Source organism: Miscanthus floridulus, chromosome 1 (genome assembly GCF_019320115.1).
Source record: "Miscanthus floridulus cultivar M001 chromosome 1, ASM1932011v1, whole genome shotgun sequence".
NCBI lineage: Eukaryota > Viridiplantae > Streptophyta > Magnoliopsida > Poales > Poaceae > Miscanthus > Miscanthus floridulus.
In genome coordinates, this window is record NC_089580.1 from 50,712,356 (window position 1) to 50,784,444 (window position 72,089).

The 72,089-nt window shown below is 46.0% G+C and overlaps 2 protein-coding genes and 1 pseudogene across 2 annotated transcripts; all 3 read right to left on the bottom strand.

Annotated features, from left to right (window-relative positions):
- Nucleotides 1-23,239: 23,239 nt before the first annotated feature.
- Nucleotides 23,240-26,069, bottom strand: LOC136517665 (geraniol 8-hydroxylase-like). Its single transcript, XM_066511331.1, has 2 exons — nucleotides 25,254-26,069; nucleotides 23,240-23,913 (listed from the first exon to the last, which is right to left on the bottom strand). Exons 1-2 carry the CDS (start codon nucleotides 25,944-25,946, stop codon nucleotides 23,341-23,343), a joined length of 1,266 nt encoding a protein of 421 aa, XP_066367428.1. The 5' UTR covers nucleotides 25,947-26,069; the 3' UTR covers nucleotides 23,240-23,340.
- Nucleotides 26,070-28,490: 2,421 nt separating this feature from the next.
- Nucleotides 28,491-33,708, bottom strand: LOC136517580 (geraniol 8-hydroxylase-like). Its single transcript, XM_066511227.1, has 2 exons — nucleotides 32,750-33,708; nucleotides 28,491-29,256 (listed from the first exon to the last, which is right to left on the bottom strand). Exons 1-2 carry the CDS (start codon nucleotides 33,632-33,634, stop codon nucleotides 28,651-28,653), a joined length of 1,491 nt encoding a protein of 496 aa, XP_066367324.1. The 5' UTR covers nucleotides 33,635-33,708; the 3' UTR covers nucleotides 28,491-28,650.
- A 26,341-nt stretch (nucleotides 33,709-60,049) lies between these two features.
- On the bottom strand, nucleotides 60,050-61,994 carry LOC136456543 (lecithin-cholesterol acyltransferase-like 1; annotated as a pseudogene).
- Nucleotides 61,995-72,089: the final 10,095 nt, after the last annotated feature.

Below are 72,089 nucleotides of genomic sequence, written 5' to 3' on the forward strand. Positions count from 1 at the left end.
TCACCTAAGAGCATGCTAGCTATAACTTGAGTACCTGGTGAAGTACTCGACTGGCGAGCTTTCTTGGCGACGAGCACACCAGAAGAAGAACCAGCCACTCGCCTCCTCTTACCAATGCTACGAGCAGCTCGAGGAACTGAACGAGGAATGCACTTTACATATACATCAGGGTTCGTAGAAGAAACACCAGGAAGCATTACGGCAATTTGCGACTTACTGGTTAAAGAAGCCCCAGCAAGACTACCCTTAGCCCCCACAATGGCAGGGAGGTTGTGAAGGGGAATTGGGTCAACGAAGTTACGCCCCAATTCCTACGAAAAGAATAAGACAAGAAAGATTAAGTGAAAATAGATACAACAAAAAGAAATACAAAAAGTACCCGCACAAAGAGAAAACAACTTACAGCTGGAGGCGGGTTCTTTGCATAGTACTCGGATATGGTAAGCGGGACAACACTTGCTCCTTTCAGCATCTTCTGAAGGCACTTGAGTACCTCCTCATCGGTCAACTCAAGGGTAGGGACCATGCGTGAAGGATCCTTAGCCCCAGAGTACTCGAAGCCAAAGTTCTCTCGCTCCTTCAGAGGCTGAACACGACAACAAAGAAAACTCGAGACGATTCTGAAACCGATCAAGCCCTACTGCTTCAGAGTGCTTATCCGCTCAAGGAACGGATGGATCGTCTAGAGCTTGTTTGATGTCAAGGAGTTCTTTTCCCACCGGTCGTTAACCGAGGGACCAGATCTAGAATGAACGGCGAGAGAAGGAATCAAATTGGTGGCATAGAACCAGTCAGCACACCAATCCCTCATAGAATCAACCAGGTCATAGTCAAAGAACTTGCTTTTAAGACCCTAGCGAAACTAAATCCCGCAGCCACCAAGAACATTGGTGTCTTCATGGCGGGGTTGAGGCTTCAGACGAAAGAAGTGATGGAAGAGAGAAAGAGAAGGAGGAATTCCAAGGAAAGCTTCACAGAGATGTATAAAAATAGAAAGATGGAGGACGACATTAGGAGCAAGATGATTCAAACTAACCCCAAAATAATTGAGAAATCGATGAAGGAAGGTAGAAGCAGGAAGGCAAAGTCCAGCACGAATAAAGGAGATGAAAAGAATGATCTCACCAGGACCTAGAGCAGGGACCCGATGCTCACCTAGAGCTCTCCATTTAGTAATGTCCTTGCTCTAGATCAAGCCATCGCTGATAAGCTCGTGAAGCTGGTCTTCAGTCATTGTTGGAGCTAGCCAAAACTTCTGGGCAGCCCTCATGGCCATGAACTCTTGGTTCTCGATCACGGAGAGGAATGACTCCTCATCCGCAAAGGTTGTCTAGGACTTGCTCGCAGCTTTCTTCCTACCCATGTACTAACGGAGGCAAAAAGGCACTAGGGAAAGAGAAGGCACGGACGACGACGCTTAGATGCTGGCAGCAATGGTGACGACAGAGTTACGAAGGCGAGGGTTTTTTAAGGCAAAGGCAGAGTACCAAAGAAAAGGAGGACAAAGGCCTTTAAATAGATTTTACACCGATAAAAACGCGGCCCACTAGGCCCGTTAAAACATGGTGTGAGAACGCAACGGTCCATTTACTAACACAGCTAAAATGACAGAAGGCACAAATCCACACAACGGTACAGTTCAACGGACAGATTTCAGACTTATCCATCCAACAAAATGGCAGAGTTACCATATGGCTGCAAAAAGAACTCATCAGCCATGAAGCGATGGGAGGTTACCTCACAAGGAACATAACAACCTGGTTCTAACATAAAGAACTCAGGAATCTCATAGACAACCAGGACATTAGCAGAATAAAGAATGACAACTCAGAAGACAAGATTCTCTCTATTACAAATGACTTCAAAAGATACAAGATTACACATCTTACATGACCCAACGAACTCAGAACTACGACAGGCAAGTAGCAAAAAGGAACCTAGAAACAACTAGGCTCTGGAATGACTACGTGTTCCAAATCGCTACTCGGTAGAACAAACCGTACTCGGCTACACTGTTTTCTTCAAAGGATGGACGCAGTGCACCCAAGGCAGAAATCAGCAGAAAGATAGGACAACATGGAGCATAGAAGGCTGACAGACATCTGTCTACCCAAGTCTGATGTGATGCTGGATATGGTGTTGATCTGCACCGGACAGTCTCAAGACAAGCGGCGAGGATCAACCCAGAACTGCCAGATAAAGGAACAAACCCATATCACAAGGCTTCCTCCAACTACTGCCACGTACATCCTGGTACATTGCTACTGTGGGATTAGCCTACCTCTAATCCCTATCACAAGACTCCCTCCAGCTACGGCAAGACACACAAGAACTACAAAATAAACCCGGGGGCTGCTCTACCTCACAAACTACCATATTCATGACTACAAAGACTTCAGAACAAGCAACACAACGCTTAATGAATCAAAACAGCACTCCAGGAGGGTATTTATAGACCGAAGGAGCGGTGCACAAGGACCAGGAGCACCAATGAAACAAGCCTAACAAAGGACACAGTGAAAAGACATAATTCAATGAAAGAGGACTCAGGCGTGAAGGAACAATACTCAAGGACAAGCATATTCGAAAGGATATACCAACACTATACAACTCATGAACAAACAGCATTTACACTCAACCACCACCATACAACTACATCTGACAACAGCAGACTACCAGAGAATATGCCAAGACCCTACATCCGAGTTCTTCCTTAACAAAACAACCCGAATATATGCTCGGGGGCTGCAACAGGAGAAGTTCTCAGTTCTTTCGAACAACTCAGATTCAAGACCCTCCAACTTTTTGTTCCAAATAGCAAGAGGCTCGGGGGCTACACTCAGTGAATGCACTTTTTCCTTCAAAAAGCACATGTCACCAAGAGGACTACTTCAAGAGAATAGTTTTTCAAACGACATAAGATTCAAGACCCTCTAACTTTTTGTTGCAAATAGCAAGAGGCTCGGGGGCTACACTCAGTGAGTGCACTTTTTCCTTCAAAAAAGCACACATCACTCAGAAGACTTCTTCAAGACAGACAACTTCAAGGCCACACGACAAAAAGAACCTAGATATAGCTACATCCGAGCTCTTTTCGACAAAAAGAACCCGGACATAGCTATATCTGAGCTCTTTTTGACAAAGAACCCGGGTATATGCTCGGGAGCCCTTCGATAAAGAATCAGGGCAATTTCAAGAAAAGACCCTAAGCTCCTTGTGCCAAACAGCAAGAGGCTCGGGGGCTACATCCAAATGGTAGTACTTTTTTCTTCAAAAAGGTACACACCACACGAAGATCTCACAAAGCGCTTGTCGCACCCAATTTTGCAAAGCAAAACCAAGTACTCATATATGTGCGCCCAGGATGTCCAAACACACATATATCACAAATTGCAGTAGTATCAAAGTAAAGTACTTATTACATCGCATATCTCATCATAAAGTTAAATACAAAGTTTGCTCGAAGGCAATATTATTACAAACACAGCGGAAAAACTAGCCCAACTGCCACAGGGACTCCAACTGGTGAACGTCTTCCTAGTAGTCCTGGACATCCTCCGGAAACTCTTCATATCCATTATCTGTTACCCATCCGGGATTTTCATTTGATGTAAAGCAAGTGTAAGCTCACCATGCTTAGCAAGTATAACAAAGGGATCTATGAGGCTCAAATAGGCTTGACACTGTTTGACTACGGTTCGCAATTTCAGTTGATCAATTTTTAGCAACCTAAATTACTACTTTAATGAACAGTCCCAAATCCCAAGTGGTATTAAAGTATCATCCAGCTTTGTCTCAATTCCCAACCATCCATCATCCACAGTAACCACTAATCTCGAAGGATCCAGACCGCTCGTATCCGTGAGCACGGCTGTTATAACAGGTTAATTATTTCTGCAGAAATTGTACATCTTTACCCACCGAGCCGTGATTCCCAATGCCAGGGTTCGCGAGACCCACTACACCTCTTCCCAGGAAGTGTGGCAGAGTTTTACTATGAAACCCTTAGCTAGTTGCACTAACAAATTGTAGCTACAAAGGAATGGCACACGTGGGCATCGCAGCACGGTGCACACCCTAACAGAAAAAGGGAAGATACCCTCTTACCCCTTACTGGAGCTACAGACGAGCTAGTACAAACCAGATAATAGGTTAAAGTCAGAGCCATTTGACACTCGGGGTTGTACGGTCCCTCCTGGGTTGCCGCTTCAGGATAAAGTCCTTATGGAGAGGCACTAGAGTACTCAACCCCGTACTCCAGCCCCCTATCTGTTGCTAAAAAGCTCCATTTTATCACATTGCATATAGTCTTTAAATATGTTTAACAATTACTTCATGTTAAGTGCTGCAGCATCTATCCAGAATGCCTACCCAATAAACCCAGGTATCAAGGATATGTGGTACAATGAATCATCTAGGTAAAGTCCTTAAAGGCAATTCAAATTAAACTCATGCATGAATGTAAGTGGTAGTAGTTCATAGGTAACAAGGGGCCTTTGGTACACTTGCCTTCCTCAAAGTCGTCCTGGGAGTACTGCTGATCCTGCTAGGGGTCCTCAGTCACCTCGAATGGCTCACCCTCTAATCGTGATCCAATCATCAATCAAGCATCATTCCAATCATTACATGCATACAAGATAGAACTCTATTAGAACAGTACACCAAACAGTGAAAACATATGTTGAAAAGCTTACAGATCTGTTCTACGCATTTCTAAGAACACATGAGCGAAAGAATCACTCAAATCGGACTTAAAACGTGAAAGTTATGCATGAAATAAGATGTAATGGCAATTCTGTAAATAAACTAACCTATTTTCGAATTAAAATAATTAAAAATCTGAATTTAAATGAAATTTGGACCGGGCTTACTATTTCTGGAAACTTCAGGGACTTGAATGAATAAAAACAGGACTAAATAAAAATTAGTTTGAACTGGACTGGACCGCGGGTTGATTTCTGGAAAAAGCGGGGACTTTTCTGCAAAACGTGCATGGCTGACCGTGGTTTGACCCGTGGCTGCTGACTGGGCGACACGCGGCAGCTGCTGGTTGGCGCGGTGTGCCACGTGGCTTGGTGGACTGGCTGACGCAGCGCCATGGCCCAGGTCTACGGGTCCACGGTGGACCGATTACTTACCCCGAAGGGGTATCTAATCTGGACCGCTCGTTCCAGATCTGACGGCGCAGGCATGACGGGGACAGCGGGTCGCCGGGGAAGACGCAACCGACGGCGGCGCCATGGCCGGCAGGTCTGGATGTCACCGGTACGGCGCCCCAGAGCACAAATCAGCAAATGGGAGACACAGAAAAGACGGGGAGCTCACCACGAGTTGTTGGGAGAGGGACGCGACGTTCGGGACGAGCTCCAGACGCGGTGTCGACGGCGGCGGGGCTCTGGAGAGAGAAAGAGAGCGCGGGTGAGGGCGTAGCCGGGCCAAACAGCGCCAAAATGCAAAATGGAATGTACCTACGGGCGCGGGCGAGTGCGGCGGATCCTCGGGACTCGTCGGCGACGGGGCTAGGACTCGGGGAAGGGGAGTTCGCTGGCGGCGGTAGCTCTCGGTAGCGGGCAGAGGATGGGGAGAGAAGGCGGGGTCGGCTCGGGGTTTTATAGGCCGGGTGGTGCGCGGAATAAGGAAGGGAAATAGGGGATTCGGTCACCTGCCATGCGGGGGCGACGGCGGTGGCTTTCCCTGCATGGCCGCGCCATCGGTGGCCGAAGAAAGGAAATGCCGGGGGAGAAAAAGGAAGCTCGGGGAAGAAGAAAGGAAAGAAGAAAGGGCGCTGACCGGTGGGGCCGGAGCGCAGCGAGAGAGAAAGGGAGAGGGCGAGCGTCGCGGTGAAGCCAAGCAGGCCGCACGGTGCAGTCGCGCGAAGCGGGCCGCAGCGAAGCGTGCGCGCGCGAGGGTGGCCAGCTGGGCCGCGTGCGGTGCGGGCCGGCGTGGGAAAGAAGCAGCGGGCCCAAGCGAGCAGGCCGCTGGGACAGGCCAGCGGGAGGAGGAGGGGAAAAGGGCCGGGCTAGCTGGGCCAGAGGGTGTCTTTCTTTTTTTTTCAAATCAAATGTTTATCAAATTCTATTTTCTCCATTTTCATTTTTAAGCCAAATTCAAATAAGTTTGAATACAAATTTCAAATCTTCTAGCCCTACACTCAATCAAAACCCATATGACTCGGCATGAATGCAACAAACAAGTTTCTAAGCTTATAGTTTATTTTATTTATTCAATATTTATTATTTGGCCTAAGTTAAAAATACCTAGAAAATGTAATAAATGCTAAGAATTAATTGCTAATTTGTGGTAAAAATTTTGGGTGTTACAAACCTACCCCCCTTAGAATGAATCTCGTCCTCGAGATTCGGATGGTTCAAAGAGATTGGGATAGTCAGTTCTCAGATCTTCCTCTCTTTCCCACGTTGCCTCATCCACTGAGTGTCTGTTCCACTGAACCTTGCACATTCTTATTATTTTGCTCCTTGTGATTCTCTCCGCTGTTTCCAGGATTCTCACTGGATACTCTTTGTATGATAGATCCCCTCGGATATCCAGTTCTTCCAAGGGTAGTTGTTCCTCAGGTACTCTCAAACATTTCTTAAGTTGCGACACATGGAAGACATCATGAACACCTGAGAGCTGTTCTGGTAACTCTAGCTGGTAAGCAACTTCTCCTCTCCTGTTAATGATCTTGAATGGTCCCACATACCTAGGTGATAACTTTCCCTTGGTATGAAATCTCTTTACTCCTTTCATGGGTGAAACTTTGAGATAGACAAAGTCACCAATTTCAAATGCCAAATCTCTTCTTCTCGTGTCCGCATAGCTTTTCTGTCGGGACTGTGCAACCTTTATTTTTTGCCTTATTGTTTGCACTTGTTTTTCTGCCAGTTGCAGAACATCTGGTCCAAAGACTTGGCTTTCCCCCGTTTGATTCCAAAACAATGGTGTTCTGCACTTTCTGCCATACAATGCCTCAAACGGTGCCATTTTAAGACTCTTTTGGTAGCTATTATTGTAGGAGAATTCGGCATAAGGTAAACTCTTATCCCAACTTGTCCCATACTGCAGAGCACAAGCTCTTAGCATATCCTCTAAGATCTGATTTGTCCTTTCGATCTGTCCATCTGTTTGAGGATGGTAAGCTGAGCTGAAGTTCAACTTCGTATCCATTGACTCATGCAATTTCTGCCAAAAATGTGATGTGAACTGTGTACCCCTATCCAAAACAATCTTCTTTGGTACACCATGTAAACATACAATCCTTTCCATATACAACTCTGCTAACTTTGCACTCGAATAAGTTACCTTGACCGGAATGAAATGGGCCACTTTTGTCAATCGGTCAACAATCACCCAGATAGAGTCAAATCCTTTCTGTGTACGGGGTAATCCAACTATAAAGTCCATTCCAACTTCTTCCCATTTCCACTCGGGTATCTTCATAGGCTGTAATAAACCTGCTGGCCTCTGATGTTCTGCTTTCACTCTTTGGCACGTGTCACATATAGCCACATGTTCTGCTACGTCTCTTTTTAGTCCATACCACCAGTACCTCTCTTTAAGATCAAGATACATTTTAGTACTTCCTGGGTGTATGGAATAGGCTGAGTCATGAGCTTCCCTCAAGATGGACTCCCTAATAGATTTTACTTCTGGCACACAAATCCTTTTACCGAACCATACTGTCCCTTGATCATCCATATGGAATCCTGGGGCTTTACCAATCACTATATGCTCTGCAATATCCTTGATCCTCTCATCACCCATCTGTCCTTTACGAATCTCTTGTTCCAGAGTGGATTCTACCTCTAACTCCATGGTGTTGGCCACAATACCCAAATTCAAGTATTTGAACTCCTCACACAACTCTTCAGGTAGTTGAGTTGTATAGGCCATGTTCACATAACTCCTTCTACTCAAGGCATCTGCTACAACGTTAGCCTTTCCTGGGTGATAGTGAATATCCAAATCATAATCCTTAATTAACTCGAGCCATCTTCGCTGCCTTAGATTCAGATCTGACTGTGTGAATATATACTTTAGACTCTTATGGTCCGTATAAATCTCACACTTATGACCAATCAGGTAGTGCCTCCATATCTTAAGAGCATGCACCACAGCTGCCAATTCTAGATCATGAGTCGGATAATTTAGCTCATGTTTTCTCAGCTGTCTAGATGCGTAGGCAATAACTCTGCCTTCTTGCATAAGAACACCTCCTAGACCTTGCCGTGAGGCATCACAATAGATAGAGAAACTTTTGGTGATATCAGGTAAGATGAGCACTGGAGCAGAAGTCAGTCTCTTCTTCAACTCCTCAAAACTATCCTGGCATCGTTTAGTCCATACAAATTTGGCATTCTTCTCCAACAACGCAGTCATGGGCTTGGCTAACTTAGAGAATCCCTCGATGAACCTCCTATAATACCCAGCCATACCTAGAAAACTCCGAATCTCACTAACATCCTTAGGTGGCTTCCAACTCAACACATCTCTAACCTTCTTGGGATCTACTGCTACTCCTCCATTAGAGATTATGTGACCAAGGAAAGATACTTCTTTTAACCAGAACTCACATTTGCTGAACTTGGCATAAAGTTGATGTTCTCTAAGCTTTTGCAACACCAATCTCAAATGCCCTTCATGTTCTTCTTCATTCTTAGAATACACTAGTATGTCATCAATGAACACGACGACAAACTTATCATTCTTAGTATGTCTCCAAAAACATATTTTTCGTGCCTCTGAAAAACTTTATTGTGCTAGTGTACTATATCTATTTAGAAAATATAAAACATCTTATAATTTAGAACAAAGGGAGTACAAATTATATATTTTATATAAGATTTGTAAATAGTGTAAACATTTAAACTTATAATATTGATTTTGATTATTTTATTTGTTTTTTTATATAAGTGTAATTCTTGATATTATTTGTAATGCCCCTTAAGTGTAATCACTTTCTCTGTTTCAAACTACAAGTTATTCCGGCTTTTCTAGATACATAGTTATCTAGATATAGTTTATATCAACTTATATAGTAAAAGCTATACATTTAGAAAAAGTCAGAACCACTTATAATTTGGAATGTAGAGAGTAATGTTTTATCATAACTATTGGGAGTGTATCTAGGGATGAAAATGGCGTGGATAATTCTCCGATACAAATCTGAATTTTGAGAATACATTGAAGAATTTTTAATATCCTTGCAGATATAGATAATCCAAATCTAATTGTATGCGGACGTGGGGTAGAATTCAAAATTGGCAAAATCAGTGACATATGGATTATCTGCAAATTCTGTGCGGGTTATCCGATATTTAAAATAGGATATCCAATATTTTTTCTCTCTAAAATCAGAGTAACTCAGGATTAAAAAAACTTGTTAGTTGAGAACTTTTATTTTATGATGTCATTGTTTTATATTCTAAATTATAAATTGGGAATTTATTGGCTAATAACATATCATTTGTGAGTGTGGATACCTTGTTAAGTATTAATGCCTATGTGATAGCCACAACATGGAATGCAATGCAAGATTATTGTCTACTGCTTGCTATTGGCTCTTTAGTAAATTAATTCTTTGTAAGCATATAATTCTCTATGTATGTATATATTACTTGACTATTTAAATTCATCTCCAATTTGATCCCACTCCATCTCCATACCATTTTCGACATCCGGAAAAATTTGCATTCGTGTCCGCATCCATGTATTATCGGCTCCAAATCTGATCTGACCCGATCTGTTTTCACCATCCCTAGGTGTATCATAAGTTAAAAACTCCCATTAGTATAGAAATGCCTAATTAGTTAAGCCCTGGGGTTGTTCATGAGTGTTTAGGGCCTGTAGTTTTTAGGGATCTATTTGTAATTATAAACCCCACTGGAAATGAAAATGAAAACATCCGCTCTCACCTCCTCTATAAAAGACAATGGAGCCAGAAGGTGGAGAGGACCTTTGGCCCATCATTCATTGGTTATTGCCCTCTCTTACTTTCTCTAGTCCCACATCTCATTGTTTGGTCCGAGATCAACAATAATTGAATTTAAAATATCATTTCTATTAGTTATTGTATAGTGTTTTTAGATTGTATTATCAAGATATTATGAAACTTTATATAGGGTCGAATGAAATTTTCACGTACAATCGGGATACTATAAGATTTATAGATAATAGGATTGGTATCATTTCAATTTGGCAGTATCTACTAGCATAATAAGATTAGATTTTATGATACAGATTGAAGATTTTGGCAATCTATATGCCGGAGTTTGTTTGCCTCAAGTCCTTCTTCCTCCCTCAAAAGAAATAGTAAAAATCAAGTCCTTCTTCCTCCCTCAAAAGAAATAGTAAAAATCAATTAAAATTCTAAACCATCTCCACCTGTTGAAAAAGAGAAAAATATTGCACCAAATTACCATCGCTATCTATCACATTTAACTGCTAGAAATAATCAAGATGGCGCATGCTCCTATAGTCTCGGTCAGTTACAACTCCAAATATAAATTGGGAATTTATTGTTGATTTTCTTTGGATCGACTAGAGTAGATCTAGGCCGGTTAACTCATAGGACCATGAAACACATGCACATTTAGACCTAGAACACTACACCGAGAGGGAGATAGGGGAGAGAGGGGCTGGTGATGAACCTGAGCCTCCAGATGATGTCGCGGTTGTGCTGGCCATCGCGGGTTCGATGATGGAGGCAGCACACGGGCAGCGACGGGTGGAGTAGAGGTAGCACGGACGTCGATGCAGTGCGGTCGGGCGTAGCAGTGGCGACGGCGAGGATCAGCGGAGCTTCCCGTCGCTGGCTGCGCGCCCTCTCGAGATCGGTCTAGGGTTTGTCGGTGGGGTTTGCGGCTCACGGCGAACCTCGTACCTTGAGCCGCCGGCCCCCACCTCTCTATATAGCGCAGTGCGACGGGGGCCCACCAACCATGTAGGGTTGGGCGCCCCCGATCAGGGCGCGAGACCAAGGCCCAATAGGCCGTTGGGCCTATTGGTCAGGAGATCAATCTAACATTCTCCCCCTTGATCTCACTATTACTTTTATTTTTAAACTTTAAACTTCAATCCTTTAAACCTTACTCATTTCTTCACAGATGATGCATAGAGCATGTTTCATCGTCTCGGTCAATCGCCGATAGATTTGACAGCTACAATGCACGTCTCTGATCTGAAATAGTTACTTTAACTTTTGGGCCCTTTATAGTCCAGGAATCATAGGCTTTCCCTTAAACCCATGCCGGCTACATGTTCTCTAAACACGTTGGGTGGTAAGCCTTTTGTAAGCGGATCCGCGAGCATCTTTTCGGTACTTATATGCTCAAGACTTATCATCTGATCCCGGACTTTATCCTTCACAACATAATACTTTATGTCAATGTGTTTGGCAGCACCACTTGACCTATTGTTGTGAGCATACTGTACTGCTAGATTATTATCGCAGTATAACTTCAGTGGTCTATTGATGTCGTCAACCACCTTCAAACCGGGTATGAACTTCTTTAGCCAGTTCACCTGCCCCGTTGCCTCATAACATGCTACAAACTCGGCATACATTGTGGACGATGTAGTGACGGTTTGCTTTGAGCTTTTCCATGAAATAGCTCCCCCTGCGAGAGTAAACACATATCCAGACGTGGATTTTCTATTATCTCCCGCATAATCAGAATCTGAATATCCCACTATATGGAGTGAATCAGATCTTCTATACGTCATCATGAGGCCTTTCGTTCCTTGCAAATAACGCAAGACTTTCTTTACCAATTTCCAGTGTTCTATTCTAGGATTGCTCTGGAATCTGCCAAGTAACCCAGTAACAAATGCCAAGTCAGGGCGCGTACATACTTGAGCATATTGCAAGCTTCCGACAGCTGAAGCATATGGAACCACTTTCATTTGATCGATCTCATATTGGTTCCTGGGGCATTGAAAATCCCCATATCTGTCGCCCTTGACTATAGGAGCAGGTGAGGGACTACATTTGTGCATACTAAATTTCTTTAAGACTTTTTCTATGTATGCCTTTTGTGACAGTCCTAATACCCCTTTACTTCTATCTCGGTGAATCTCGATCCCTAGAACGAACGAAGCTTCACCAAGATCTTTCATATCAAATTTTGAGGACAAAAACTTCTTTGTTTCCAGTAGCAGACTGACATCACTACTAGCAAGTAAGATATCATCCACATACAGGACAAGGAAGATAAACTTCCCATTCTTAAACTTTGCATAGACACAATTGTCCTCAACATTATCTCTAAACCCAAAATTCTTTATTGTCTGATCAAACTTCAAGTACCACTGTCTTGAAGCTTGTTTTAATCCATAAATAGATTTCTTTAGGCGGCATCCCAAACGTTCTTTTCCTTCTATGACAAAACCTTTCGGTTGTGCCATGTAAACATTTTCCTCTAAGTCTCCATTGAGAAATGCCGTCTTTACATCCATCTGATGTAATTCCAAATCGTAATGTGCCACTAATGCCATTATGATTCTGAAGGAATCCTTACATGAGACTGGAGAAAAGGTCTCATTGTAATCAATCCCTTCTCTTTGTGTAAAGCCTTTTGCCACAAGTCGGGCTTTATATCTCTCTATATTCCCTTGAGAGTCAAGTTTTGTTTTGTAGACCCATTTACAGCCTACTGTTTTGGCTCCTTTAGGAATTATCTCCAAATCCCAAACTTTATTTGCATTCATTGATCTCATCTCATCTTCCATGGCCTCAAGCCACTTTGATGAATGGTCACTTTTCATGGCTTCTTCAAATGAGGTGGGATCATCCTCTATTTGAAATTCTTCAGTGTTGTACACTTCATAATCAGCAGGAATAGCTGATTTTCTAACTCTTTGAGACCTTCTAGGGGCCTCCTCAATTGGCACATTTTCTGTTTGAGGCTGTTGTTGCTCCCCCTCATGTGTGGCAATAGGTTCTATAGGATCCTGAGCCACAGGTTCCTCATCATCATTCATTGTTGCCACAGGCGGGATAACAACAGGTGCTGGCACCACAGTGTCTTGTCCTGTTGGTGCAGCAACAGTAGGTAGTGAGAAAAATGGCTCATGAATGATCGGAGTGGGTGCAAACACCCGCTTCTCTTCAAGGTCAATTTCTCGAGCTACTATGCTCCCCCTTATCATTTCATCCTCTAGGAAGACAGCGTGTCTCGTTTCCACAAACTTTGTATGTCTGTTAGGACAGTAGAAACGAAAACCTTTTGACTTTTCTGGGTAGCCAATGAAATGGCAACTCACTGTTTTGGGATCTAGCTTCCCAATGTTTGGGTTAAAAACTTTAGCCTCAGCAGGGCTCCCCCACACACGCAAGTGGTTAAGCGAGGGTACTCTTCCTGTCCACAACTCATACGGTGTTTTGGGCACCGACTTACTTGGTACTCTATTGAGAATATGAATGGCGGTTTTAACGCCTCCATCCACAGACTCGTGGGTAAAGTGGAGTAACTTATCATACTACGCACCATATCCATCAGGGTACGGTTACGCCTTTCAGCTACTCCATTCTGCTGAGGTTCGCCCGGTGTTGAATACTAGGCGACTATACCATTCTCCTGTAAGAACCTTGCAAAAGGTCCAGGAACTTGTCCATATGGGGTATGCCTACCGTAGTACTCTCCTCCACGGTCAGACCTAACTATCTTAATCTTTAAATCATGCTGATTTTCAACTTCTACTTTAAATATTTTAAATTTATCCAACGCTTCTGTTCTCTCTTTAATTGGATAAATGTAGCCAAACCGAGAGTAATCGTTTGTGAATGTTATGAATGAATCATAATCATCCACACTTTTCACAGGAAAAGGACCACATATGTCTGTGTGAATAATCTGTAGGATTCCTGTGCTTCGTTTGGCATCTTTCTTAATTTTCTTTACATACTTTCCTTTTATGCAATCTCTACATTGTTCTAACTCTGAGAGCTCTAATAGAGGAAGAATATCATTCTTAACTAGTCTTTCTATTCTCCCCCTCGAAATATGGCCTAAACGACAGTGCCATAATTTCGACAACGCATCTTGAGCTCTCTTTCGTTTTCTGTTTCCATTGTTCGATGAGGATACATTTTCATTCACATCACATACGGAATTAACATTTTCACGAAGTGATAACAAATAAAGCTCGTCTTGTCGGACGGCAAGACCAATACATTTATTATTAAACAATATCTGACATTTGCCATTTCCAAAATGACAACCATAACCATCATGGTCCAACTTTGAAACACTAATCAAATTTCTTTGCAAAGAAGGTACATAAAGAACATCTCTAAGAATAATTATGAAGCCATCAGCAAGCTCTAGCGGAAGATCACCAACGGCTTCGACATCTGCTTGTTCTCCATTTGCTACTTTAATGAAACTTTCGCTTCTTTGCAAAGTTCTCATCGAACGGAATCCCTATAATGAATTAGCAACATGAATAGTTGCACCTGAATCAATCCACCAAGTAGATTTTGAAAACTTTACATACAAGGATTCATTTACGAACGTAATAATGTTCTCACCTTTATTCTTCATTATCATCTTTAAGAAATCAGGACAATTCTTTTTATAATGCCCCGTCTTCTTGCAGTGGAGACACTGGTCTTTAGCCACCGGGAATTGCTGGTTCTGAGACTGTTGCATGGGACCTTTTCCAGATGATTTGGAGGAAGAACTATTATTATAGTTCTTTTTCTTATCTTTTAGGTAGTTGACAGAACCACCTTGTGAAACTTTTATTCTTTCCTCCTCCTGCACACACATGGCAATGAGCTTTTCTAAATCCCATTTTTCAGGCTGTATGTTGTAATTAACAACAAATGTGTCAAATTCTTTGGGCAAAGAAGCAAAAATCAAATGAATAAGGAACTCATCCTTGAGTGCCAAATCCATTGGTTTGAGCTTAGATGCCAGATTGCTCATTCTCAGTATGTGCTCTCTTATGCCACTGCCGCCACCAGAGTACCTTTCTGTAACCAGCTGCTTGATCAGCTGGGTTGCATATGTCTTTGAAGAGCCAGTGAACTGACTCTTTATTCTGTCTAGGTACTCTGTGACCGTGTCACAGTCTGGAATTGAGCCCACAATTGCAGGCTTAATCGTGTTCTTTATCACTGCCAGACACTTCTTGTTGGCAGTGACCCATTTCCTATGCTCAAGGTCATAGGACATCTTTACGGGAGTAAAATCCCGCTCTCTGTTCTGCCATGCAGTATCAGTCTCATCTGTCTCCCTCACCGGTGCCTCAGGTTCTTTAGGGCACGGTGTGGTGACAACCCAGTCCACCTCAGCGAGGATAAAGGCCAGGTCTATCTTTTTCTTCCACTCAATATAGTTATCACCTTTTAGAGTGGGGATTTCTTTGATACAACTCATCAAGTTGTATCCTCCTGAAAACACAATTCAAATAGGGTGAGAACAGAAATAACAACAATAATTGCATGCCTTAGTTTAACGTTGGTCAAAATTAAAACATACAATTATTGTCTACACTAATTCTACATCACCGTTGGGCAGAAATAGAATTAATGTATAACAAAAACATTATAATATTGCCATTAATCAACGTTGGTCAGAATAACAACAATATTATAATCAATTTAAAACATATCCATTTTCAAAATTAAATTCTCCCGTTGGTTCGAATTTAATAATGAAAATTACATCTTTAAATACGCAGCGGAAACTTTAACATTTAATAATCTTTTTCCTATTTTCCAGAAGCAAATTTACTATTTACTGAACAAAAAATATCGTTGGATAAATTTTGTACAGAAAATTATCATAAAAATCAATTCAAATTAGTCAAACTGTTTTCTGGAAAATAAGAAAAACAAAAAACTGTGACTTTACTGTTCATTTGACCATTTCGGCCCAGCCAGCAAAATGCGCGGCCCACGGCCTGCCCACGCGCGCGCGCGCGCCAGCCACTCGGCCCAGCTGCCGCGGCCCATCCGCGCGCTCCAGCGCACCCGGCGCCCAGCCGCGCGGCGCTCTCTCCCCCGCGCCCAGGCCGCAACCTGGGCCTGGGCCGGGATTTCGGCCTGGCGCCTTTTCCCGCCTGGGCTGCGGCGCTGGCCCAGTCGCGCGTGGCCGTCCATCTCCATCCGACGGCTGCCCGCGCGCGTCGTGAGATCAAAACCCCCCGGCCAGCTCCTCTCCCTGAACCCTAGGTTCATTTTCTTCCTCTCCTTCTCTCTCACCCCGCAGCGCAGCTCGGAGAAACCCGCAGCAGCGGCCGTCCTCAGTGGCCGAGGGAGGAGAAGGGCGGCACCGTCCAGCGCCCTCTCGCCGGCGTGCGTGCTCGCCCGAGGCTGAGCACGTCGCCGTCGAGGGGCCGCAGGGTGGTGCCCTGTTGCCGTGACCGCTTGGCGAGGTGCCGTGCGGATCTCGGCCCTGTCCCGCGCGCCGTTCGGGAGCGATGCCGCGGTTTCCTATCCGCGCGGTGGCGATGCTGCCGGCGGTGGGTAGAAGCCCAGGTAGGCTTCCTTTTTAGGGTTAGGGTTTGGTTTTCCGATTTGAAATCGGTTCCTTTTCTTTTCCCCCGCGCGCCGGCGTGCTCGACGGCGAGGTGACCGAGCCACCCTCTTCTCCTTTGTTTGATTCATTTGTTCGGATTTTAGCCCGATTTGACGATTAGGGTTAGGGTTAGGGTGGAGACGGCACTGTTTTCTTTTCCCCGAATCACCTTCGGGTTTTAGCGTTCGTTCTTTGCATGAAAACCGAGCCCTTCTTCTTTTCTCAGATCCGACGGATCGAGTTAGGGTTCAACCGAAAGTCGGGTGACCCCTTTTCTGCTTAGATCCACACTGGATCTAATCAACTTTTCTTTTTCTAATCGGTACCCGTTCTAGATCTACATGCTAGCCTGGCTCCGAAAAACATATTTTTCGTGCCTCTGAAAAACTTTATTGTGCTAGTGTACTATATCTATTTAGAAAATATAAAACATCTTATAATTTAGAACAAAGGGAGTACAAATTATATATTTTATATAAGATTTGTAAATAGTGTAAACATTTAAACTTATAATATTGATTTTGATTATTTTATTTGTTTTTTTATATAAGTGTAATTCTTGATATTATTTGTAATGCCCCTTAAGTGTAATCACTTTCTCTGTTTCAAACTACAAGTTATTCCGGCTTTTCTAGATACATAGTTATCTAGATATAGTTTATATCAACTTATATAGTAAAAGCTATACATTTAGAAAAAGTCAGAACCACTTATAATTTGGAATGTAGAGAGTAATGTTTTATCATAACTATTGGGAGTGTATCTAGGGATGAAAATGGCGTGGATAATTCTCCGATACAAATCTGAATTTTGAGAATACATTGAAGAATTTTTAATATCCTTGCAGATATAGATAATCCAAATCTAATTGTATGCGGACGTGGGGTAGAATTCAAAATTGGCAAAATCAGTGACATATGGATTATCTGCAAATTCTGTGCGGGTTATCCGATATTTAAAATAGGATATCCAATATTTTTTCTCTCTAAAATCAGAGTAACTCAGGATTAAAAAAACTTGTTAGTTGAGAACTTTTATTTTATGATGTCATTGTTTTATATTCTAAATTATAAATTGGGAATTTATTGGCTAATAACATATCATTTGTGAGTGTGGATACCTTGTTAAGTATTAATGCCTATGTGATAGCCACAACATGGAATGCAATGCAAGATTATTGTCTACTGCTTGCTATTGGCTCTTTAGTAAATTAATTCTTTGTAAGCATATAATTCTCTATGTATGTATATATTACTTGACTATTTAAATTCATCTCCAATTTGATCCCACTCCATCTCCATACCATTTTCGACATCCGGAAAAATTTGCATTCGCGTCCGCATCCATGTATTATCGGCTCCAAATCTGATCTGACCCGATCTGTTTTCACCATCCCTAGGTGTATCATAAGTTAAAAACTCCCATTAGTATAGAAATGCCTAATTAGTTAAGCCCTGGGGTTGTTCATGAGTGTTTAGGGCCTGTAGTTTTTAGGGATCTATTTGTAATTATAAACCCCACTGGAAATGAAAATGAAAACATCCGCTCTCACCTCCTCTATAAAAGACAATGGAGCCAGAAGGTGGAGAGGACCTTTGGCCCATCATTCATTGGTTATTGCCCTCTCTTACTTTCTCTAGTCCCACATCTCATTGTTTGGTCCGAGATCAACAATAATTGAATTTAAAATATTATTTCTATTAGTTATTGTATAGTGTTTTTAGATTGTATTATCAAGATATTATGAAACTTTATATAGGGTCGAATGAAATTTTCACGTACAATCGGGATACTATAAGATTTATAGATAATAGGATTGGTATCATTTCAATTTGGCAGTATCTACTAGCATAATAAGATTAGATTTTATGATACAGATTGAAGATTTTGGCAATCTATATGCCGGAGTTTGTTTGCCTCAAGTCCTTCTTCCTCCCTCAAAAGAAATAGTAAAAATCAAGTCCTTCTTCTTCCCTCAAAAGAAATAGTAAAAATCACGTCCTTCTTCCTCCCTCAAAAGAAATAGTAAAAATCAATTAAAATTCTAAACCATCTCCACCTGTTGAAAAAGAGAAAAATATTGCACCAAATTACCATCGCTATCTATCACATTTAACTGCTAGAAATAATCAAGATGGCGCATGCTCCTATAGTCTCGGTCAGTTACAACTCCAAATATGAAGGCGGTGGATGATTAAGGTTGTTAGGATTTAGGATTTGGATCTTAGTGGATAGGTATAGAATTGAAAACTATGTGTGCCAGCCATTCGACGTCCGCTCCTTCTCTCTAAGTCCCTGATTTTCTTTCACCATCGCCTTGTACCGCCGATGCCAGTCTCCTTCCTGGCGCAGGGTTAGAGCGGACGCCATCGACTCCATCCACTCCAATGATGACAGCGAACTGGAGGCACCGTGTTCGGCGCCGGTGCCCACACCCATGACCATGAGATCGACGCCGAAAACACGACTGTGAGATTGACGCCAAAAATGCTGAGGGTCTAAGTTCTCTAGCTTCTCCACTGATAGGGACGTGTCCTTGGCTGAACAGTTGCACACCAAGAGCGCCTCCAACTCCGAGAATCCCGTGCACTAGCCAAAGGTGAAGCTGACGAAGCCAAGTGTGAGTCTAGCGAGGGCAAGTGTTGGTGCGGGACCCACAGGATACCCTGTAAGGAAGGGAGAAGATCTAGTCTAATTAGGATTCTTCCCCTGTAATCTTAGTAGCAGTATTATTCTATAATCCTACTAGGAACTCTCATTGTAAACCGACTAGGACTCTGGCCTCCTGACTATATAAAGGAGGATAGGGCTCCTTGGATCAGGGAGTTCAGAGAACAATTATACAACACAACACTGGACAATCAATCCAACGCAAAGGCTAACGCCGAACTGGACGTAGGGCTATTACTCGATCAACGATCGAGGGCCCAAACTAGGATAAATCGACTGTCTCTTGCGTTTACCGTCGAGTTCTGCATACGCTGAAGCCCGAACATACAGCCCCAGGGACCCCCGTGGCAGACTATCGGTGGTCAAACATTGATAGCAGGGTGCGCAGACGGCTCACCGGAAACTCGACGGCAACAACGGCTGATGGGGCAGCCACATCGAGCATCACCAGCTCCGTGATGCCTTTGGTGGAGCATGTCCATCCACCGCGCGAGCATCTCCGATGGCGGGTAGAGAGATGAATCAACCTTGAGGCAGTCGATGAGGCCGAGATGGTTGGTGAGGATCCTCGTGATGTTCTCGATGTGGTCGTATGGCTCGGTCTCCAAATACGGTGGGAAGGCATGCACGAGCTCGTCCATGATTCACTCACTCGTCATGGATATTCCTTCCATCCTTTCATATCATCCACCGATCCCCACGATGAGATGGTGTGACTTGGCCGGTCGTCCTCGACACGCATCAAAATGAACCATGGCCGGGTCACAGACATGCCAGTGCCTACGGCGACGTACCAACCGTGGCACACGTGCTAGAAATTGACGGAGTCAGCATCGCTCGGGAGGCAGAGGAAGATGTCACGTAGCACACCTCTCTAGCAAGGCCTATTCCCTTTCCCTCTCCCTCTCCCTTATGAATGGAAAACGAGGCGGGGGCTCGGCCGCATGCTCCTACGAGGGGCTCAAACTCTTGGTCAGTTGCATACTACGGCAGAATAGCACCGGCTAGTTGGATATAATCTTTATAAAGGCTGCGATAGAATAGCATAAGGTTGTTACTAATGTAGATGGGGACTTGTGTCCAACGTCACCAGATTCTGACCAGATTGTGCACATCGGATAATTCGCCACAACAATGCACCGATCTCGCCATCTTGGATGGTTTTTGTTTTCTTCATAAGGTTTGTGTTTTTTAACGATATTCGATTCATAGAATTGGACCTCATTGGACCTAATCCCCATTTTTAATTATAAGATATTTTGGCTTTTTTCTAGACAGATAGTAATACTACTACAAAATTAATTTTAGGAGACAACTATTTTTTATTATCAGAGGTGGTTACAAAATGTATGTCCTTTAAAACACCTGATAATTTTTGGAGGCTGTTATTTTATTTTACGGAGACAGCCAAAAATTGCACGTCTCTCAAATTAATTTAGAGTGGCGTGTCTCTCTTTAACGGACTGAGCCGACTATGAATAATTTTTGGAGACTGTCATTTTGATTTTGAACTTTTGTAGTGCAAACTCTTTGTAACTACGAGAGCACTATGTGACACTAGATTGACACATGGGAATTCATTTGCCATTTTATTGCTATTTTCACATGTTTCAACTTCAATCTAATAGATCACAACATGAATTGGTTAAACTGGTTTTGTCCAAAAATATCACCATAAAAAATATGGAACACAATAAATCCACCATAACCTGCTGCTGCTGCAAAATTTAAAGGTGATGCACAAGACATCAGGTGAAAATGATAATTTTGTTGGCCATAAACACCGTTAGATACAAAAACTAATGATAGTGTCAAATTGGCACAAAAAATAAAGCCAATTTCAAATAGAGAAAGTTTTATTTTAGATTCATGTAAGGAACCAAGTCATCTTTAAGTGTCAAATAATTTTTTTCCCAACCTCTTAGGATTCAGGACTATAGGATTTCCATGGCCTACAATTCTAAACGGTCGTCAAACCAGAGCTGGAGGTGGGCAACGGGGGCACCGCCCTATGATGTGGTGGAAGATGGTGGTTAGATAGGGACTGTGTGAGACAACTTCACTCCTGAAAAAAGTAAATCTGGATCTAAGATTTACCGTGGAGCAGCTTCATTAGTGGATCTGAGATCCACCTTGGAACCATTTGGCTACACAACCAGCTCTAGATCCACGCAAGGGTGTTTTATTTGGAAAGGCCTGATTGCCCTTGGGACAGGGCCCCATGTGTGAGGGGGCTAAATGAAAAAAATCTTTGGTCTTCTTCGTTATCGGGTGCGAGCATGGGGGTGCAACTGACAGATGGCGGCCATGGCCGGGCACAACGCGGCTGGCCACGGAGGACAGTGGCCATGGCTGGGGGCGGGTGCGGCCTCGCCGAGGGTGGGTCATGGCCTGCTGGCCACATGCGTCGGTGGACCGGTGGCCACGGTCGCAGCAGCGAGATGCAAGGTGCGATGAGGCTTCACGTCGCTGCGTAGAACTCCCAGCCCTAATCGTTCCGCGCCAGCACCACCATCGTCAAGTACTCCTGCACCCGCCCGCTTTGCTCCTGGGTGTTGCAGCTCACCTTCGTGCACGACGACATCCTAGGGTGCGGCCTCGCCGGGGTCATGGGCAGCCAGCGTGGGCAGGCCGGTGGGATGAGGTGCGGTCAACATGGGTCTTCGCGGTGGTGTGTTGTCATGAGGAAGAGGAAAATAACACGATCAAGGAGAAAAAAACGAACTATTTTCTTTGTAACAGGCGACAATGGTGGGTAATTTTCCCCAACTCCAGCAACTTGAGTTTGGTGAAGCACCCCTTGAGAAGGTCCACCAAAATAGTGAATCTGGCCCCAGATCCACCGTTATGGTAAATCTGGTTTTGGTGGAGCTAAAGCGTTTGGGTAACTTTTCATGCAGTGGAGTTGTTTTGGTGGATCTGGAGCCGGTGGAGCTGTCCCAAACACGCCCATATTGGAGGCATTGGTTGTCGAGATCCAAAGAGATTTGTGTTGGGTGAAGATTGAGGATGAGAGTAGATGAGGTCGCTTGCCACCATAGTCAAGCAGCGGCGTAACGCCTTAGAGCATGTCCAACAATGCTACCCAGATCAGACCCTCTACTTGTCTGTTTGGGTAGCCACCTATTTCAATACTACCTTTTTTTGCTTCAAATCCTGCAGTACTACCTAAAACAGACCACCCAAACTCATTCTAGTTGAGGATGACATGTGGGTCCCACATGTCATCCTCTCTCCTGCTCTTCTCGCCATGGATGGAACAGAGATTGAGCATTGCCATGCTGGGAAGGGCCAGATGAAGCACCGCCACGCCGGGTGCAGCAATGTCGTGACGTGGATAGGCCCGCCGCGCTGGGGAGCTCGTGTCGGCGACCTCCGCCCATAGAGCCACCGGGGAACTCGCTCGTGGGAGCCGCCGGGACAGGCCACCGCGCAGGGGACCTCTGGCCACGGGAACCACCGGGGCAGCATCACCGCGCCTGGGAGGGCCGGGGAGGCGCCATTGGTCAGAGGAGAAGGCAGGTCGCCGGGGAAGGCCGCCGGGCAAGGCCGCGCCACCAGGAAAGGGAAGTCCAGACTGGGCCGCACCGCCAGGGAAGCCGTCGGTGTAGGCCGCATGGGGAAGGGATGTCGCGGGCGTATCGGAGTAGTCGCGGAGAAAGAAAAATTTGGGTAGTCCAGAGTAGGGGGCCAATAGAAATAGGTAGTGGGAGGGGGAAAATAGGAGGCCAATAAATCTAGGAGGTCTAGTTGGAGGGGTTGTTGGAGTTGATGTTTTGGCCTCCATTACCCAAATTAGGAATATGGGGTCTAGTAAGGGGTGTTGCTAGAGATTCTCTTAGAGTAAAATAATGCGGTGGCTAGCCATGCGGCGGTCAAAGACGATGCTGTACATCATGTGAAGCAAAAATGGGATAAAGTTGAGGGAGTGTTTGGGTGAAGAGGATAACACCTGCTAGACCATGGTAAAGTCCTTATTGTTTTCCCCCTCTCATGGCCAAATAATCCATCGCACCACTTTATTCTTTATTTTATTTCTCCAATGTATTAATACTACACATGATCAACAAGTTTAAATCCCATATATACATCGAACAACACAAGGACAACGATACAATTCTTTGCGGTACAATGGCTTACAAAGTCATATTGGTGTAGCCATAGCGCATAGAGGCACAACCTTGATTAAGGTCAGGGAAATTTTTTCATCCATGCCAACTCCTTTTCCTTCAAACTCAGCTGGAAGCCTCCATGTGAATTGATTTAACAACGATCCAAGAAGCAGATGCACCATCCTAATTGCCAATGGCATTCCAGGGCAGATCCGACGCCCACCTCTTAGATCAACCGTCTTTCCCAAAAATCGCTCGGGCATAAACTTCTCAGGTTCAGGCCATGTTTCTTTGTCTCGACCAACTGCCCATACATTTATGAACATACGGGAACCTTTAGGAATGGTGTACCCCATTATTTTTGTATCGACTGGAGCACGTCGTGGTAGCAGTGGGACAGATGGATGTAGTCTAAATGTTTCTTTTACCACAGCTTGAAGATAGGGCAACCGACCAATATCAGATTCTTCAATGTTTCTTCTTGAGCCAATAACTGTAGCAAGCTCATCGCAAGCTTCAGCCATTGAAGTTGGGTTTTGAAGCAACTCCGCCATTGCCCATTCCACTGTGCTAGAGCTTGTGTCATTCCCAGCAGAAAACAAATCCTAAAAATATAGAGGAAAAATGTTGATGATACACAATCATTTGATATTTTACATACACTAAACAAGAAATGCATGCAATTCTATGAAATTCTTTAATCCATTGTCATGTCGTGTACCTTTAAGATCGAACCAGCATTTATGGTGCTCCACATCCCTACATTTTTGTTTTTGCGAAACCTACACTTTATATGCATGGTGCCTCTGCAATCTTATAGCTTAGACATCATTATATATGATTATGATTCCAAATTTCAAGTTTGATGACAACCCGCATAGGGACCCTAGAACACAACAAAGCTATCAACTAAAGGGCAAAACATTGTCATAACTATTACGGCGACCTTAAAAGACAACAAGTTACGAAACGAGGAGACGTACAAGTGATCGTCAAAATCCTTGTAATGGACCCAAAACACAATAAGCTGCTAACCATGGATGAGGTCTAAACTATAAGTCATAGCTCTTGAAGCAACCCTAAATAATAAAAGGCTAGTAACTAGGAAGCAAAACAGTCATAACCCCTAAACATGACACACTACAAACTGGGTGTGTAGGTGTTGGGTGGGGGCTCATTTTCAAAATTATCATATCATCACCAAAACACAACAAGCTACCTAATCACCAAAGAATGAAAGTGAAATATAAAAATCAAATCCGTTGAAGCCCCGAATTGGTCAAATCACCAAAGAACATCTTAAGCCTGTAGTACGCAAATCAAAACACAATCCAGCTGTATAATCATATCTGCTGGCAAACTATGAACACACCATATGAATCACTCAAGAATTGCGAGGAATTAATCATCGGGAAAATGTCACATTAGTGCCCCAAAATGCAAACCTAATAAAACAGGTACTAAAGCAAGCAGAGCAAAGAAGGGAGATCAAGCGGGAATCAATGAAGAACAGGTTAAAGGGAGCACAACAAAACCTTAATAGTCGCTACTCTCGACAGGGGTAGATCCAGCACCGGGGCGGGGTAGGCTCGAGCCCCGCTACCGTTGCTCGGACCATGGAGCCCCTCTTAAGCCCCTCATACAAATTTGCATCTATTCAAGCTTAGATGGAGAGGCTAGAGATGAAAGATTATGAGATATATCTCTCCTAGCTTATTTTTCTAGATCCGCCGCTGGCTGTTAAGGGGGAGGCGAGAGGAAATGAAATGAGAGCAGACATGCGGGACAGCTTGTCAGCGACAAAAAAAACACATAGCTAAATCGGTGGTGATCATACGGTCAAGTGGTCAACGACGGACAGACCTAGCGATCGGATGGTCAGAAAACCGCGAGCTTTCCCAATGATTATTTATGGACTTAAAAATCTTTGATGACTACGGTTTACCGTGAAGAGTGAACGGAGTGTGTCGCGATCCAGCTTCGCCGTGTTGTCGTCGTCCTCCGCGGCGTCCAGCAGCAGGTCGAGGAAGTCGTTCTTCTTGGGCACACCAGCCTCGCGGCTACGCAACCTCCCGTCGATCTCTTCATCGAAGACCCGGTGCTGCTGCGCGAACAGCTTTGCCAAACGCCGCCGCCAGCCCTGCAGGTCGGCGGCCGCAAGCGGCGGGAAGAAGTCGGAGACGTTCGGGCTGCCCACGGCCTCCATGATGTCCGTCACCACTTCCTGGAACTCCCTGGACGCGCCGTCGTCGTCGTCGAGGCTCGTCAGGTCGCGTGAGAACATGGTACGCGACAAGAGGTTCAGGCTGGTGATGAACGCCACGCGGCCGACGTTCACGGCCTGGCCCCTGCGCGCCAACCGCCCGACGTGGTCCACGAGCTCCTGCACCTTCTCGCGCCGGAGGTGCTGGAGCGCGTCCAGCCTGTGCGGCGCGAACAGGTCGGTGGCCATGATCTTCCGCAGCGCTCGCCAGCGCGGGTTGTTGGGCAGCCAAATCATCGAGTTCTTGGCATGGTCGCCTAGAGCGTCTGGAATGGTCCTGTTGCTTAAGACGGCGTCGTGCCTCTGCATGAACTCCCGGGCGACGGCCGGGGAGGAGGCCACCACCGTGGTCACCGCGCCCAGGCGGAGGGACATGAGCGGGCCGTGGATCTTGGCGAGCCTGGCGAAGGAGCGGTGCGGCTGGTCGCCGAGCAGGTGGAGGCTGCCGATGATGGGCAGCGGGTGGGGTCCCGGCGGTAGACCACGCCGACGGTCGTGCGCGAGGACGAGGAGGTAGGCGCCGACGAGGGCGACAAGCAGCCATGCAAGCCATGGGGGCGTCCGGCACGGACCTGTTGCTGAAGACGGCGTCGTGCCGCTGCAGGATCTCCCGGGCGGCGGCCGGGGAGGAGGCGACGACCGTGGTCACCGCGCCCAGGCGGAGGGACATGAGCGGGCCGTGGACCTTGGCGAGCCTGGCGAGGGAGCGGTGCGGCTGGTTACCGAGGAGGTGGAGGCTGCCGATGACGGGCAGTGGGTGCGGTCCCGGCGGTAGACCACGACGACGGCCGTGCACGAGATGGCCGAGGAGGTAGATGCCGGCGAGGGAGACGAGCAACCACGCCAGCCATGGGAACAGCGCACCGCCCATAACCATAATTGCTAAGCTCTGCTGCGGGTCGTATCAAACGAGATGAATAGATGACAACAAGATGAGATGGGGCTGATGCTTGTTTCGTCTTATATAAGGAGCGGGCGGGTGCATCATTACTGCACCTGCATGGCTGCATACCCGCCACGTTGACAAATTGAATACTGAATTTGTTGGCAATTTGGCATGGAGCGCATGGGTGATGCGAGTGGTGGCGTTTGTGATGTTTGTTTCACTCGACCGCCACTGTGTGCACAGGCCGGGTGCGAAGAGAATACGCAAACGGCATGCCTACCTTTTGGCTGCTACCAAACATGGCGGCTCCCCTTTTCAAGAAAAAAAAAATGGCGGCTTAGTCACCGCCTTTTACCACTTCGTTGAACTGCAACGACAGCTGCTCCTGGAACATAGATTATAGTAGAACAGTCGTAGCAAATAGAAACTCTAGTATACTGTATGCTAGGCCCCGTACATGCCACGTTGATGATATAGGAAGAGAAAAACAATTGAAAGAAAACCTCGTACAATTCCGAACACCCAAGTTGCTAGGCCTCGTCCGCCTGAACAGCTCAACACTATCAATTATACGGCTGCTCATGTTGCTTAAAAAATAAATAAATAAAATCTCCGCTCACGAATCATCGCCGTGCGTGCACCCATTCTCGAATCGCCGCCGTGCCCGCACTCTATCTCGCTGCTGCCACCTTTTCCCGCCGCTCGCTCCCTCCCACGACGCGAGCACTCGCCCGCGACTGGCTTCCCATTCCCAAGCCATGCTCCATCCTGCGCCGCGCCGCGCGCCTCATCTCCTCCCCACCCACCCACCCACACACACACTACTGCGTCCATCACCCTACCCTGTCGCAGCCTCCGCGCAGGTGGCTCTGATGGGGTATGTGCCGTCGGCGATGGCCAAGGTGCTAGAGCAGCCCACGGCGTCAGGGGTGGCATGGGAGATGGCGCTCCTCATGGGGACCCTCTAGGCGGCGGCCCTCCTCGGCCCCTGCTCGGTTGGGCCTCGCCGTTGCCACTCCAGCGCCTCCGCCAAGGCGGCCTCCATCCGCTCCCTGTCCTCCTCGTCGATCTGTCGCAGTTCACCACCAAGTAGGTCATGGCCGCGCAACGATGCTGTGTTTCAAGTGTTTCTTAACGTTTTTTAGACATGTTACAAGCGTATGTTTCAATTGTTTCATACGGATGTTGCAAAATTAGATCAGGATGTTACATATGTTGCAATGGTTGTACACGTATGTTGCAAGCGCTATCCCCAATGTTTCATCTGTTTTTTATACTTGTATGTTACAAGTGTTTCAGACGCATATCTCAAGTGTTTCATCTGTCTTCTTTTGTATGTTACAAGTGTTGCATCTGAATGTTTCAAAAGTAGATCGGGATGTTGCACATGTTACAATGGTGTTTCAACTATATGTCCCAAATGTTTCATCTGTTTTAGACATATGTTGCAAATGTTTTATCTGGATGTTGCAAAAGTAGATCTGGTGTTTAAATGTTGTAGTTGGACCCACCTGCCATAGCCACATACTTGCAGCCGTTGGGCCCACGTGCATGTGTGTGGGAGCGGAGGGGCGCAAGCGGCAGGTCTGGGAAACGAGAGCGAGTGCAGATCGAGACGCAGCCCGCGTGGACGCGAGCATGCGCGGGAAACGGAGCGACATGGGCCCCCACGTGAAGCAGGTGCAGGCGGGTGGGCGCACGGGCAGGCGCAGCTGGCGCGAGCGTCCGGATGCTAGCGCCCGGATCAGACATCCGGGTACTGGCAGTTCCGTTGATTTAAATGTCCTCGACCTAGAAATATATATATGTACTCTCTCTGTCATAAAAAAATTCTAGGTTTCGAATAAGTCAAATATTTTTAAGTTTGGCTAAGTTTATAAAAAAATATATCAATATTTATGTCTTTAACTTTTTTATAAAAATATATGTATCATAAATGTTACTCCCTTCATTCCAACTTATAAGACGTTTTGAATTTTTTTATATATATATGTAGCTTTTCTATGCATTGAGACATACAATATGTCTAAATAAACCATGTCTTATGTTCAGGAAATAAATGCAGCTGATGGTTGGTGCGTCTCACTATAGTTAGCAAATCATCTGTGCTTAGTACATTATTGCACAATAAGAAGGTTCAAAATACAGTTATTCACCAAAAAAAAAAGATCAAAATACAGTTGTGCCGACCTATCAAATTGGTGTAGTTATAGCGCAGAGTGGCACAGCCTTGATCAGTGTCACCCCAAATTTTTCTGCCATGTCAACTCCATTTCTTTCAACATCAGCTGGAAGCTTCCATTTGAATTGATTTAACAGTGATCCAAGCACCAGATGCACCATCCTAATAGCCAATGGCATGCCAGGGCAAATCCGGCGTCCTGCACCAAACGGGATGAGGCCAAAGTCTCCACCTTTGAAATCGACCGTCTTTGCCAAAAATCTTTCGGGCATGAACTTCTCTGGTTCAGACCATATATTTGCATCTCGACCCATTCCCCATATATTTATCAGTACATGAGCATCTTTAGGTATTGTGTAACCTATTACTTTTGTTGCCGTCTCAGCTTGACGTGGTAACAATAATGGAGCAGGAGGATGGAGTCGAAAAGTTTCTTTAATCACAGCTTGAAGATACGGCAACTGGCCAATTTGTGATTCTTCAATATTTCTTCCTGAGCCAATAATTCCTGCAAGCTCATTGCAAACTTTAGACATTGACACTGGATTTTGAAGCAACTCCGTCATTGCCCATTCCACTGTGCTAGAGCTTGTGTCACTTCCCGCAGCAAATAAATCCTAAAACATGATCATATTATGAAATTAACAGTCTCAACCATTACAGAATTTTAGTGACGTCAAAGATTTTTATGTAGATATTCGAAATTGTTCAATAAAAGCAATGTATGATCTTTTACAAGAAGCTGTTAGTGCAAATGCCTTGTGTTTGCCATTTGCACGATATATCAAATTGTAAACTCTCCCAAAGAAATAGTAGCAGCCTACCAACTTGTTTTTACTCTTCACTTCCTTCAGCTAGCTACACAACAACTTGTGTTCTGCATTCTCATTTAGGTCAAAAACTCCTAAGTGCAAATTTGGGGTCTTAAACCCGGCCTATATTTTCTGGTAGGTCCAAACTGTTCCCTAGTTCCCTTGGTGGCAAGGGGCGGTTCGGAATCCATGTTGCTCCATTACCATGTTCATGGTTTTCTTAAATTTTGAAATAGAACTTTTACTTGAATAATAATCTAGTTAACTCTAGATAGCTTATGGTAAATATACAAACGACTAAAAAGATTCCAAAAGAATCTTAGAGACAAATTAGGATACAAGGATCTCAAATAAATGTCTAAATTTCAAGAAACAAGTTTTAGAAGTTTTAACAAACCAACAACACAACAAAAATTTAAGAAGAAAATACCAAAGTAACTATAGCAAAACAAGTTTAACTTAGTGACCTCAGGGGATAATCTAGTGGGCCAAGTTGTACTTAGTGATCTGTTGACCAAGTCTCTATGGTGCATCGTATGATCTGGTGGGACTGTGAGTGACCCACCGGTGTATCATACCACAAGGAATATTTTGGTATATTCCCATCTAGCTGTTAGAGGAATCATCTGGCACAACACCATTGTATTATTTGACGTGGCATGTGGAGGCGGGTGGATCACCTGAGGATGACAGCATATGTCAACTTTTTGCAATGGCTAGCACCCTCTTCACCCTCTATATAAGTGCTACACCTAGCTCATTTGGAGCCACCCTCACACCTCATTCTTGTTAGCACCTATAGAGAAGATAGTAAAGCATTTGGAGAGCCACCCAAACCAAGATGTGAGATTAGAGTGTTAGCCTTGAGTGTTATCGGTCTTCTTGCTTGGGTTCCTTGAGTTGGAGGCCTGAAGACTTGTTACTCTAGATGGTTTGGTGGAGGACTTGGTGACCTTCCTCGGTGGAGTCATTTTGAGGGGGATCTAGAAGCTTGTCAAGCTATTGAAACATACTATGCCAAAGTGGCGAATGGTTATTCATTAGTGGAGCAGATCATAACCAAGTCTTTGTGACTTAGGTGTACCAACATGGAGTAGGGGGTTGTAGCAACAACCTGAGACCACGAGAAAAATTTTGTTGTCTCTTTGCCTAGCTTTTTAACTTGTTCTATTTTCATTGCAAGTTCATTGTGTGACATCTAGAATTCATGCTAATTTGCTTGTCATAGGTTACATGACCATTTTCTTAGTGTGATCCTTGCTAAGGACTTGATTAGCATTGTTGGCCCTAAGGACTCACTAGAGTGCTTTTGTAGAACTTAGGAGGCAAGGTGCTAAAGAAGGATAGAATTTGCATAGTCTAAGGTTGACGCGCTTTAATTCAAATCTTTATAGAACCCAATTCAACCCCCTCTTGGATCATTTGGTCCTTTGAAAGAGGTAGCATGGATCATTCTATCCTAAAATTCATAGATCACCATATTCCATCCAACTATGCCCTTAAACCAAACAAAATCTTTATAGTTCAACATATGCTTACACCAAAATCACATGGTACAAGGTGAGAGGGAGGTTTTCTATGGTTGCGTCGAGTATATGTAAAATGCCTATTTTTGATACTTTGAGTGCACATGCCATGATGGCGCCTGGTGTTATTTTTTCCATGTAACATTGTTGATGTTTTACAATGACAATTTGAGATAAAAATTAAGCTTTAACAACTTCATTCATAATGTGATACACAAAAGGATATATATTTTTATATAAATACCTTTTATGCAAATCTACTCCCTATGTCCCGTAATATAGTGCATTCTAGAAATTTTAAGACAAATTAAGAGAGAACATAAAAGGCACATGTACTCTCATTTTATTTTCTAATCAGATGCTATCATTCACATGATTAATGATGATTGGTTGATAAACGAAAGTATTTAATGTAAATTTGGTTTTTGTCCTCTAGAATGCATTATATTTAAGGACAAATTTTGAATGCTAGAATAAACTATATTACAGGACGGAGGAAGTAGGTTTTAATATGTGTTAATAACAATAGAAGTTCTGAATTGTAGCCAACACTGAAAATTAAAGAACCAAGTAAGGCAACATTTTTAAACCATTCAAATAGGTGAGAGTTAGGGAGCACCCAAAGCCGCCCCCCAACACCACCACCACACACACACGTTCCCCCACGTGACAACATGCATATATGTGATCACTGGAATGCAATCACAACGGGTGAAAAATGTCAGTCTCGATGGGCCCATACCATCTTGGATGCACCACAAAATCCTTATTTTCTATATACGTGGTGGATCATTTTTCACAAAATCTCATGACAGCAGCCCAAAGGTAGCCCCACAGCATTGATTGAACATAGAACCAAGCTAAATTACAAAAGTGTCACGCTCGATCTGGTTATTAGCTAGGTTACTATATGATTATCACTGCAATCTTTTGAAGGAAAATTGTAGGATTCTCAAGAATATCTAGAAACCATTTTTGTGGCGCTGACCAACCTTGCAAAAGTTTAACACACATTCGGCACCGTGTATTATGTCCACAAGGAGTGCATGTAAGGCATATGAAATAGCCGATTTTCTACCATCCCTTGAACGGTATACGCGAGGGAATACCACTAACTGTATGTATCACTTTTATAAACTATATATACTTTTGTATTCCTTGAGTTCAACATATATAGGACAATTTTTTAATTAACATGATCAGCAAATAAATAAAGTTTGAATTTGATCATCTTTTCATCAGACAGTATGCTATTTTGTAGCTAGAGTTCTACTGTGATGTAAAAGAACTATATATAAATGTGGGTTTAGGTTATACAATTTCTTTTTACAAAACTATATTAAATTATGATCAACCAAAATGTTTATGAAGCTTCAATTTTCCAAAACATACATTACGACAAGACCAAGTACTGTAGCACCTTAGAGCATCTCAAGAGCATTTCTAAATCTCACTCTCTAAATCATCATTTGAAGAATTATTTATATAAAAATTGTTTTTTATATCTTTTCACTCTCCAATTTTTTTCTATACCTCGTGCGCACTCTATAGAGTCATTCTCGTATTCTATTTTTCGCTAACGAAAAATCCGAAATAGAAGACTGACTATATTTGGATAAACATTTAGAGAAGCTATTAGAGGGTTGTTTTTTACCAAAATCTATATTACTATCATTTAAGAAGGATATAGAGAATCTTTTAGAGTTGCTCTTACATGGGTGTAAATAAAGACCTAGTAAAAAGTAAAAACTAGCACTGTAGATGGTGCTTACCGTAAACATCGACCGTAGCGTGTCACGATCAAGCCCCGCCGTGGCATTGTTGTCCATCTCGCTGTCCAGCAACAGGTCAAGGAAGTCGCCCTTTCGTGGTTGTCCAGCCTTGCGGTCGTGCACCCTCCGGTCGATCTCCACGTCGAACGCCCGGTGCAGCCGTGCAAGCAACCTGGCAAAGCGCCGGCGACAGCCTTGCAGGTCGGCAGCCGCGAGCGCTGGGTAGAAGTCCGACATGTTCGGACTGGCCGCGGCCTCCATGATCTCCGTTACCACTTCTTGGAACCCTTTGGACTCGCCATGGTCGTCCAGATTTGTCAGGTCGCAAGAAAACATAGTTCTCGAGAGGAGGTTCAGCATCGTTGTGAACGCCACGCGGCCGACGTCCACCGCCACGCCCTCACGTGCTAACCGGCCGACGTGGTCCACTAGCAGCTGCACCTTCTCACGCCGGAGGTGCTGGAGCGCGTCCAGTCTGTGCGGCGCAAAAAGCTCCCTGCCCATAATCTTTCTGAGCGCGCGCCAGCGCGGCGAGTTGGGCAGCCAGACGACGGAGTTCTTGGCATGGTCGACAGTGGCGTCTGGTACAAACCGCGTCGCGAAGACAGCGTCGTGCTTCTGCAAGAACTCGCGTGCGGCTTCCGGGGAGGACACGACAACCGTGGTGACCGTGCCCAGGCGGAGGGACATGAGCGGGCCGTAGAGCTTCGCAAGGCCGGCAAGGGAGCGGTGCGGCTGGTCACCGAGGAGGTGGAGGTTGCCGACAAGGGGCAGAGGGCGAGGCCCCGGTGGGAGACCGCGGCGTGGATGTGCTAGGAGATCAAGGAAGCAGACGGCAATGAGGGAGGCGATAAGCCATGCCAGCCACGAGAGCAGCTCATCCATTCTATCTGCGAACTGTGGGAGTCTGGGAGAACAGGGCCTGTATGTTGTGTATTCGTGATGAGCCTTCGGCGGCTCTTTATTGATGAATCCATAGAGCTGTCAAACTCAAATTTTCTCGATTCTTCCACGCAACGGTGCAAAAGGTCCGTCCAAGATCCAGCCAATTGAATACCTACTATGTGTCACTATTGGAATTTTGTTAAATTCTGGTAGGCTATGTAGAAATTATATAAAAAATGTTAGTGCTCAAGGCTTAGTTTCATCATATATGATCTGGTAGAGTATTTAATTATTTATATAGAGCAGTTCTAATATTTATTCGAATGGCTGTCCTGATATTTCAAATGAAATTTAGTAGAGAAAATGACGTGCTATGACGAGGAGATTTGAAAGGAGTCTCCACTCTCCACGTTAATTCTCATACATCGACGTAATAAATAAATGATAGAAATTTGCATATTAAATAGATACATTTGCCTTTAATTTGAAAGACTCTAATCATCATCACCAATAATAGCCAAAAGATACATTTCATTTTTCTAAAAAAACTAGTTACATCTATCATAAGTCCTGGTCAGATAATTTAAATAACCCCTAAATATATATCTAAAGAGTAAAATGCACTAGCGGTCCTCGAATTTGGCGGCGTGTGCCATCTAGGTCCCTGAACTCTTAAAATGCACACCTAAGTTCACAAACTTGGCACATGCGGCACCATAGGTCCAAATGGGCCTTGGCCAGACCTAATCGCCGACGTGGCAGCCCACGCTGGCACCCACCTCGTCCCTGTGCGCTCCGCCTTCGCCCGACGGCGTGTCCCCGTCCGCCACCACGCCTCGTCCGAGTGGACCGCGCCCCCCGCCCACCGCCGTGCCAACCGTGACTCGTATGTGCACCCATATGCACACCACGCCAATCATGAGCTGCTCAACGGTGTGGCCGGCGGACACAGCTGGACCCCGGGCAGACGTGGACGGTGGACGTGCCTCAGTGCGCCCACGGGCACGCAGTCCGGCAGGGTGTGGGGCCGCAAGGGGTGCTCCTTCAGCGACGGCAGCGGGAGCTGCCAGACCGGCGACTGCGGCGGCGTGCTCTCCTGCACACTCTCCGGGGAGCTTCCCATATGACGCTGGCCGAGTTTTTCGCCATCGGCACCAGCGGCGGTGCCCAGAAGTTGTACGACATCTCGGTGATCTACGGCGACGACTGGCAAATGGCGATGCTCCTCTCCTGTAGTATCGGCGTGACCCTCAACTGCGGCGGACCCAGCTGCCCCGACGTACGCCTACCTCGGCGGCGCCGTAGATGGCCTCCGTCGGGTACGCGCGCGACGTCACGGCCTCGCAGTCGCAGTCCAGCTTGGGCACGCCGCAGACGACGACGCGCTTGACGATGTGGTCCGACCTCTCAATGGGAAACTCCATGCATGCATCCCTGCTGATCCGCTCAGGGCCTCAGGTGGCCTGCCCGACACTGCCTCCAAGGGCATAGGCTCCAAGTCTGGCAAGAAGAGCAGGCCCACGCCGCGCTGCGTCTACAACCTCGTTCCTCGGCAATACCTCCCCGTGCCCTACACCCACGGCGGCCGGACTCAGACAGGCACGGAGGCACCTAGCCAGTGGCCTCTCGGCGCAGCGACGGGTCTGGGCACGTTCAACGTACGGGTGACACGACGAGGCAGGGCACGACGTTGGCGAGCGGCGCAGTCCACACAGACGAGGCCCGGTTGGCGCGGCGGCGGACAAGGGACACGCCGCGGGGCGAGCGCGGAGCGCGCAGGGACGACGCCGATGCCAGCGTGGGCTGCCACATCGGCGATCAGGTCTAGCCAAGGCCCATTTGGACCTATGGTGCAACATGGGCCAAGTCTGTAGACCTAGATGTGCATTTTAGGAGTTTAGGGACTCATACGACACTAGCTGCCAAGTTCGATGACCGTCAGTGCATTTTACTCATATCTAAATTACCCACATCCGTTATTATAAAAGATGACACAAAGTAACTGTCGACATAATATCGTCGGCAGTCCTCCGAGTGGTATTCTACGAAGGTAGATTGATCGGCAGATGTGCGCGTAATCAAGAACAAGAAGGCAACAGAGATACAAGAGTTAGACAGGTTCGGACCGTCAGCACGACGTAATACCCTACTCCTATGGTCTGTCTGTTTGTATTGACTATCGTATAATATTGCCTGTGTTTTGAGGGAGTCCCCTATCCACCTTATATAGCTGGGGGTAGGGTTACAAATCGGTTAGGTCTAGGAGATAACCAGTAAGTAATAACAGATCACAAGAATCACGGGATCGAGCATATCCTAACAGATCTCGTAGCATCTTCATGATATCGCCCTTGATGTCTTGCGGTATACGCCGAGCAACACCGTGCATCGTAAGTCTTCGTCTTTTGGGCTGGACCACCCCTGGCGGCGCAGCCCAAGTAGTCTGCCATGGGTATCCGGGGTCGTACCCCCCACAGCTAGTCCCCGAGCGCCTTGTATCCATTGTGCAACGTTGTCTTGAGCTTTATCCCAACAGGTGTAAACAAAGCCGAGCAGTCAGACTCATAGTTCGATCACTCTAATGAGTCGCTGAGCAGTTGTAGACCATAGCCGACTAGCTTAACTGTCCGGCCGAGCACCAGCTTACCCAAGTAAGGCTTACCAGAAGGATGTAAGGAGCTCAAGTTCAAAATAAAAAATTTTCTCGCTGTAAACCAAGTGTGCCCACTTAGAGTCCGACCATGAGAAATGGAGATAATCTTCTTCAACTTCGGGAGGCACGGAGTCTTCCAATGAATAGATTAAAGAAAACACACTCACTACAAGGTGAAGTGTGTCCACTTAGTCTCCGAACCTGCTGGAAGATGAAGAAATAAATCTTGTAGCAGGGTCAAAGAAAATAAGCCTGAAAGCTTACCAATGTCATTGTCATGTGTATATCAAGACACCAGACATGCTACCCAAGATCAGCACCCTGATCCGAACAACGTGGAGCAAGTTGACAGTACACCGATGAGACGTAGCAAGATTCGACCGCCAAGGGAGTCCCCAGCTTAGTTGGCGACTCTTGCACGAAGAATCCGAACACCGAAGAGTCCCTAGCTTAGCTAGCGACGCTTGCACGAAGAATTCAAACGCCGAGGAGTCCCCAGCTTAGCTGGCGACGCTTGCACGAAGAATCCAAACGTCGAGGAGTTCCCAGCTTAGCTGGCGAACCCTAGCGTGGCTGACAATGAAGCGACGAACAATCCAAATGCTGTGGAGTCCCCAGCTTAGCTGGTGAGCCCCCAGCATAACTGACGATGGAGCGGCGGACAATCCGACCAGTTGGTTGGCGAAAAATCGAGCACCGAAGTGAGCGCCGAGTAGAAGTAAACGCCGAACAGTCCGACCAACTGTTCGGCGACGAAGTCCATAAACTTTGCAGTCCGACCAGTTGATTGGCAGAGAAGTCCAAAGACCAGGTGGTGCGACCACCGGGACGATGATCCTGCAGTAAATATGTAGAATGGATAGTACATGATGTAAAAATAAAATATATGAACTCCAGAGAAGAATCAGCAATGGTGATGAAATAGTGTATGCAACTCGGCGATCAGTTGGTGTGAACACTTAGTGTTATTATGAAGATGTGTTTATATTTAATATAAACCGTCCGACCAGTTAGTTTGTAGCGAAGTCTCCAGCACTAGCTAGCCTGTTAACCATAACGCGGAGCGCGGAGCCCGTGCGCGTGTAGAAAGAGCAGGGCGTCGCTAAGGAGGCGCTGCCGACCACCCCTAACGTAGAGGGCAGACACTCGTGCACGTGTAGGGAGAAGCCGAACACAGGGCCATCTCTGGGAACATCCGAGCATCAACATGACTGTTTGGGGATTTGCCTTAGGATTAGCTGTATGTCATCTTTAAGATAGTATACATGAAAGAAAATCTTTTAGAGAGCAAATATAGAGAAAACAGCTCGGAGAAACATCATGGAGATATATGAAGGTTGGGGAATATTTAGAAAAACATTAAAACATGACTTAGCTTTAGACAGAACGTCTGATCGGCGTCGACGAAATTGCCCGGCCCTCGAGCTTTCCAGCCTGTCGTCGTGGCGGCGGTCGTGGTCGTCATAGCATAGTTCTATGCGGCGATTATCGTTGCGATGCAGCTAGTGTCGGAACGAGTAGTCCGGGCGACATTGTCCTTATGGTGTTGGTCAGCCTTAGGCAGATCAGTTTCGGGGAGATTGTTGACGTAACCGCATTCGATCTGGTTGGAGAAGCGATACTGCATGGCGCTTTGATAGACGGGTTGGCGTTTCTGTTGACGCAAGCTGCGCAGTCCTCATCGATTTCTCCATCCCATGGAGGGTTGTCGATGTTGACATTAAAAATCCTGCCTCCTCTGAAGGGTTGAAAAGGAGGTTGGACGGTAGCGGTTTCGGCTACAATCTTCGTAGAGCCCTGGTACTCAGAGTCTGGATTTTCCTCTAGGATGGTGTAGAGGGATTCTTCGGGACGTTGGCCGATTTGCATCATATTGACAGTCGACAAGAGCTGGTCGGCGATCGGGTCGGCGAGAGGATAGATGTCTCCAATCTGGTCGGTGAATTTGTCCCTTAGGGCATCCTGATGGATGGTGCCCGTATCCCCTGGAGTTTGCCGATCAGCTTCCGATAGATCAGAATCGGAAAGTGGTCGGCGCCGAACCAGAGTGGTCAGAGCCGATTCCATGAGGGAGAGCCAGTCGGCGAGCTTCTAGCCGACCTGATCGATGGATGTGATCAGATCGTCGTTGTCGACCTGCTTCCTCGAGTAGCGGGGCAACGGGCGACAAGTTGTTGGTGAAGACGACATCGGAGGCAGTTTCGAGATCGGATCTGCTATTTCAGGCATTGGTGTGGTCGGTGCAGAATCGATCTACACTGGTTTCAAGATCTCTCTGTCTCCGTCAGCATTGATGACCCAAGAGATCGATCCGACCGTAAAAATCTAGCCGGGCTCTAGAGAGGACGAAGAGCTTGAAAAGTGTACCATCTTATTCGTCATGGAAACAGCATGCACACCCCTACCTGGCACGCCAACTGTCGATAGAATATCGTCGGCGGTCCTACAAGGGGTATCCTACGAAGGTAGATTGATCGGTAGAGGTGCACGTAATCAAGAACAAGAAGGCAACAGAGACACAAGAGTTAGACAGGTTTGGGCCGTTAGCATGATGTAATACCCTACTCCTATGGTTTGTCGGTTTGTATTGGCTGTCGTATGATATTACGTGTGTTTTGAGGGGGTCCCCTACCCACCTTATATAGCTGGGGGTTAGGGTTACAAGTCGGTTAGGTCTAGGAGATAACCGGTAAGTAATAACAGATTACAAGAATCACGGGATCGAGCATATCTTAACAGATCTCGTAGTATTTTCAGGATATCGTCCTTGATGTCTTGCGGTACACGCCGAGCAACAACATGCACCGTAAGTCTTCATCTTGTGGGCTGGACCACCCCTGGCAGCGCAGCCCATGTAGTCTATCGTGGGTATCCAGGATCGTACCCTCACAGTAACCCTAAAATTTCTTTTAAATTACCCACATCCACTATCATAAAGTCCTGGTCCTTTCCCTGTGTCTTGTGTGTTCCTCCACATAGTGAAAGGCGCAGGCCTTGCCTAGAACCTTCTTAGCAACATCTTTGCCCTCGACATGTGAGGGAATCCCTTCAATGCAGACATGGACCCTAACTCCATGTGGGCATGAGTGGCCTCTCTGGTTTCATCCTCAGAGGCGAAGTGGAACATGGGACCATGGTCATTGATGAAGCGCTGCCCGGTTGCTCACCGGCTATTGTGTGGATCGGAGAAGATGACCATGCCCATGTTCAGTTCCAAAAAGAGTTCTAAAAAAGTGCCACATCAAATCTTATGGTACGTACATAGAGCATTAAATGTAAACGAAAAAAAGCTAATTGCACAGTTTAGTTGGAAATCGCGAGACGAACGTTTTGAGCCTAATTAGTCCATGATTGAACACTATTTGTCAAATAAAAACGAAAATGCTACAGTACCCAAATTCCAAACTTTCCCTCAAGCTAAACACGGTCCATATATTGTTCAGGAAAGTGCTTGACTACCTGGAAGTCGCCGAAGTCGAGGTTCATGTGCAATCTGATGGCGTCGCCGACATGGTACGTCCCAAGTTTTTGCTGTTCTCGTCCAGGTAGCAGAATGTTGCCTTCCTCACTAGCGCACCCCGATGTCTCTTGATGGCCTAGTGGCGGAAATGAGGATCCTCTCCCCGTCGGCCTGGCCCTCAGGTCTACGAGGAACTCAACCATCAGTCGCAGACCGAGCACCCACCTCCAGATAGGAGCGGTGGGCTTCGCCCGGCCTAAGCTTATGGTGGAGACTACCTTGGCACTAGAACAAAGACAGCTGGGGCTGGAGGAGCGTGGGGTGGAGGATTTAAACTTAAAGCACTAGGATGTACTCACTCCAGTCCCAGAATATATGCCGTTCTCGTTTTTTGAAAAACAACTTTAACAAAATATATATTAAAAAATATTATTATTTATGATACATAATTAGTATTATTGGAAAGATCTTTGAATCTAATTTTTTAACAAATTTATTTGGAGACACAAATGTTACACATATTTTGTATAAATTGAGTCAAAATCGTGACATAGACACCGAAAACGATAGATAAATTGGGACGGAGGGAGTAGGCAGGGACACTTGAATGCATGATGGACACTACCATTGCAACACCAGGATCGAGTTGAATGCTTGCAGTCTCTCACCTGATCAGCAGCCAAACAATTGAGAGGGTGTTTAGGCCTGTTTGGTTCCAAATAAGTCACCTACTTATAAGTTAAAAAGTGAAAAAAGTGACTTATTTTGTCAAACACCATCAACTTATAAGTCACCTCTGTTTATAAGTTTTAAGTTGGTTCACCCCTGCTTAAAACTTATAAGTCACCCTTTTTCACATGGGACCCACGCTTTTAGTGAGCTTATAAGTCATCTACAACCAAATAGGCATGACTTATAAGTCACTGGTTTTCAGTCACCTGACTTAATAAGTCACCTGACTTATAGAAACCAAACAGGGCCTTAGTTGGGTGAATTTTGGATTTTGGACTACTGTAGCACTTTCGTTTTTATTTGGCAATTAGTGTTCAATCATGGTCTAATTAGGCTCAAAACGTTCGTCTCGCGATTTCCAATCAAACTGTGTAATTAGTTTTTTTTCGTCTACATTTAATGCTCCATGCACGTATCACAAGATTCGATGTGATGGGTACTGTAGCACTTTTTTGAAATTTAGTCTGGCAACTAAACATGGGCTGAAGCACTTGCTAGAGGCGTGTTGCTTGGTAGGATCAGTGTGCTTGAGGGCGCGTTTAGATCCAAAAAATTTTGGGTTTTGGCCACTGCAGCACTTTTGTTTGTATTTGGTAATTAGTGTCTAATTATAGACTAATTAGGTTCGAAAGTTTCGTCTCGCGATTTCTCACCCAACTGTGCAATTAGTTTTTTTCATCTACATTTAGTACTCCATACATATGTTACCAGATTCGATGTAATAGGTAGTACGTAAAATTTTTTTGGAAACTAAACCGGCCCTGAATGTTGCCTTTCTTGTCGCCACCAGTGGGGCGATTTCACATCCACCCACTTCCCATTTACTGGCTACCTCATAGCATGGCATGATGACTCCCTAGCATTTGCACATGCCTCTGGAACCTCGTGGAGCTACAAAGGATTGGTCATTTCTACATTGAAAGTGGGACGTTGGACACGATGGGGAAGTCTAATCCGAGGCCACGGTTACTCCGTTTGCTTTCTCCTTCTCCGGTGTTCGGTTCCCATCTAAATTTCAAAAAAGTGCTACAGTATCTATTACATCGAATCTTGTGATAGAACATTAAATATAGACGAAAAAAAACTAATTGCACAGTTTGATTGGAAATTGCGAGACGAACGTTTTGAGCCTAATTAGTCCATGATTAAACATTAATTACCAAATAAAAACGAAAGTGCTACAGTATCCTAAATTTCAAACTTTAACCAACTAAACACGCTTGGGTGTTCTGCTAGAAGCATTGAAAGCGCTGCTGATAGAATGTTCTTGGGGTTGCTCTTGGTTGGTGCTTCTTCCTACAACATTGGACCGGAGGGCGCCAGTGGGACACCATTACTCCATCCTAGAGCAAGAGCCTGCCCCATACCCGGAGAAGGGCTAGGACTCTGTTGTGATGCCTTCTGCAACTCTTCCATCTTCTTCAAAGCTTCCTTGTTTCCCCTCTGTAACAAATCCATGAGATCTTGCGTCAGCTCGGTGAGGATTGGAGATTACATCAACGAATCCAAGACTGCTTCATCGCTTTGGGACTGGATCTAGCTAGGGAGTCACCAGATCAGGCTGAGCACTTGGACTTGATGAACATGCCCCTATCGAATCCGTGGACTCACCGAGATGAGCCTAAGAGGCTTGTTAGCCCCTAGATCTCCGGTCCGGTATGGGTGAGTCGACCACTCACCATTGTTGTCGATCACACACAGTCGTTGCCGACCACATACTATGGCTAGAGGTAGAAGAAGGGAGGGAGAACAGAGCACACGCATAGTGCAAACACTAGCGTTGGCCGTAGCTTTACAGAGGAGATGGCAAAACTGAACTCACTCTTTACCGAGTTGCAGTGACAAACTATATATACAACTCTACCCATCTAATCCTAGTACATAGACATGTCAGGATGCCATGCTGCTATAGTGACTAGATGTGACGGCAGGGCTGACTTTGGTGCCTGCCCTTGCTGTGGCTACAGTGCGGCAGGAGAGCCATTCGGCGCCTGCCCCTACAACTGCTATAGTGCAACAACAGGGAGCCCGTTTTGGCGCTGCCTATCCCTGCCATGCGTTCACACAAGGGAAGCAGCAGATTACTTAACAATTCTTCCCTTAATCCTGCTGCTAACCCTTGAATTCTCTCCATGCCGATCATCATATCCAGCTCCATGAGCCAAAGGCGCCCGAGCGGCTTGGTGAGGACGTCCACGAGTTGCCGACCAGTTTCGGCGAACTCGATGACGATCTGCTCTTCATTGATACAGTCCCTGAGGAAGTGGAACTTGACATCGATGTGCTTGCTCTGGTCTTGAAGAACTAGATTCTTCGCGAGGGCGATGGTGGGCTGGTTGCCACCATCAGTGCTAGTGGGTGAGCTTTCACACTGGTCAGCCCGCCCAGTAGCCGGCGCAGCCACACAGCTTGGCATGCCGCTGTGGCCACTGCCACATACTCTGCCTCGGATGTGGATAGCGTCACCACCTTCTGTTTCAGCGACAGCCATAAGATTGGGGCCGACCTATAACAGAACCGACCAATTATATGAAATTAAGTAAAAAAATCATCCACCAGAGCAGACGATTTAGCAAACTTAAGCCCGTATAACCCGGTAGTCCGTGAAATCACGAAGGATTTCAAACCAACTTCCATTCCAGCCAAGATCGTAATAAGTTTAGCGGTCACCATCACATATTACATAAAAGTTTGCATCTCAGATACATCAGAGTTTAAACATAGTTATTACAAAACGAGTTTAAATAAAAGTAGCGAAAGCCATTTGTTCAAACCATACACACTCACACAGAGTTTAAATACAGTGCCAGCTAATGATCATCTCCAACAAAAGCATCAGGCAAGACGTAAGGAATGACCATGCCCATGGTCCTAAGCATCACCTATCGCTGGATAAAGGCAGTTGATACAGTAGCCGTAATACATCTGCCCATCTGCAACAAGTGGGAATAAAACCCTAAGTACGAGAAGGTACTCAGCTAGACTTACCCGACATAACCAAAAATAAGTGACACCAAGGATTATGAAGGGCTTTATAGTAGGGTAGCTGACTCATTTACAAAGAAAGCATTTTTAGCATTTCAAAAACCTTTCTAAAGACATTATTACCAAGTTAATTAATTATAACCTGTCGACTAGATTTGCACCTATACTAGAGCAGACATGTGATTAAGCCAATAATGATAACCAATGATCATTAACCACTTCCATATTGTCATATGCATTATAACTGTCCAAGTGTTCCATTAACATTACTACAATGAAGTAACTCAAGTCAAGTGCTCACTATCTAGGAGCGATGGCGATTCGAATCGATTCCTAACCAGCTGGTGATTTATTCCTTACACAAACCTCACTCACCCGCTAAAGTGAGATATTGATCACCGAGTCAACTATCCAGGAATCTCGAGTTTGCTAGGAACCACATGTACCTAGGGGCCGACCGACTGCACTTTGGTCTTATCATCTCGCCCCCGTGTCCTACCACACCTGCTCCGGCACAGTGCGCTGCAGGCAATCTACTCGGCCCGAATAATCTCCCAGCTTTGCGGTCGGAAGGTACTTTATCCGGCCAGCTAAATGTAAGACATGCGTTCAACATGACTCGAGGACCAACAACGGTCGGTCCTTAATCGACACAGACGGAAAGCACTATAGTCCAAAACTCTGTAAGTCTCCGTCCGGTCTCAACTTCATTTAACACTTAGTTATACCATGACTTCATAGTCATCCAAGCAGATCTAGGTAACCACCTATAGCTCGCAGGTGATAGGAAATCACCTGACTTCTACCGGTCTAAGCCAGCTAAGCATTGACTCGACTGCGGATACCAGGATAACAAGGATATAGTATAACAAAGGTAGACAAGGTATAATGCAGCAATGGTTGCAAATAACTCCTGAATATAATGCATCAATTAAAGTAAAGCATTTAATTAATAATTGCAAATCAGGAGAAAATGCTCTGGGGCTTGCCTCTCTTGAAGGAGCTCGGGCGGTGATCGGGGCACTCCGAAAGTTCCTCAACGTCCTCCTCGTCGGCTTCGGGCACTTCCTGCGGCTGCACTTCGAGCTACTCCTCGGGCTCCTCGGGTATGACGACTAGGTTTTCGGTTTGCGATGCTGTATGATGCAATGTGCGTAAGTGCTTATGTAATCGGTGCATCAGATGAGATGAATACAATGGATATGCTTGAATGCAAGGTAGTTAACATCATCCAAGAACATATACTACAAGCACATGTCATCTACTGCATTCTCTTCTACTACTAATATACTAAGTCAACACATCTTATTAAATGCTTCAAAGATACACCAAAGCTTTACTAATTCCTTAATCACACATAAAGCAACACTTGATTAAACCCTAATTAATAATAGGTTTGAATAGTGACATCTATTTTTATTGCTTAGAAAAATCTTAGAAAATTACCATAGCACAGTACTACCCTAAGTAGTCTAACATCAGATTTTCATGGTATTTGAATGAGTGGATTAGCCTACACAAAAATAACAAGCTATGGCATGATTATGAACATGAAAATACTTTGTACTGTGAAAAGTGTCAAACAACAGAGTTAGTATTTTTCCTATGTTCTACACAGCAATTAATCACTGTACAAAAATTATCACATGCATGTTTTATACAAATTTTGCTCTCTAGCAAAAATAACAAAAATCAGCCATTAAAGGTACTTGAACTACACCTCAAAATTTTTCTACAGCACATGCATGACACATATTTTTCCTAAGAAGTACATTACATAAGAAGATTAACAAACTTGGAAATCATATTTTTCTGAAGCTTATAGGTTTTTTCTACACATTTTTCAAGTTATCAGCAATATCCATGATTAAATAAAGTTCTACAGAAAAGTATCTCAAAAATGACATGCAATAATTTTCCCAAGTAGATCTGGTGATAAGGAACCTAGCAAAATTTATTTAAATAGATTTGGAGCAAATTTGAGTATCCAAACATTTTCCAAATCCTTTCTCTTTTCAAATAATAAAGAAAACTAAAATCGAAAACCTCCTATTGCTACTGGGCCGGCCCGTGGGAACCAGCTGGCCCACGGCCACACTCGGCCTGCTCAGACCGAGCAAAGGGGAGTGCAGCGGCCTGGTAGGGGCTTTGGCCCATGGCCACTTGGCCCAGCTCGGTCGAGGCGAAGGGGGTTCACGCCGGCGTCGAGACGTCGCGGCGGCGTGGCTCGGCCAGCGGGCCGGCGGCCATTGCCGGCCAGGTCAGGGCAAGCGGGCGAGCGCATGGGGTTCGCAAGGAGTTGGCGAATGCGAGCAGGCCAATAGGAAGGGTGGAGGAGGGGAAGAAGGGTGCCTTCCACGGCGGCCAAGCACGGTGGCCCCATGGCCGACGGCAGCGAAGCTTGCAAAATGGCTCTACCTTAGCTCAAAAGCGTCACAACTGCGAGCACCAAGTGTCGGAGAGCGAGGCGGAGCTGCTGGCGCTTGATTGCTGGCCATGGTGGAGCACCAACGACGGATTCGGCCGGTGGGGCTACGGTGGCTCTGTGCTCTGCCGCGGCGAGAGGAGGGGCGAGCACGGGAGAGCGAGAGAGCGGGCGGGATTGAGTGGAGAGGAGCGCAGTGACTTCGGCAGATGAAGGCGGGCATGTGGGAGCAGACGCAGGCCAGCTATGACGCACGGCAAGCGTTGCTAGCGCATGGCCGCCACGCGGCGGGCGTGCTCTGCCGCGGTCGGAACGGCGAGCGGGAACGGGCGCGGCGCAGCGCTGGGCAGGCCAGACGCGTGCGGGGCTGGGCTGGGCCGAGGCGAGGTGGGCTGGTGTAGGCGCGGGGGTTCGCTGGGCTGGCTTCGGCCGTGGGCCGAGAAACGAGGCGGCGGCCCGTGAAAGGAGAAAAGCCTTTTTCCAAATTATATTTTCAAGAAATTTTCAAATACTAGCTTTCAAATATCATTTTGAGCAAGAAAATGACATCTTTTGAAAATATACCAAAAATGAAAGTTGCTTAGAATTTAATTGTCTACAAATTTGCTTTTATGACCAAAGTCCAATTCTTGATAGATTTTGAATTATAAAATTAAAGTCAATTTTAACTCAAAACCCTAATTTTGGAGAATTATTTTTAAAGCAGAATTTGGCAATAATTGCAATACAAACTTTGCTCCAAAAATTGCGCTAAATTACAATCATAACCAAACAAGTTCTACTAACCTAGCAAGCATGATTAGGGCAAAAACAACCCTAAACAAGTGTATGCAACATTTACGTTTCACAAGCATATTTCGTATGTTTCGAAGCAGGGTTTCAATTATTATTTACATGATTAGGTATGTATGATTAGGATGCTTGATGATGCATAATATGCATGATCTGTAGTGCCTAAATGCTGGCATAACACCGGGGTGTTACAGCCCTCCTCCCTTATAAAAATCTTGTCCCGAGATTTGGGTTACGAACCATTTGTTATAAAAATCTTCATAAGCTTTTTGTAGATATTCTCCCGTTTCCCAAGTTGCATCTCCCTCATCATGATGATCCCACTGTATCTTGTATGTTTTCACCACACTATTCCGAGTAGCACGTTCTTTAGTGTCTAACACACGGACTGGTTGCTCACGATACACCAAATCTGATTTGAGTTGGATGCCTCGAGGTTCTATTCTTTCCTCCGGAACACGCAAACATTTCTTGAGATGTGATACATGGAAAACTGGGAAGACGGTACTCATTGTCTCAGGTAACTCTAACTTATAAGCTACTGGACCTCTTTTTTCCAAGATCTTGTATGGTCCTACGAATCTCACGGCAAACTTTCTTCGGACTCCAAACCTTTTCTTCTTCATTGGTGTGACCTTCAGATAAACATAGTCACCAACTTCAAACACAAGGGGTCTCCTTCTGTCTGCATAACTTTTCTGACACGATTGGGCCGCCTTCATATTTTGTTGAATAATGTGAACTTTCTTCTCGGCTTCTTCTACAAAGTCAATGCCATAATACCTTCTATCTCCAGGCTCGACCCAATTCAATGGTGTTCTACATTTTCTGCCATACAAAGCTTCGAATGGAGCCATCTTGATGCTTTCTTGATAACTATTATTATAAGAAAACTCAGCTAAGGGTAACCATGACTCCCATGATCCCTTAGAAGACAATACGCAGGCTCTTAACATATCCTCCAAAATAGCATTCACTTGTTTAGTCTGACCATATGTCTAAGGATGATAAGCGGTACTATGAATCAAACTAGTTCCTAAGCCTTTGTGTAAATGTTTCCAAAAGTGAGCCATGAACTGTGAGCCTCTATCAAATACTATGGTCTTTGGTATACCATGCAACCTCACAATTTCTGCGATATACTTCTCGGCATATTGAGGTGGTCGATATTCTGTTTTGACCGGCCAGAAATAAGCGGTCTTGGTAAGACGGTCCACAATTACCCAAATCGAATCATGTCCCTTTTGAGTAGTGGGCAAACCCGAGATAAAATCCATACTTATATCATCCCACTTCCAACTAGGGACTGACAAGGGTTGCAACATACCGGCAGGTTTCATATGAATAGCTTTCACTCTACAACATGTGTCACATCTGGCAACATATACTGTAATTTCTTTCTTCATTTTGGTCCACCAATAATGAGGTCTTAGTTCTTGATACATCTTACTACTTCCCGGATGGATAGATAGCTTAGAAAGGTGAGCTTCATCCATGAGTTTATTCCTAAGCTCTCGATCCTTGGGAACCACAAGACGGTCGTCAAATCACAGCACGCCCTGTTCATCCACTTTAAAGTGCTGAGACGGCTTTTCTTTTATTTTCTCTATGATGTGGAATATTCCCTTGTCGGTTTTCTGGCCCTCTATTATCTTACTCTCCAAAGAGCAACTAATCTGAATACTATGTAACATAGTAGGATGCATCAGATTGAAACCATCTTCAAGTAATGGCTGCACATTCAAGTAATGTGACTTTCTGCTCAAAGCATCTGCCACTACATTGGCTTTTCCAGGATGATATTGCACATTCAAGTTGTAATCTTTGATCAATTCCAACCATCTGCGCTGTCCCATGTTTAGCTCTGGTTGGGTAAAGATGTACTTAAGACTCTTGTGATCTATGAAAATATTGCACACATTACCAAGTAGATAATGTCTCCAAATTTTTAGGGCATGCACAACTGCAGCAAGTTCAAGATCATGTGTTGGATAGTTGACCTCGTGCTTTCTCAATTAACGTGAAGCATAAGTAATGACTCTCCTTTCTTGCATAAGAACACAGCCCAATCTAGTTTTCGATGCGTCGCAAAACACATCAAATGGTTTTTCGATATCTGGTTGTGCTAGAACAGGAGCAGTGGTCAACAGTTTCCGCAAAGTGTGGAAAGCTGCTTCACACTCCTTTGTCCACACAAACTTGTGATCCTTCTGTAGCAAACTTGTCATAGATTTGGCAATCTTCGAGAAGTCTGGTATAAAGCGACGGTAGTAACCGGCTATTCCTAAGAAACTTCTAATCTCAGGAACTGTGGTCGGTGCTTTCCAATTCATAACCTCTTGTACCTTACTTGGATCGACTGAAACTCTATTTTCTGATAGAATGTGACCAAGAAAAGGAACTTTCTTCAACTAGAATTCGCATTTGCTAAACTTAGCATACAACTTATGGTCTCTAAGTCTGGTCAAGACAATTCTCAGATGCTCTTCATGATCCTTCTCGTTCTCAGAGTACACCAGAATGTCATCGATGAACACCACCACAAACTTATCCAATTATGTATTCATTAAAAACATAAAGTATGCAGGAGCATTTGTCAAGCCAAAGGACATGACAAGATACTCATACAACCCGTATCTGGTGGAAAAAGCAGACTTCGGTATATCTTGTGGCCTAATCTTGATCTGATGATAACCGGATCTCAAATCTATTTTTGAGAACACCTTGGCCTTGGCTAACTGGTCAAATAGAACATCAATATGAGGCAAGGGATACTTATTCTTGATGGTTACAGCATTGAGTGGCCTGTAATCTATGCACATTCTCAACGTGCCCTCTTTCTTCTTCTTCATAAACAAGGCGGGACATCCCCATTCATACTTACTTGGCCGGATAAACCCCTTTTTTGATAAATCTTTTAATTGCTTCTTCAGCTCAGCTAATTCATCTAGAGGCATCCGATAGGGTCTCCTTGAAATCGGAGCTGTTTTGGGGATTAATTCAATTCCAAACTCAATCTCCCTATCCAGCGGAAGACTAGGTAGCTCATCCGGGAATACATCCAGAAACTCACACACTACCGGAATCTGATGAATAGGAATAACTGTCGTAGCACATGTAACACTTATAAGGTCTATTCTCCGAGGCAATGGTACTTGGAAAGTACCCTCACCTAGGGGATCCTTAAGGGTAAGTACTCGACTTCCAGTATCTATAACTGCTCCCTAATCCTTCATCCAATTCATCCCTATAATGACATCCAAAACTAGTCTAGGCATAACTATCAAGTTCACTCAGAACTTCCTGCTACCTAATTCAAGGGTTGCCCCTCGAACCATCTGGTTGGTCAAAACATCAGCCCCTGCTAAACTTATACGATAACCATAACCCAATTCTGTGCATAGTTGTTCATGTTTCTATGCAAATGCTTGACTCATAAAAGAATGCAATGATCCAGAATCAAATAGAACAACTGTAGGGTTTTCGTTGACAGGAAACTTACCAGCAGTGACGGGCTCTCCCTTAGGAATTTCATCCATAGTCGTACTATGCACCCTAGCATTATAAGTCTGCTGCTTCTTCTTGGGCGGATACGGACAAAACCTCGAGAAGTGGTCGGGTTGATCACAGTTATAGCAGGGTCCCCTCACTATCCCAGCAGATCCCATAGCTCCCTTGGAACTGCCTTGTACCACAGTTGCGGCTGCCTTGTTGGGCTATACTGCCATCTTGTAAGGCTTCTAGGGTCCACGAAAATTCTGACTTCTCTATTGTGGTGGCCTGAACCTAGCGCCAGGTGCCGATGGGCGATATGGAGGACGACCTCCCATAGGTGCTCTAGCTTGGGACGGACCACCTTCAAGGGCTCTCTTGCGTGTCTTGTCTGCGGTGCTGGCGTTGTTGTTCTTCTCTAGCTTTAGACAGTCACTGATGAAGTCATTGAATCTGACGCGGTTGTTGGTACCCACATGCTTCATCATTTTTGGATTGAGTCCCCTCTTGAAACTGGCGATTCTCTTAGCATCTGTGTCAACCATGTCGGGCGCATAACGACACAAGTTGTTGAAGGCATGTAAATATTGCGTCACGGTCTTGGTGCCCTGATTCAACGCCAAGAACTCTCCCAACTTCATCTCAGTCAGCCCAGGTGGAATATAAACTCCACAGAAGGCCTTAGCAAACTCTCTCCACGAAATCTGAGCATTTGGAGGGAAGGTGGTGCGATGGTGCTTCCACCATATTCCCGCTGGTCCTTGAAACTGATGTGCAGCATACTCCATTTTCAATACCTCAGTCATCCTCAACACATGGAATTTATCTTCCATAGTGTTGATCTATTCCTCGGCATCGAGTGGCTCTGTTGCTTCCTAAATATTGGCGGCCTGGTGTCCATAAAATCTTTGAAGCTACTATATTGGTTCACTCTAATGCCATCACCCTGATTGTTACCGCGTTGAATGTTGTTGGCGATGGTACGCAGAAAATTCTCCATGTTCTTCTAGGATTATTCCGTGTTGCGCTGACTCCCGAGCAACTGTGCGAGGAACATCTCGGGGGTAAACGGGAGAGGAGGTGGCAAATGCGGTTCATGGGGAGGCTCATTGTTGTTGCCGTGGTTTCCACCACCACCACCAATCCCTGCACCGTTAGCACCAGTCTCAGCGGCCTCATACGTGGTACGGCGAGTGTTTGTCATCTGCATATTTCAGCAACAAGTAATGATTGAGTGAAGCTGTAATAATTGCGAGTGAAGGAAAAATTATGCCGTACTGAATTTACTGGAGAGAATAAATTCATACAATAAAACAGAGGCACAACAATCGCATCCCAATTAAAATAACATCACTTAATCAAATTACTTCAACAGCAAACATCGCGTCCATACAACCAAATTGCCAGCATACATACACTAGACTTTTATGCGTTCAGATATCGCATTCGTAATCAAGTTCCAACCACATGCCAAGTCTCATAAGTTCGAAGCAAAATACATTAGGTTATATGCCAACAAAAGAAAGGTCATCGCGATAGGACCTAGATACTAGCTCAAGGCAACTAGCCTACTCCTTGGGGCCATCGTCAGGATCGGAGACGTCACCATCGCCCCCAGGTGAAACTACAGGCTCATCCTTGTTATCGTCGTCGGTGTCCATGCCAGCAGCGTCTGGTGGAGCATATGGGCCAACCCCATTGTAGAGCGCGTGAAACTCCTCGTGCAGGTTGCCGTTGTATTCCTCTAGCTCATCAACCCTCTGCAGCAGAAGGTCCCTCTCGTCCCAGGCTTCATTCCTTTCCTAAACTAACTGTCCAATCATGCGGTCTGCATTGTTGTTGGCATGAGTCAACGTATGCACCCGCTGCATAGCTCTATCACCTCTCTCAACCGCCTGGTTCCGCTGTAAGTTCATATCAGCTAACTGCTCCTACAAGCTAGCTATAGCATGTGCCTGTCTCTTCTTCTGCTTTCTCCCCTTGAGCTTATCCTGACCACGCAAACTAGTCAAAGTCCAGTAGGTACTCTCGAGACCCTCATACGCTCTGATGGCGGCGAACATAGCACTCATAGAATGGTTGTCGCTAGCCTGTCCCTCAGCTGGACCTCTGACCAAGGCGCTTCCCTGAGGCTGAACCCAAATGGCATCACAAGGATCATCCCTAGGAAAAGTGCTAGCTAGAGCTGTTGCAAGCTCATTGGGAAATCTGCTCATGATATCCCTGATGACACGGAAAGCGGCTCCCTCTGCACCCTCAGCAGGAGTGCGACCCTCAAACTCCAAGTGCCAACCATCCCAATCTGGAGCATCACCGAGAGTAGGAACCATGATCTCTACCACTGCAAGTACATCCTCTGCTAACTGGCTCTCATTCCAAGAGTACACCGGCTCTTGACCCTCTGGGTACCCCACATCATGGAGCACTCTCCAAAGCAAGGTTGGCATGCCAAACTCGCTCAAGAAGGTGTCCATGGTGCGGTGCTCCCTCAGGGCCAACGGACGTCGAGGTGCTCTTCCTCTGGTGGACTTACGGGCGGTCTGCTTCGTGTAGGCCATCTGTAGCAAAAGTTCTTTTATTACCCTAGGGAAATATATTTTAGGTGATACAACTTTTATCAAAATAAGATAATCAATTTATAAGGGGAGGGATGCATGACATGAATGAAATGCACAAGTAATATGATGTATGTACGTGCCGTACGTTCTCACAAACTTATGAAATAAATAATTCTAGCGACGAATTCGGTGGCATACAAACGATCTCTTAAATACGTAACTAATACGTTCTACACGATAGCGTTGTTATGTACCTGTAGAAGATTCATTTCAGCCCAATTCCCAATGAATGCATAAAAGCAGTAAAATTTTATCTATACGCTCTACACGAATCCCCAGATACATGTATAACGGTAGTAATTACCTGAACCATCGTCCTATTGACGGCATTGCCTCAACAGACGAAATACCCACACATGAGATACCTTTGTAAAACATGCATAGAACATGTAATTACTCCAGCATCATATAAGCATTCACCCTAGATCGGCGGTGTATCCGATCCTGCTCTCACAACTCACACTTACCGAGGCGTAGAGGCAATTGATCCATACATTACCACTCAAACAAGTGGCACTCATACAATAGCACGCCGTATGAGCGACGAAAGAGAAATATGATGCAAAAACCCCAAGTCAGTACTTAATTAAGCCACCTAAAGTCCTTAACTGGGCATAAAGGATATGACCACTGGCACACTTTATAGTTTAGAAATCACATTTTTCAAATGCCTTTTTGTTTTAAATACACTTGTGAACAGTAACACGCTAAACTATGCTCTGATACCAGCTATAACAGAACCGACCAATTATATGAAATTAAGTAAGAAAATCATCCGCTAGAGCAGACAATTTAGCAAACTTAAGACCGTATAACCCGGTAGTCCGTAAAATCATGAAGGATTTCAAACCAACTTCCATTCCAGCCAAGATCGTAATAAGTTTAGCGGTCACCATCATATATTACATAAAAGTTTGCATCTCAGATACATCAGAGTTTAAACATAGTTATTACAAAACGAGTTCAAATAAAAGTAGCGGAAGCCATTTGTTCAAACCACACTCACACGGAGTTCAAATATAGTGCCAGCTAATGATCATCTCCAACAAAAGCATCAGGCAAGACGTAAGGAATGACCATGCCCATGGTCCTAAGCATCACCCATCGCAGGATAAAGATAGTTGATACAGTAGCCATAATACATCTTGCCATCTGCAATAAGTGGGAATAAAACCCTAAGTACAAGAAGGTACTCAGCTAGACTTACCCGACATAACCGAAAATAAGTGACACCAAGGATTATGAAAGGCTTTATAGTAGGGTAGCTGACTCATTTACAAAGAAAGCATTTTTAGCATTTCAAAAACCTTTCTAAAGACATTATTGCCAAGTTAATTAATTATAACCTATCGACTAGATTTGCACCTATACTAGAGCAGACATGTGATTAAGCCAATAATGATAACCAATGATCATTAACCACTTCCATATTGTCATATGCATTATAACTGTCCAAGTGTTCCATTAACATTACTACGATGAAGTAACTCAAGTCAAGTGCTCACTATCCAAGAGCGATGGCGATTCGAATCGATTCCTAACCAGCTGGTGATTTATTCCTTACACAAACCTCACTCACCCGCTAAAGTAAGATATTGATCACCGAGTCAACTATCTAGGAATCTCGAGTTTGCTAGAAACCACATGTATCCGGGGGCCGACCGACTGCACTTTGGTCTTATCATCTCGCCCCCGTGTCCTATCACACCTGCTCTGGCACAGTGCGCTGCGGGCAATCTACTCGGCCCGAATAATCTCCCAGCTTCATGGTCGGAAGGTACTTTATCCGGCTAGCTAAATGTAAGGCATACGTTCAACATGACTCGAGGCCCAACAACGGTCGGTCCTTAATCGACACAGACGGAAAGCACTACAGTCCAAAACTCTGTAAGTCTCCGTCCGATCTCAACTTCATTTAACACTTAGTTATACCATGACTTCATAGTCATCCAAGCAGATCCAGGTAACCACCTATAGCTCGCAGGTGACAAGAAATCACCCGACTTCTACTGGTCTAAGCCAGCTAAGCATTGACTCGACTGCGGATACCAGGATAACAAGGATATAGTATAACAAAGGTAGACAAGGTAAAATGCAGCAACGGTTGCAAACAACTCCTGAACATAATGCATCAATTAAAGTAAAGCATTTAATTAATAATTGCAAACCAGGAGAAAATGCTCCAGGGCTTGCCTCTCTTGAAGGAGCTCAGGCGGTGATCGGGGCACTCCAAAAGTTCCTCAACGTCCTCCTTGTCGGCTTCGGGCACTTCCTACGGCTGCACTTCGAGCTGCTCGTCGGGCTCCTCGGGTATGACGACTGGGTTCTCGGTTTGCGATGCTGTATGATGCAATGTGCGTAAGTGCTTATGCAATCGGTGCATCGGATGAGATGAATACAATGGATATGCTTGAATGCAAGGTAGTTAACATCATCCAAGAACATATACTACAAGCACTTGTCATCTACTGCATTCTCTTCTACTACTAATATACTAAGTCAACACATCTTATTAAATGCTTCAAAGATACACCAAAGCTTTACTAATTCCTTAATCACACATAAAGCAACACTTGATTAAACCCTAATTAATAATAGATTTGAATAGTAACATCTATTTTATTGCTTAGAAAAATCATAGAAAATTACCATAGCACAATAATACCCTAAGTAGTCTAACATCAGATTTTCATGGTATTTGAATGAGTGGATTAGCCTACACAAAAATAACAAGCTATGGCATGATTATGAACATGAAAATACTTTGTACTGTGAAAAGTGTCAAACAATAGAGTTAGTATTTTTCCTATGTTATACACAGCAATTAATCACTGTACAAAAATTATCACATGCATGTTTTATACAAATTTTGCTCTCTAGCAAAAATAACAAAAATCAGCCATTAAAGGTACTTGAACTACACCTCAAAATTTTTCTACAGCACATGCATGACACATATTTTTCCTAAGAAGTACATTACATAAGAAGATTAACAAACTTGGAAATCATATTTTTCTGAAGCTTATAGGTTTTTCTACACATTTTTCAAGTTATCAGCAATATCCATGATTAAATAAAGTTCTACAGAAAAGTATCTCAAAAATGACATGCAATAATTTTCCCAAGTAGATCTAGTGATAAGGAACCTAGCAAAATTTATTTCAACAGATTTAGAGTAAATTTGAGTATCCAAACATTTTCCAAATCCTTTCTCTTTTCAAATAATAAAGAAAACTAAAATCGAAAACCTCCTATTGCTACTGGGCCGGCCCGTGGGAACCAGCCGGCCCACGGCCACACTCGGCCTGCTCAGACCGAGCGAAGGGGAGTGCGGCGGCCTGGCAGGGGCTTTGGCCCACGGCCACTTGGACCAGCTCGGCCGAGGTGAAGGGGGTTCATGCCGGCGTCGAGACGTCGCGGCGGCGCGGCTCGGCCAGCGGGCCAGCGGCCATTGCCGGCCGGGTCAGGGCAAGCGGGTGAGCGCATGGGGTTCGCAAGGAGTTGGCGAATGCGAGCAGGCCAATAGGAAGGGTGGAGGAGGGGAAGAAGGGTGCCTTCCACGGTGGCCGAGCACGGCGGCGCCATGGCCGACGGCAGCGAAGCTTGCAAAATGGCTCTACCTTGGCTCAGAAGCGTCACAACCACGAGCACCAAGTGTCGGAGAGCGAGGTGGAGCTGCTGGCACTTGATTGCTGGCCGTGGTGGAGCACCGACGGTGGATTCGGTCGGTGGGGCTACGGTGGCGCTGTGCTTTGCCGCGGTGAGAGGAGGGGCGAGCACGGGAGAGCGAGAGAGCGGGCGGGATTGAGTGGAGAGGAGCGCAGCGACTTCGGCTGATGAAGGCAGGCGCGTGGGAGCGGACGCAGGCTAGCTGCGATGCGCGGCGGGCGTTGCCAGCGCATGGCCGCCACGCGGCGGGCGTGCTCTGCCACGGTCAGAACGGCGAGCGGGAACAGGCGCGGCGCAGCGCTGGGCAGGCCAGACGCGCGCGGGGCTAGGCTGGGCCGAGGCGAGGTGGGCTGGTGCGGGCGCGGGGGCGGGGGTTTGTTGTGCCGGCTTCGGCCGTGGGCCGAGAAACGAGGCGGCGGCCAGCGAAAGGAGAAAAGCCTTTTTCCAAATTATATTTTCAAGAAATTTTCAAATACCAGCTTTCAAATATCATTTTGAGCAAGAAAATGACATCTTTTGAAAATGTACCAAAAATGAAAGTTGCTTAGAATTTAATTCTCTACAAATTTGCTTTTATGACCAAAGTCCAATTCTTGATAGATTTTGAATTATAAAATTATCAATTTTAACTCAAAACCCTAATTTTGGAGAATTATTTTTAAAGCAGAATTTAGCAATAATTGCAATACAAACTTTGCTCCAAAAATTGTGCTAAATAATTCTAGATGATTACAATCATAACCAAATAAGTTCTACTAACCTAGCAAGCATGATTAGGGCAAAAATAACCCTAAACAAGTGTATGCAACATTTACGTTTCACAAGCATGTTTCGTATGTTTCGAAGCAGGATTTCAATTATTATTTACATGATTAGGTATGTATGATTAGGATGCTTGATGATGCATAATATGCATGATCTGTAGTGCCTAAATGCTGGCATAACACCGGGGTGTTACACGACCCAAGGAAAATGAGCACGCCAGAGCTGCTCTGCCGTCCGTCGATGTCCCTCGCCATGTCTGCATCGCTGAGCACAGTAAGCTGTAGCCTACTCCCACCGGTCTTAGGGAAGATGATCCCCTGATCCACCGTCCCCTTAACGTAGCGCAGCAAGCGCTTCACCGTGGCCCAGTGATCCTCTCGGGGATCCTCCATGAAACGACTGACGTAGCCCATGGTGAACGCAATTTCTAGCCTCGTGTGAACTAGGTAGCGCAGACTACCGACAATGCTCTAGTAGAGTGTTGCATCTACCTTCATCGTAGTACTGGCCTTCGTTAGCTTCAGTCGTTCCTCCATCGGAATCACGCACGGCTTACACTTAGCCATGCCGCTCCGCTCTAACAGCTTCGAGGCGTACGCACTCTGACCGAGCGTGAGTGCCTCCTTCCCCTGTCTCACCTCGATGCCGAGGTAGTATGAGAGCGTGCCGAGATCGCTCATTCAAAAATGAGCTGTCATCTCGCGCTTCAAGCTGTCGATGTCCTCTGCACGCGCGCCGATGACGATCAAGTCGTCCACATACACGCCGACAATGAGCTCCTCCTTCCCCCGTCACCGCATGTAGAGCGCATGCTCGGTTGCGCACCTCGTAAACCCAAGCTCACCCAGCGTGGCGTCAAGCTTGGCGTTCCACGCTCGTGGGGCCTGCCATAGCCCGTAGAGCGCCTTGTGCAATCAGAGCACCTTGTGCTCTGCACCCTTGACGGTGAAACCTGAAGGTTGCCTGACGAAGACCGTCTCCGCTAGCTCGCCGTTAAGGAAGGCTGATTTTACGTCAAGGTGATGGACGCGCCAGTCCTTTACTGCTACCAAAGCCAGAAGCAGTCGGACAGACTCCATGCGCGCTACTGGCATAAAGACTTCCTCAAAGTCGATGCCCTCACGCTGGACAAAGCCTCGGGCGACGAGGCATACCTTGTGCTTGACAATGGCACCGTGCTCATCCCGCTTGACCTTGTACACCCACTTCAAGCCGATCGGATGACATCCTAGAGGTGGATCGACAAGCTCCCAAGTCTTGTTTTCCTCAATCGCCTTCATCTCCTCCAGCATCGCTCGTTGCTAGTTTGCATCGTGCTCGGCCAGCGCGAACATGGTTGGTTCCTCTGCACTGACGAGAAGCAGCTCTAGGTCATTGCGCAGCTGACTCACCAGGCCTGAGGGCTCTGTGCCGCCAACGATGTCTTCCAGCCTATGGAATCGCACCTCCTCACCATCATGGAAGGCATCCATGAACTTAGTGATGTCACTTGAAGGTGAGGCAAACTTGATCATCATCGATGGAGTTCCCTATTCCGTCGGAGTGGTCTACACGGCACCTAGAGTGCTCGGCACCCCGGTTGTAGTGCTCGACACTACTCCTAGACCGCCCGTCCCCACTCCATGAGTGTTTGGCACCACTTTAGGAGTGCTCAGCCCTAGTCTTGGAGTGGTCGGCACCACTGCAAGACTTCTCGGCTCTGCTAGGGGAGTATTCAGCACCCGTCCTGGAGTGGTTGACACCACTACAGGACCTCTCGGCATCACTCCTGGAGTGCTCGGCACCCCTCCTAGAGTGCTCGGCACCGCTCTAGGAGTGCTTGGCTCTGTTGCTAGAGTGGTCGGCATCTCCTCTCTAGCATCTCCACCACCGTGGATAACCATGTGCTCGACGATAAAGGTGCCGATGAAGCCGCCAGCTTCTCCCGTGCTTGGACTGTTCTAGTCTCAGGCCGCCTTCTCGTCAAACATGACATCGCGCGAGACAAGCACTTTGCCTCCACGTGGGTCATAGAGCCGGTACGCCTTGGTACCATCCGCATAGCCTAGGAGCACATCGGTGTGCTCCTGTCTTTGAGTTTGTCGAGGTGAGGCTTGGTGTTCCTCACATGGCCGACGCAGCCAAATGTCCTGAGGAAGGACACATTTGACTTGCGTCCATGTCAAGCCTCAAACGGTGTCTTACCCTTCAGGGCCTTAGTGGCCGCGCGGTTGAGGATGAACACCGCCGTGGTCACCGCCTTAGCCCAGAACCTTGCCGGCATGCTCTTGGCCATCATCATGTATGAGAAATGTGCACAATGATGTTACTTTTGTATTAATTTACAACCAAATGGCCTTTTTATTTTTTTAAATGCATTTAAATGATCTCGTCAAACCATCAGTCGCTAAAAACATTTGTAACTTCAAATTGTCTGTTGCTATAGAGTACTGGTAGGCTATCTGTCGCTAAAGAATAGCAGCAGACTATCTGTCGTTAAAAAAATTTAGGGCAACGGCCTGTCTGACGCTAAAGATTTTTAGCGACAGGACTTACAACGTCTGCAGAAGTCTGTCGCTATAACTTTTTAGTGTCAGATTGTCTGTCGCTGTAGCTGATTTTAGCGTCGGACCGTCCATCGGTAATCTTGGTGTTGTGGTGTAGTGAAATTTGGAACCAAATAAAGTTGCTGGGCTGCACCTGCACCTTAATAAAACAACGGTATTTGCTTGAAGAATCTCGCTGACGACGCACTGGCGGGCGAAATCATCCGCCAAGATCCCGCTGTGCGTCGCGTTGGGGATCAAGACGAACTTGTAGTAATCCTGACCCAGGTACTTCCCAATCACCGTGTCCAACGCCAGGCCGCCAGCACGCTAGCCAGATTGACGTTGCCGTCGCCATCGCCGTACACAACTCTAGCCAGATTGACGTTGCCGTCGCCATCGCCGTACACAACTCTGGGCTCCGCGTTGACGTCGTCCCAGTACACGAGCTCCGGCATCGGCACGCCGACGCCGTTGATGCACGTGACGAACACGATGGGTGCACTGAAGTTGAGCACGCGCGCCACCTCATCGTCGGAGAATCCGGCCGCCGCCAGAAGCTCCGGGATGTCATACGCCGAGTAGTTCCTCGCACGTGTGATCTCTAGGGGTGTGTGGCCGAACAGGTTGGGAGACGGTAGGGTGAGGAATGTGCTCTCGAAGCTCCTGCCCGTGTTCCCGAACAACGATAGCACGCCGCCGGGAGGCGGAGGATGGCTGACGGAGGAGGCGAGGGCCCTTAGAGCTTCTTTAAGAGTTCCCTAAATATTTCTTCTAAAAAGTCTATGTTTACCGACTCCTAAAAAGGTTTTAGGAGAAAAAAAGAAGTTCGTCTCCAATAGTTCATAATATTTGACTTCTAAAAAATCAAATGCTGGTCCCATTTGATCTTTTTTTTTCTGTAGTCTTCTTTTTTTTTCCACGCGAACCTCTTCGTCGCAGCTGGTCGCCGCCTAGGCCGAGCCGCGCGGCGCCGGGCGCTGTTGTAGAGGTGCAGCGCGACGAGCGCCAGGAGCACGCCCGCGAACGCCCCCGCCACGGCGAGCAGGATCTTGCCAGCGATGGCGTAGCTCGCCGGGTCGGACACCTGTTGCGGGTGCTTGGGCAACGGGGGGCCAAAGCCGTCCAGCGCCGCATGGCCGGGACTCTGGTTGCACGGGATCGTCACCTCGTTTGTCTTGGGGCCCGTGCCGTTGTCGTTGCCGGCGCCGGCGCCCATGTCTGATGGTTGAGAGCGCTCACCGAACTGAGCGAGCTGTGGTTTCACGGAAGGTTTGGGTGTCCGTGTGTGGCTTCGTCCGCGTAAAGTTACGCGGAAGGGTGATGAATTTTTCAAGTCCTAAAAGATTAGGAGTAAATATTAGGAGTCGTTGTAGAGGGTTTTTCCTTATCTTTCTAAAAATAAAAAATTAGGAGGATATTATGGGAACTCTCGGAGATGCTCTTAGCGCGGTCACGATGCCTCCTGCGGCGGTAGAGACCATGACGAAGTGCTTGACGTACCTCCACCGCCACGGCAGGGGGCTCTGGTCGAGGAATGCCAAGGCGTTTATGCCGCCCTGGCTGTGCGACACCAGGATGACCGGCTTGTTCCCACTCCTCACGCTGGCACGCTCTACGAGCACCGCAGGGACGAGACGAAGTGGGCGAAGTGCTGGGCGGGCTGCCCGGGCGGCGCCGGCCCGTATCTGAAGTCGTATGGGGCGCCGAACAGGTTTCCGCCGTCTCTGTATCCGACTCCTTCCAGTGCCTCCACCAGTCTTCACATACAAAATAGAGTTGATCACGGATTTTCCGAAAAGAAGAAAAAAACAAACGATGCACTCACGCACACTGTAACTTACTTCCGGTAAGAAGGACAGCGGGGGATGAAGCCGCGCGTGGTGCCAAATGACACGACTCTGACATCGACGCCCCTCACGTTGCGGTAGTCGCCGGCGACAGGGTCATACACGAGCCGTAGCTGCTCCGTGTAGCACGGCAGCAGTGCAGGGTCCTGAGCGCCGTGCGGTTCTCCCACAGCCGGAACCACCCCTTCACCTTGCGCGCGCCGCAGCTCGGCGCCGCTGCCGGCTCGTACTCCTCCGTGAGCCGCGCGTCGAGCTGGCTGCAGCTGTGGCCCGGTAGAATCACAATGGGGTGGAGGTCCGCCGCATCTCGCGTAGCCGAGTGGTCGCCGCGGCGGAAGAAAGGCCATGAGAGGAGGAGAAGGAGAGGCAGGAGGCGGTGCAGCTGCACGTCCATTATTGTGCCCACTCTGGGGTTCCAGTCAGAGCCAGTGGCATGGCGTTATCGCCTACAGGGCTACAGGTACTTACATACTGTAGTAGCATATAAATAGAAATAGAAAGTTATATTCTTATGGTGCGCCCAGGGGCGGATCCAGGGCCCGGGCTGCCCGGGCTGCAGCCCGAGGCGAGTCCATGTAGCCTCTGTAACATATGTGGTGTTTAGCCTAAAAAACTATGATCTTAATTAGACAGAAGGAGGCCTAAGAAGCAAGATCAGACTGTTTTGAACGTGAATCAGTAGCTCAGCCCGAGGCGCAGCCCCGTTCTGGATCCGCCCCTGGGTGCGCCCATGGGACACGTTGACGAGTAGCTCGGGCATTAAAATGGTGGACTTGTGCAGTTGTGCGACAGCGACCACAGAGACAGGTAATGGGTGCACGCTCGCCCGGACGTCCAGCACGCCCGTACTTGCTTCGTCTCGTCCGCTCGGATTCACGCGCTGCCCACACCAGTTCTATTAAGCGCGCACGCCGTAGGACTGTGCACGCTGACAGATGACTCGCCACACCCCCAGCTCAATCCCCGCGCGGACGCGTCGATCCACCTCCACCGCGTCGGACTCCTCTCTAAGGAATCATGCGGGCCTCTTCCACATCGGCGCCACGCGACTTGCGCCACCTCCCCACACCGCCGCCCGCAGCCTGGCCACGGGCTGGCCCCACACACCGCCTTAATCTTCACACTACTACAGATTAACTTATTATTATTGTCACTTTCACTGCCGTAGTGATAGAAGCGACGGTGTGATACCTCCACTGTCGGTTGACCGATAGTGAGGCCTCCTAAGGAAGAAAACCGGCAGTTGAAACTGCTACCACCAACGCGTTAACGGTAGATGCAGCAGTGGTATTGGGGTTGCATTTCCTCCGTCGCATGAAAAGCCGGGCCAATTGGGATACGCGTTTTGGCCGGCGGTCCAAAACTAACGTTTGGTCAACCGGTGGTAAAAATTCAGCGTGAGTGTTGAATGCCCTCAACTTCCAAGGCCGTCAAATCACCATTACTTCCGCCGCCTAAAGCCAAAGAGCCATACCCACTGCTCTACATATTCTTCAAGCCCGGTGCCCTCTGAAACCCACCCCTCTTCTTTATCCATCATCCCCTTCTCTTCCGATCTGCAAAGAAAATATCGGACAGCCCCATCAAAATTCCAAATAGCCTGTCATCCAGCGAAGACGACTTGCCAGCCCACCAGTTCTACGAGGAGGACGTCTCCTCTGACGACAGGATGCCTTCTGATTATAGTCCTCCGTGGGGCTCCGAGAAGGAGGACGACGCCGATGACGCCGACGACGATGACTCTGTCTCCGACTCCGACTTCAACTCGCCTCCTCCCAAGCGAGTGAGGCGAGCATGATCCTCTCTGGGAGAGGATCATATTTAGATTAAGTAGTTTATAGTTAGTATAAGTAGTTTTAATAGTTTAGGTTAGTTATTATGTTTTCGGACAAGTACAATCGTATACTCGTCCAAATTGTATTTATCTGTATATGCAATGAATCAATGAAAAAAGTTCTTTGAAATATTATGTTTCCTACTGCTGTTCTTGCTATCTATCTTTGATCCTTACTATATTCCAGGAGATATTGCTACACGATGACTGTTTTTTTCTTTTTCTGTATATATATGAATGAAAAGTAAAAACTGTCATGTACGGTTCCGGTTCCAGGAGAATCTAATAGCAGTTCAACTGCTGACAATCGTTGTATTATAGCGTTGGATTAGCGTGGCAATGGTCGGCTTAATAAGGATACTGTTTACCTTATCCCGTGCCGTTCGTTCTCGTTGCCGATAAATCTGGACCGTCCGTTTGGAAAAGAAACCTAGAACTGCCCGGTCCATTCCCCAACTCCCCTCGGCCCTGTCGGCGCATTCGTGGCTATTGGAACCACTAAAAAATCCCAATACGAAGCCATTAGTTCTCCCCACCCGCCTTTGCTTGCCCTGCCTCGAGCACCTTGCATTATCGTCATGGACAACGCCCCATGAAGGTTAGATGGATTCGGTCAAGCCCCCCCTGCTGTTTGCATGTGGGTCCAATTGGTTTTGGGTTCGGTATCAATTTTGTTCATATTAGGAATTTCTTCATTGCAACAGATGTCTTACTTCGGAAGAAGCCATTACAATGCGAGCAACCTTGCCTTTTGGCGACAAGGGGTGGCACCAGGACCCCACATGATGTTGTTTGCTACTTGGGGATGGAGCATTCACCCGAACCGACTGTTGATTGCTGAAGCCACTGTTCGTCACCTCCCCGGACCACAAAATTTGACAAGAATCGTTCAAGACTCTATTTGTGGAGAGATTTTTGTGCTTTGCAGGATTGGACAGGAAGTAGACATACTTTATAGATACAATATGTCCATGGACAGAGATGTTGTCATCTTCGCTACGGTTCACTACCTCAGGCTTTCGTGTAACACCCTCGGTGTTACACCGTAAATCATTTACTAAAACATGTCATGAGCATCATGTTTATGTGTTAATGCATGTGATAAAGTGTGTAGATCAATTTCTGTAACTCAAAACAATCAACTAAAATACGAAACGAAAGTTGATTCAATAGTCATGTTATATCGCTTAAGGATGAAAACCATTTTTTATTAAGCAAAAATGCTATAGAACATATATGTGTCACCTTAATAAAGTTGGAAGTACAAACTTTGTAGATGACAGTGAAATACTTGTTGTAGAAAAATGATGTTACTAGCTAGTATTTCTAATAGTCTAGAAACGGAACTTGAAAACAAATCCAGCTCAAAAACTTAGAAGATTTCAAAGTCTGCCAACTGCTAGACATTGCTATGTTTAGCAATTTATTGTGAGAGATTGGGTTAAGGAGTGGTATAGTGTTATAGCTCGATTTGGTAGTCTCATGTGCCATCTTGAGCACAGTGAAGATGGTTTAGGTCCTAAAGCATCCGTTTGGTCGTGTTGAACACTTTAAAATTCGTGCGCGTCACTGTCTCGGGTTGGTAGGCGCCAGGTGCGCGGTCAACGCGCGGCCTCCCCACACCACACTCATGGCCGTCTCTGGCCTGGCCATGGCTCGACTGCTGCTAGCCTCGCTGCGTGGAGCCTCTGCTACTGCCGCCTGCCCCATCCCACGCTGCGCTGCCGTCGCGTCCGCCACTACTGCCTCACGTCACGATGCTACCACTGTCGTCGCATCGTCGTTGTGTCCACGTCGGTCCACTGCACCTCTACGCTGTTGCCAGCCCTGTGCGTGTCGCCTCTGCCACGCGCACATGGGTGAGCCACCATCGCCGTGCCATTTATGGCACTGCGGCCGCGAGGGCCACACTGGTCGGGAGCGCACACATTGTCCATAGCGCCAGTGCATGGGCCTCCCGTTCCCGCCACTCGCGTCCCACCAAGGCATGGACGAGCCGAGCCCACCTGTCGCGCCGTCTATCTCATTTCTCTCTTCTCTCTCTGTTTTCTGCCGCCGTCGTGTCGCGTCACAGTAAAGCCAAAGTGCGAGCACCTCTCATCAATTCCTCGTGCTCGTGTCTCCGCCTTCATGTCCCCTCTCCAGCTGACCCCACCCCGCCTTGACTCATGTCACACCGAGCTCCAATTTTGGAGCTTTGTCCACCGCCATGACGTTAAGGTTTGTCACCGCTCGCGCCATGGCCAGCCTCCACCACTTCACCCCACGCTAATTCCTCTACACCACTAGCTCGCCTTGGCTCCCTCTCCACCATGCGCACACCAGTGGGAGCACTACCGCCTTCCCGCTGCCGCTGATGCGGTCGTGTCCATAGCGGCTCGTCGCCATGCTCGTCGCGCGCATGTGGCCAGCACTACTCAGGTTGTCGCCGGCCAAACTACCACTTTGGTCGGGTTTGTGGTGTGCCCCTGGTGCTTATCTCCTATCTCTACTGTCCTGTTAGCGTTGTGGCTCACTAGAACACGGTTGCCGCTGTTCCAGGTCCCCCGCCGCCGGGGAGAGCCCGCTCTGCTTCACCCCTATTTGTGCCACCACCGCCCATCGCTTCGCATCGAACCCTAGGTGAACGTCAGCCTCGTAGATAGGTCAGCGTGGGTCTCATGTGGCTGGCGTAAGCGCCAGTGCCATCGCTCGCCGCGCTGGAGCACATGGGGGTGGCCGGGGACCTTGCCGTTGTAAAGAGGAGAAAGATCCGAGGGTTCCATTGCAAAATAGTTGTCTATAGAAATAGTAACGTGGACTGCGGGTTGTTTTGCTCATAGTTCAGGGGCGTTTTTGCTAATATGCCAGCGCACGCGGGATTCCCCGGCCATGGGCCGCCTCGCGCTGTAGGCTGGCCTCATGTGGGCCACGCCTGTGGGCCACCGCGCGTGTTGCGCCGTGTGTGTCGCGTTGGGCCGAAATCAGTTTAGCTTTTTCATAGAGAATAGAAATAGCTTTTTATTTTAATTCTAAGCTAAACTTTGGTAATTAATATAAAATCATGTAGGTATCCAAAAATTGTGAAATAAATTTTGTTAAGTTTCTAAAATTGTGCTTTATCTGTTAGTGTATTTAGTTCATATATGTGCTTGTTGATATTAGGAGCTATTAAATCATTTGATAGTGCTTAATAGTATTAGGTTAAATATTGTTGGAATTTTTGTGGCAAAATGGTGATAGCTTTAGCTTTGAAAATTTTACAGTAGCTTCATGGTGTTATTATGTGCTCCCTATAATTTTTGTAGCTTTACCATAGACTTAACATAAAGGTAGTTAAATGCTCTTTGTTTCAAATATACATCAAATATTTAGTAGAAATAAAGATACATCCTTCATTTGTAACGCTTGGTGTCTGTTAGTTGAACCCAACACTTTACTTGATGAAGATGATAGTTATCTTAGTATCTTAGTCATTAGAGCTAGCTTAGTAGTTTACCATGTGTATTCTTATTTTAAGAGTTGTTGTTGCCAAAATGCTAAGTGTTGCATCATCATCGCATGCATGTAGAGAATGAGTTGGCTGAGATTGTGGCCATCGAAGATCATGAGTACGAGGAGGTGATTGAGGAGTATGAGGAGGAGGTTCTCATGCAGGAGGAGGTCCTAGAGCCGCCACTGACTGATTGAGCTGACACCTCACCTGCCCAAGGCAAGTCACGGTGCATAAGCCTTATTTTGAATAATCATTGGATATATATATGTGATGTGCATTTACATTATAGGCTTATTGTTGAAACTACATGCATAAATATACCTACCTATGAGTCCTACTAGCTTAGGCCACGTAGATGCTATGCTTAGGTTTTTCGGTAGCGTGAGTAACCTGCCGTTACTCGCAATTGGTGACTATTAAATATTACTCTCATGATAAAATGGTGAAAAGAAATGGAGACCGGGCAGGGATATGGTACGGGTATTGGTGGGTGTAAGAGGTTGTGTCCCATGGCCAACGGGGTATAGCTTGGTTACACTGTTTTCCCTGTCTATGTCGGTTAAGGACTGGCCGTTGCATTGGATTCTAGTCAGGTCACAGACTTATTATCCTGAGCACATACTTGCTTATGGGAGCGGGAAGGCTTGTTGCTCTCTCGTCGTGGGTTCTGGTGCTTTCTAGACCGACTGATTAGAGGCAAGGATGGTGGAGGTCTAAGCACCACACTGAGTCCGGGACTCAGGTGTGGGGGCTTGGAGTCCAAGTTTGGACGGGAACCTGGACCCCTTGACAAGAGAGTGGTGGGTTGGCCCTGTTTGTGCTTGGGTACAAGCGGGGCATGTGTTTTGAGGTACCCAGCTAGGCTACATTGATTCACGAATCGCCATGTAATATGGTACGACTTGTCTACGATCTAGCACCATAGTAATGACTGAAAGATGAAAGATGGTGAAATGGATCTGATTGCTCAACTTTTGCTTGAAAGTAGAATAGGTGCTAACATAGAATGGTTAGCTAATGAACTAATCATGACTACTAATAAAACACATACATAAGGATTCACTACTAGTATTGCTTTTTTGCAAAAAGGAAACCCAGCAAACCATAAAGCTTATCATATCCTTTGGAGTCGGGAAATTATTCCCACTAGTCGAGTAAGTCTTGCGAGTACATTGTATACTCAGGGTTTATTTATGTTGCAGGTGCAGGTTGAGGAGTAGCTGTTGTGTGGAGGATTCTTCTGGTGGGCACAGACGGATCCTTGTATCTTATCGCTAGATGTTTATTTTAAATTCTATTGTTTAAATTCCGCACTCTGAACTTGGTATTGTAATAATGTATTTCTGAGAACTCTTGATGTATGAAATAGACTAAGTATTGTAAACTCATTCTCATTATTGGATCCTAGAGGAAAAACATGGATTGTTCGAGTTCTCCCTTGGGGTATGCTCGATGGAACCATCCGATGTAGCTTGTTTTTGGGGTGTTTAGTGTCTAGTGGAAGACGAGCGCCTCCGGAAGCGTGCTATTTAGGGCGGTTCTGCCACATTTTAGGACCGCATCAACCAATTGAGTACCTTAGCAACTGCCTACCCATCCAACATTAAGTCTTAGAATTTGGAAAACTTTTATGTTAATGATGTTTATATGTACCGATAAAACCTCTGGATTAGTATCTACGAGTACTGCATAATCGTTGAACTATTACTTCGGTTGAATTGTTAATTGAATCAGTTGGTCTTGATTGTGATCCACGTTTACACCTCTATGTAAGCACAGAGGATCCAAAATAGGCCTTCTTCTATAGGCAAATAGTACCCTAAACTGGTGGTGACGTAGCATTTCATCTTGGCAGAAGTCCGAGGGTTTTGAAGGACATTTTGGCGCCTTGGCGAGAGACAAAAGCGTAGACAAAAGACCTAGGCCGACCTCTTCACTCAGAGTGTGCAACACTTTGAACCATGACTGCTCTATGGATGCATCTAGCTCCAACTCCCAGTGGTCGGCACCATCCTAGGGTGCCATCAAGAGAAGAACACCGGTTTCCAGCGGAGGAGGCTACAATAGGAGGGACCGCCCATCTCGTGCCATGTCGAGAACCACCCCTATGCATACCAGCCACCACTCTTGTGCCGCTATGGCTTGAAGACACCTCGGTGGATTTCATGGAGTGATGGAAACCCAGGATGTCGGTACCACAGATGCTGTAGGGCAAATAATGTAACTCAATTTCTTTCTCGTTCATTCTATTTTCGTAATGCAAATGCTGAAATACTGCTGTACTTATGGTAATTTGGTTTTTTCGTAGCCCGACTTAGATTGCAGGTTCTTTAAGTGGCACGATCCCCAATATAGAAAATTTCTGAGGACTTTGATTTTGGATTTATGTAACAATATTTGGGAGCTGAAGGCGGAGGCCAATGTTACAACAAATGAAGAACATCTACAGGAGGAGGAAGAGATTATGCCATAGATTGAAGAAATGGCTAGGGTTCCAACGAAGATGATGGAAAATTTCATACCTTTGAGAAAGAAATGTGTTTCCTGTTCTTCTTTAACCTATTTTGTACTTACCTTAGTTCTTGGCATGTTCATTGGCAAGTTGCTTAGTTCACCACAGTAGATTCAAGTATTAATTTATGATGTATCAGACTGAAATCTATCACTTTTGTACAACTATTGTTAAACTAAATGCAAGGTGATTATCCAGGTGTTCAATTTATTAAAATGTAAATGCTAGTACATCCAAGTATCAATTGATGTGTCGAACTGAAATCTATCACTATTGTACAACTATTGTTGAGCTAAATGCAAGGTGATGAACTAGGTGTTCAATTTATTGAACTATAAATGATAGTAGATTCAAGTATCAATTGATGTGTTAGAGGCATCCTACTTCCCTAGACACTGGGCCCTGGTATAGGGGCAACCAATTTATTAAATTGTATATACACTCCTACGGTCCGACCACACCTTCCTCTCATTCGTTCCCCACTCTGCTCCCTTGCTCTGCTTCACCCTGCTAGCGTCGAACGAAACGCAGCCTCTCGCATGCTCACTGCTCCTTTACCTCCAACCTCGTCGGCGCACAAATCTTCAGTGCGTTGTTCCTGCTTCTCTGCTCCATCCGGATCTATGGTAACTACACTAGATCTGCTCCTTCACTGGATTCTATATTCCTTTGTATTGCTCTCTTGTGCTCTCTGCTCCTTCACCTCCAACCTAGCTACAGTAATTTTGTTGGATCTGCAGATGAAAATGCATCTTCTCATTTTAGAGTTTGTGGCCTTGTATATCCATGGAGTGCAGCTTGTGAGCCTTATTGTCCTCAGTATTGGTTCACTAAATCAGTGCTTTGCGAACAAAGTCAATGAGCTAAATGAAAGTGTACCAATGGATATGGATAGGGTTGTAGTGGTCAAGGCTCGGGATGACATGGAGATTGATAATGATCCCGTGGAGGTCGACAATGATCTGTAGGATATTATGGAGATTCACAATGATCCCATAGTGGTCGACTAGGATCTGCATGGAGAATGATTAATTATGCAACCAATGATGTATATATGAAAGCCTTTTAACTTTTGCATAGTGTCGACCTAATTAGTATCTTCATTTTAGCTTTCGACATGCTTGTTAGCTTGGTAGTGTCCACCTACTTATTTGGTATGAATGTATGGAACTCAAGTAGGATTCCTTTCAATCCGAGAGTACTAGCATTGTGCTTTCCTTATGTTTTCTAAGTGCGCAGTTTGGCTTTCTTTCAATGTAAATCTGTGTGCCTTATTATTCACTATCTAACTCAAGTTGGTTTCCTTTCAATCTGAGTACTGTAATTGTGCTTTTCTTAGTTTTCTAAGTGCGCAGTTTTGCTTTGTTTCAATGCCAAACATTAAGATTGCGTGCCTTAGTATTCATCACCGTATCATACGACGCTCTTCGAGTGGTAATAGGACCTAGCTGCCGGTGATGGTATTGTGCATTCACCGCCGCTTAGTTGCAAAATTTCCAATCCCATGTTTGAACCCTCCCACGCAAAACTGATGAAAGTTCAATTCCCGTGTGGCGTAAAAGTTACGCAGAGAGTAAGCAACACCTGCCCCAACATCCCCCCTTAAACCTCCCCCCACCACCACCACCCTCCCTCCCCCTCCCACATAGCTTTTCTTGTCCTCATTGCTGTTGTTCATCATCGCCGCTCCTGCTCATGACCACTTGCGCATGAGTTGCTGCTGTCACTAGCATTGCCACCTGTGCTCACCACTGCCAGATCCAAAGGCAAGTGTAATAAGGCTTTACTTGCATCGCCGTTCCTTCTCCTTGAAACTCATCTCCTTACTAATGTTTATTGATGCAATTCCATGGTAGGGCGGCCTCATTTCTTCGGCTAGTGGTGTCCTTCTAGATGAAGAAGGCTCACAACATGAGGAACACAGTGGACAGCCACTCAGATGATGTGCTTGCCGACATCTTCAGCTACCTCACTGCCTGGTCCTTGTGCTGCTACAAGTGTGTCTATCGCTCCTAGAGGCACGTCATCTCTGACTCCAATCAACGTAAGAAGCTTTCATTGACTGTCGTTGGCTTCTTCTATGGCAGCTGGTGGAAGGGCAATCATCACTTCACCTGCATCACCAGTGAACAGCCCTCCTTGTCCTTCTTGCCCTTCCCCCTTAAAAAAGTCCTAGTCTCAGATTATTGCAGCGACCTCGTCCTTTGTTGGTGTGCTGGGCCTGATGGATTACATCGCTATGTTGTCTGTAATCCGGCAACCGACAAATGGCATGTACTGCCGCATAGCATCCATTTTGTTGGTCAGGCTCGCTTAGGTTTTGAACCAATGTCCTCGCACTTCCATGTGATTGAATTTGTTGAGGTGGAGGGTGCATGCGTAGGTGTGGAGATCTACTCATCTAAAATTGCAGCATGGATCTTTAAGGAATTTAAATAGGGCGAGGGTAGTATTGTTCTACGTTCAAAATCAAGAAGTGTTTTTCTTAATGGTTTTATGCACATGGTTAAGTACTCTACGATAGTTGCCGTGGATATAGAGGGAAAGACATGGAGGACAATTCATAAACCAGGTGGTGCTGAAATATCCATCCATCAAGCTCAGGGTCACCTATGTGTGTGCTGTGCAGATTTTTGCAATAGGTCATGGCTTTTAGTGTGGATACTTG

Coding starts and splice junctions, on each gene's coding strand:
- LOC136517580 (XM_066511227.1), bottom strand. CDS start 33,634: ATGGATGAGCTGCTCTCGTGGCTGGCATGGCTTATCGCCTCCCTCATT. Junction 29,257..32,749: donor CGCTACGGTCGATGTTTACG/GTAAGCACCATC, acceptor ATCATGTTTTAG/GATTTATTTGCTGCGGGAAG.
- LOC136517665 (XM_066511331.1), bottom strand. CDS start 25,946: ATGTCCCTCCGCCTGGGCGCGGTGACCACGGTGGTGGCCTCCTCCCCG. Junction 23,914..25,253: donor CACTCCGTTCACTCTTCACG/GTAAACCGTAGT, acceptor CTATATTTTTAG/GATTTGTTTTCTGCTGGGAA.